At 39.8% G+C, this 72089-nt stretch overlaps 2 protein-coding genes across 4 annotated transcripts; both read left to right on the top strand.

The window, feature by feature from the left end:
* The first annotated feature begins 28000 nt into the window (after positions 1-28000).
* Positions 28001-33607, top strand: snrpe (small nuclear ribonucleoprotein polypeptide E). The gene is made up of 5 exons (XM_041815799.1): positions 28001-28176; positions 28750-28776; positions 28875-28937; positions 30011-30089; positions 33399-33607. Exons 1-5 carry the CDS (start codon positions 28123-28125, stop codon positions 33452-33454), a joined length of 279 nt encoding a protein of 92 aa, XP_041671733.1. The 5' UTR covers positions 28001-28122; the 3' UTR covers positions 33455-33607.
* A 740-nt stretch (positions 33608-34347) lies between these two features.
* LOC121505072 (cell division control protein 42 homolog) lies at positions 34348-52377 on the top strand. Of its 3 annotated transcripts, none has more exons than XM_041780209.1 (6): positions 34348-34431; positions 40719-40859; positions 42554-42626; positions 42782-42891; positions 43257-43454; positions 50564-52377. In XM_041780209.1, exons 2-6 carry the CDS (start codon positions 40755-40757, stop codon positions 50651-50653), a joined length of 576 nt encoding a protein of 191 aa, XP_041636143.1. In that variant the 5' UTR covers positions 34348-34431; positions 40719-40754; the 3' UTR covers positions 50654-52377. The 3 variants fall into 3 exon arrangements, with proteins under 3 accessions (XP_041636143.1, XP_041636151.1, XP_041636159.1); XM_041780217.1 differs by having other exon boundaries at positions 34418-34527; XM_041780225.1 differs by lacking the exon at positions 34348-34431 and adding an exon at positions 34502-34520.
* Positions 52378-72089: the final 19712 nt, after the last annotated feature.

The following is a 72089-nucleotide window of genomic DNA, read 5'->3' as shown; positions in this document are numbered from 1 at the left end:
TCCTGACTTTATGGTGAGGATGTTAAGGGTGTGAGTACCAGCTTGTTTTGGTGTGACAGCTGCTGGTGTTTTCGTGAACTGCCCCATGGGATGTTCATGTTAACATTGCTGTCACTGTATTTACCTTATTTATTGATTCTTTATAATCAGTATCGATACATGTATCAGCAAGGTGCACATGATGATATAATGCCGCACAGGAATAGTTGGCAGTTCTCCTGTCCTCTCCGCAGTTTTTTATGGATGATTCCCAAAGCATCTAAAAATGTGTATCTGTAGCACTTTCCATTCTGTGCCCTGACATTTGTTTTTGTGTACAAATTCACATGAACTCACCATTCTCTGTGTTTGAGGAAAACCAATGAAAAAATGTTCACCTCTCCTGGACAGCCTGGTGCTACAACTGATGCAGCACGTGAGGGGTAGTTAGTGCATCAGCTGAGCCTGATGCTCCACTGACACCTGGAACAAGACATCAACAATAATGATGTTATTTGAAATTAACAGCCATACTGTTGGTTGAAGTATCTAAGGCAGTATTTTTGCCCCCAGAATTACTGTCTTACAAAGAAAAAAAGGCTAAGTGCAAGGAATGTGAAGGGGCTTTTTTCATCCCTACATTTGAAGCATGGCAAACAACAAAATACATTGCATAAGTTATTTTAATACACTTTAGGATTCTATTCAATTTATTCTAATTTATTTTGTTGTATTGTTTAATTTTTATTTTGTTGTTCCATGTTTAATTTTAAGTTTTACTTTAACAGATATTTTTTCCCTATTTTGCCTTTATCTGGAGAGGTCAGGACACCGGATGGTGAAGGAAATTATGAAGAGAGTGTCAGGAATATTCAGAGTATGAACCACTAACAATAATTGCCACAAAATAATCTGTTTCAAATGTTGAGTCTTATGGTGAAACAATGTTTTATTTCTGTTATTCTATTTGAGGAACTTTATTATTTAATTGCATATATGTTCCCCAGAAACATTTTGTTTATTTCCGGAGGAAAGGCTAGTGGAGAAGAAGAACTGCATAAGAATAAAGCAGTAGTCTTAAATTTACCACCCAGGTGCAAACACAAATGCTTTGACTATTTACAAAGTCAAAGTAGTTTGATTTAAACTCTGACTGATTTTCATTACCTTTAGAGTTTGAATCAAGTTAAGGCATTGCTTTTTACTCTCCTGTGTCAGGATGCAGAGACTGCTGCACAGAACTCACAGAAAACCACAAAAGGGTAAAGCAAAACTTTTTAAATAAGAGTCCAACTCAGCTGCACAATCAAAACCATTTTAGGGGTGAAATTAAAGGTCAACACTACATTTATTTAGCATGCAGTCTTTTTGTGTTGTGGGACTCCTTACAAACACGAGGCTTTTTCAAGTGCCCTGTGTTCTCCATCACACTTAGAGTGCTGCCTGTCTGATGCCAATCCTGTCACACTGCGTCATGTTCTCCTGTTATTTTGTGGGTAAGATAGCAAAACCACTACATAAAAAGAGTTTATTAAGATAATATTTGATTTAGCCAAGATTAAATCTACTGGAAAGCAACAGGTGTTTTTTTCCTTTGTTTTTTAAATGACTGATCTGTGAAGAAACACAGAGCCACACCTAAAACACTCAACGACTACGGCTGTCTTAAATCATGCACTCATTCACATCTGCTATCTACTTTGCACATAAGGAGTTGGACTATGGTAAGTTCATCAGTACCATGAAATAATAAACACTTTCAGACACCACTCAGACTTGCTTTAAGTCGATAAAATCCACAACGCTGTTGCACAACATGCAGCAACTTTAGATTGGTGATAAAAATAACATGAAGAATGTCAGTGACAATATTACACAAAGTGTATGTTTGTCAAGTTAATAACTACTTTTTTCTAGTGAGACTATGGAACACTTTCCCTCCACATATCATTTATTCATGGATCCTGAAAAAAGAGAAACAGTGTTAGTCTGTAAATGGAAGAATGTTCAATGGGCTTTAACTTGTAAGTGCTTTAGTTGTCTGACCACTTAAAGTGCTCTTTGCCCAGCAGGATACACTTATACAGTCATTCTACAGTCACACATCGATGGCAAAGGCTGCTGTGTAGAGTGACCAACTAAAACTAAAACCAATTCCTTTCATATGCATCCATTTACATTAACATGCCAAGGGTGCTGTGGGAGGAGTAGTTTGGGGTTTAAGGATTAAACGGCACTAAAATGCAAATAAGTCCGAGGTGAATTTTGTTGCGCCTTTCTACACACGTGACGCAATTTTGCGAAAAACTGAAACTCCTCTGTCGGCCCTAAAACTCAGCACCAGCGAGTGTTTTGATTGGCCGGATGTGTCCTCCTCGAAGCGAAGCTTTGAAAAAATTGACCACGGTTCAAACAAATATCCACCACAGTTTCACTCAGTGAAATTAAGTTGCCGTTGTGGAAGCTTGTAGTGACTTGCTACAGGTTTGAAAATTAAATATCGTACAAATTATTGGCACAAAAAAAAATCATGTCTGGTGTGCAAGGATCTTTAAGTTTTGCCCCCAAGGACACATCAAAATATGACTGTAGGACAGTGATCATCAAAGCCCTCCATTTCTTCCCATCCGGCCTCCAAAACATGATCAAATTCAAAATATGTGCAGAGTAAAAATTCTGTGCACCAACTCAGCATGGAGCAGATCAAATAGAGCAGAATGTTTTGCTGAACCAAACTAAAATATCCAGTGAATTTCAGAATAAAATTCTTGGTGTTGATGCTAGCCAAATGCCACATCCACAATATTAACTCTCTCCTTTTTCAAATCCTGTCTTAAAACTCATCTTTTCAAACTGGAAAATTCAGTCTGACTGATGTCTTTCAGCCAACCTGCACTGTTTCATTCATTGTTTTAACTTGTGTATATTTTGAGGACCTATTTATTTGTCTTGTTTTTTTCTTGTAAGGTGACTTTCAGTGCTTTGAAAGGTGCCTATAAATAAAATGCATTATTATTAGACCTGTTAATATTAATGCATTAATGCTCGTGATTAATCTGGAAAGCTTAGCGCATGAAAAAAAAAAAGGGAAAGAAAGAAATTTAATCATATGACGAAGTTTCACCACAACTTCCTCCCGTAGTCCTCTGCCCGGATGTTTACATCCCTGGGGTGAAAGGTTAAAGGCGGGTCAAACGCAGCCAGCAGTGATGAGTGAGGAGACAGACCCAGGTCTGCTTCACAGTAAATTTTGATTTAAAAAGCTGTCCAATGGAAGTCTGGATGAAACAAAATTGTTTGTACCTACTGCGGTGATGAACTGTCTTTACACCGAAGCACAACGAGTCTGAAGTACCACCGCCGGGCAAAATGCATCTTTGCTAATGTTAGCAAAGATGCTTACAACAACACAGGTACAAGTCATAACGTCAAGTCCAGCAGACCCAGATTTGTCCCCAAATGACAACATCTAAGCTAACTAATGTGATCGCTAATGGGTCGCCAGAGACTGCAGACCATCGACGGCCTTAACAACAAGGGGCTTCAAGACATCATCCGGGTCACCTCGGATGACTCGTACCACAGAACAACAACAAGAACTACTGTCACAAGAATCCCTGAACTGTATGACAGCTAAAAAGGCAACAAAAGCGGAGCAGCAGGCCCCAGCTACATTTATTACACTAAGGAGAGACCACTGGACATCAGTCAGCAACTTCAGCTACCTCGGGGTAACAGCACACCTGATCATTCACTTTACAGCACGTTATCTTGAACATGTGTTTGTCTGCTAGGCTCATTGGTAGTTTATATTGTGGCGATCCAGGAAGTAATCGCCTGGAGCAGGGACTGCTGGGATGGTTGGTACAGGGGAGTTCGCTATTCTGATGTTCTATAACATTCATGTTTGATTGTGTGGTTGTAGTTGTGCATGCTTTGGTTGTTGGTTCATGTTTTTGGGGGAGGGTGTTCTTTTGAGTGTTGCACCATGAGTGAGGGGGATGAAGGTGCGGACTACCTTGCTTGTATATGTGTGTAAATGTGTGTTAAAAAATAAATGAAAGCTGTTCATGTTCAGTGCATGAGGGCTTGTTAAATGTATTTAGCTTGTCTAGAGCCATTCTTGACCACAGCTTGCCACATTGGTGTCAGAAGTGGGATTAAGCAACTCACAGAATGGAGAGACAGATGGAAGAATAAGAGCAAGCCCTGGAGCGAAATTTCACTCTCCTGGAAGAACTGGTGGGGAAGACAATGGAGTCAGCAGACGGTGGCCGACACTCAACCCTACCTGATGGTTCCAGTGCATCGAGACTTCAACGCCGCCCTCTGGAGGATAGGAGGAATGACCAGAGTTCCAGCAGGCGCCGCCAGGAGGCAGGGATGGTTGATACTGAGGAGCAGCCTCGCCATTGGACAGAAGAGGAGAGGGCTAGGGAGAGTCCGCTCCCCTATGCCCCTGCTGATTGGCAGCGGCCGGCCCCAGGTGCCCCTAGGACACAAGCTAAGCTGCCAAAGTACAACGGCTCAACACCCTTGGAGCCATATCTTGCTCAGGTCCGGCTGGCAGCACGGCATAGTGGATGGAGTGAAGAAGAGACTGCCACCCACCTGGCTCTGGCGCTGGAGGGACAAAGCCTCCAAGCGCTCCTTGACTTGCATCCAGCAGAGCAGCGAGACCTCAGAGCCCTGACATCAGCTTTGGAGAGACGGTTTGGGCAGCGGCTGTTTACCGACCAGAGCAGAGAGCAGCTAGCTCAACGGCATCGCCAAGACGGAGAGAGCCTGGGCACTTTCGCTGCTGATGTGAAGCTGCATGCCCAGCGGGGATATCCAGAGTTCCCGTCAGCTGCTAAAGAAGAGCTGGCCCTTCATGCCTTCCTGCGAGGGCTCAGGCCAGATCAGCTACGCCAGCATGTCCGCCTAACCATGCCCACATCTCTCGATGAAGCCCTACGAGAGGCAGAGAGAGCCGAGCAAGTGTTTTCCACATGCCCTTACCCACAACGTGGCCACAGCCTCCAGCCCAAAGTCAGGATGGCAGGACCTGGCAACAACGAGGGAGATGAGGGGGAAGCAGCATGTCAGGCCCAGCAGCTGCAATACTCCAAGCGCCCTCGTCGACGAGCTGATCGGTGCTATCGGTGTGATGAACCTGGGCATCTGGCCCGCAACTGCCCAGCTCTGACTCCCAAGACTGTGGCCTCTCAGCAACCGGGAAACTCCTACGGAGCGGCTCAGTGAGAGGACCGCCACTCCAGCCAATCATCCCCTCACAGGAACGCTGTACAGTGGTGGACAAGCTAGGACATACCAAGGGGCTCTATCTGAGCTGTGTGGTTGATGGCCAGCCCTGCAGAGCCCTCGTTGACACAGGTTCCACCATCTCCCTGGTGCGACCTGGCTTCCTTCCAGGGACTGACGGCCCCCTGTTGCCACCGTGGACACACACGAACACTCAGTTAATGACTGTCACTGGCGAGAAGACTGGCATGTGGGGCAGGAAGCCGCTGAGAGTCCAAGCAGCTGGTTTTGAGCTGTCCCATGAGTTCTGGCTGGCTAACATTCAAGATGAGTGCATCATCGGACTGGATCTGCTAACTCGCTGGGGGGCCAGGGTTGATGTGCCAAGCCAAACCATCACCCTTGGTAGTGAGACCGTGGTTCTCCAGTCCAGTCGTAAGAGGAAGACTGCTTCAACCAGCCACACCCACAGCCAGGCAGTTGACCAGCCAGACCCAGCACCTCAAGCCCCACCAGCTACTGCCAGTAGCCCAGTCCCATCTGGAGATGCTCAAGTCCATGCAGCCAGATCCAACGACGTCCCCTCTGCCGAGACAGTGAAGGCAGTACAGGACCTGTGGCAGCGGAGTAGCGAAGGGCTTGACCCACAACAAAGCCAACAGCTGAAATGCCTCCTTGAAGCTAATGTTGACATCTTTGCAGCCAGTGACAGGGACTGTAGGCAGACCAGCTTGGTCCAGCACAGCATCGATACCGGCTCAGCTCAACCCATCAGACTGCGACCACACCGACTAGCCATCTCCAAGAGATAGGTGGCGCAAGAGCTGATCCGCGAGATGGCTGCAGCCGGAGTGATAGAACCTTCCAACAGCCCCTGGGAAGCCCCTGTGGTCCTGACGACGAAACGAAGGGGTGGTTGGCGGTTCTGTGTGGACTTCCGACGCCTCAATGCTGTCACCAGGAAGGACTCATATCCCCTGCCGCGGATCGATGATGCCCTTGACTACATCTCCGGTTCCCATTGGTTCAGCTCTCTCGACCTCCGGAGCGGCTACTGGCAGGTGGAGCTGGCCCCAGAAGCAAGACCAAAGACCGCCTTCACCATTGGCCAAGGGCTGTGGCAGTTTCGAGTCATGCCGTTTGGACTGTGTAACGCCCCGGCAACGTTTGAACGGCTGATGGAGAGGGTACTGGGGAACATCCCCTGGAGCCGCTGTGTGGTGTATCTGGACGACCTGTTGGTGCATGCCAATGACTTCAACCATGCCCTGGACAACCTGACTGAGGTGTTTGCAGCCATCCGTGGGGCTGGGCTGCGGTTGAACCCAGCCAAGTGTCAGCTGATGACCAGAGAGACAACATTCCTGGGCCATGTTGTCAATGCCCAGGGGGTGGCCACAGACCCAGTGAAGGTGGCCACCGTCCAAGAATGGCCGACACCCAACAACATCAGTGAGCTACGGAGTTTCCTGGGACTGGCATCTTACTACCGACGCTTCATCAAAGACTTTGCAACCATTGCCAGCCCCCTTCACCACTTGACAGACAAGGGACAGTTGTTCACCTGGGACGACAACTGTGCTACCGCCTTTGCCAAGCTGAAGGCAGCCCTGACTACAGCCCCTGTCCTGGCTTACCCTGATGCTGACCGGCCCTTCATCGTGGACACCGATGCTAGCAGTGTGGGGGCCGGGGCCGTCCTTTCACAAAGAGGGGAGGATGGAGAGCATGTTGTTGCCTACTACAGCCGTGCCCTGTCCCGAGCGGAGAGGAACTACTGTGTCACCCGTCGGGAGCTGCTGGCAGTTGTCTTGGCGTTGCGCCACTTCCGTCCCTACCTGCATGGCAGCCGCTTCCTCCTCCGCACTGACCATGCCTCACTCACCTGGCTCATGAACTTCAAGCATCCCGAGGGTCAGGTTGCACGATGGTTGGAGATTCTCCAGGAGTATAACTTTGAGATTCAGCATCGGGCTGGACAGCAGCATGGTAATGCAGACTCCCTCTCCCGGCGCCCCTGTGCAGCAATGGAGTGTCGCTACTGCCAGAGACAGGAGGAGCGGGGCCAGCCAGCACATGTGGTGGCAGCAGTCCAGGAGTCTTCAGATGCAGGGAGGTACTCTTCAGTTGACCACCAGCAGCTTCTCCAAGAGCAGGAAGCTGATCCCACATTGGCTTCAGTGAAATGCTGGCTGGATCAAGGATGCTGTCCGGACCGAGCTGAGGTGTCATCGCAAGGTCTGGAAGTCAAGTCCTACCACTCACAGTGGAGCAACCTGGAGCTCCATGGTGGCCTGCTGTATCGGAGATGGCAGGCGCCAGACCGCGGACGTGGCCTCCTGCAGCTGCTGGTTCCCCGCACGCTTCGCACTCAAATGTTGCAGATGGTCCATGGCTCGGTGGGGGCGGGGCACTACGGCAACACCAAGACCCTCCAGCGCCTCCGGGGCCAGTTCTACTGGCCTGGCTGTCGACGAGATGTAGAGTTGTATGTCCACTGCTGTGACTCTTGTACTGCTCAGAAGGGACCCACTCAGCGTTCACATGCCCCGCTGCAGCGGTATTTGGTGGGGGCCCCAATGGAGAGGGTTGGAGTTGACATCCTTGGGCCCTTTCCAGTCACAGACTCTGGCAACCGATACATCTTGGTGGCCATGGACTACTTTACCAAGTGGCCCGAGGCCTACGCAGTGCCAGACCAGAGTGCTGCCACAACTGCTGCTAAGCTGGTGGAGGAAATTTTCACCCGCTTCGGGGTCCCCGAGGAGCTGCACAGTGACCAGGGGCGGAACTTCGAGTCCCAGGTCTTCAAAGAGGTCTGTCGTCTCCTGGGAGTAGAGAAGACAAGGACAACTCCCCTCCACCCCCAGAGTGATGGGCTAGTGGAGCGTTTTAACCACACCCTGGCCACACAGCTTGCCATTCTCACCAGCCAACATCAACGTGACTGGGACCATCACCTACCCCTGGTCCTGTGGTCCTACCGGACAGCTGTTCAGGAGTTTAGTCACTGTACACCTGCAGCCCTCATGTTTGGGAGGGAACTCCGCACACCAGTGGACCTGGTCTTTGGGACACCACCGGATTCTGACCTGGCAGGGGGACCAGAGCTGGACTATTTCAGAAGGTTAAAAGCTCGGCTGGGGGTGGTTCATGACTACACACGCCAGGCTCAGGATGATGCTGGGCTAAAGCAAAAGAGGGCCTACGACACCTGCTGCCGAGGAAGACCATTCCAGCCAGGAGATCAGGTGTGGGTGTATTGCCCGGTCAGGAAGAAGGGGCTGTCCCCAAAGCTGTGCAGCCACTGGAAAGGACCTGGTGAGATTGTGGCCCGGCTGTCCGAGGTGGTGTATCGGGTCCGCATGCCAGGAAAGAGACGCATGGTGGTGCTACATCAAGACCGTCTGGCTCCATACCGCCCACACGCCACGCCTACTGGCCCAGGGAGTGATCTGGAGGATGCTCCTCAACCAGTACATGGTGACCAGCCTGCCGCTTCTCCCACAACTCCCTCCCGTCAATCCCAGCGTCCTAGGCAGCGTCCAGGACATCTCAGGGACTTTGTTTTGGGTGATGGGGCTGTCGGGGACGACTAGCTCTTCAGGTGGGGGCTATGTGGCGATCCAGGAAGTAATCGCCTGGAGCAGGGACTGCTGGGATGGTTGGTACAGGGGAGTTCGCTATTCTGATGTTCTATAACGTTCATGTTTGATTGTGTGGTTGTAGTTGTGCATGCTTTGGTTGTTGGTTCATGTTTTTGGGGGAGGGTGTTCTTTTGAGTGTTGCACCATGAGTGAGGGGGATGAAGGTGCGGACTACCTTGCTTGTATATGTGTGTAAATGTGTGTTAAAAAATAAATGAAAGCTGTTCATGTTCAGTGCATGAGGGCTTGTTAAATGTATTTAGCTTGTCTAGAGCCATTCTTGACCGCAGCTTGCCACAATATATCTTATTGCTCAGACACTTATTTACAAACCACAAATAAGTTTAAAAACTCTAGTTTGTTTAATATTTCTTCATTTAAAGACCATACATGTACATGGTAGATACAAGGAAATGGTAGTATTCTAAATTAAAAGATATTGATAATAATAAAAATACATTTTTTAGTAAAAGCTCTTTCAAAGGGCTGTACTCAGTTAAAATAATAAAAATAAACACTTGATATAAGAACGGTAAAAATCTAAAAATTACTAAAACTAAATCACTTTACTACATAGACAAAATGTAATTAAATGGGGAATAGACGAGCCTGGGTCAACGGGCCAGATGGACAACAAGAATTGTAGTTTTTTAAGAAATAGGCTACTTACCCATAATAGAAGAAGTAAAATCCACATGAAAGGAAAAAAATCGACAAATCCAAGCAAGTCCACCCTTCTCCAATTCCTGCAGTTTGGAACACTGGTTTCACCTGTGTTAGTTTTGTTCTTATAGCACTTCAAGTAGTATCCCCAAGCATGGTATTGATGGACGGTGGGGCACGCAGTTCAGCTGCAGTGTCAGTAACTGCTATGGAACAATGCCTGATCAACAGGAGACTACTGAATTCTACCTACTGAGGTAGGGGCGATGTGTACGAACGCAGCGGCCTGGCGCTCCACCACTAGCAGCAAAACAAAGCTCTACACTTACACCAGAACGGACATTCTGTGTATAAAAGACTGCTTCATTGACTACTGCAAAGGACACGTGCCCACAGAGTTTACATCTTTCCCAACAAAGATTATCTGGGAACAGGGTGCTTGGAGATTGAAAGGAGGAGGACACAGAGCAGCACGACACCCACAGCCGGGTTGAGAGGAGGCAGAGATGGCATTATGTGAGAAAGCGGGAGCGGGGCAAATGAGCCCGGCTGCAGGCTTGGCTAAGAGCTGCCCCACACAAACCTGTCGTACCAAGCTTCTTTCTCGCCAGTGCCCGCTCGCTCACCAGCAGGATAAACGACGTGAGGCTGCAGGTTTCTGTCCAATGCTTGGAGGACTGTGTTTGCTGCTACAGAGGAGACTGCCAAACATAATTATATCGTGTTTTTACAATGCAATGGCAATGAAAGAATATCTAAAATTAAGCCCCAAAATGGAACCATGGTAACAGACGAAGGAGTCTCTTTGCATGCATTTTGGTTCATTTCACACTGCCACCTCTGGCCTGGCATGTATACTACAGCGTTTTGTTTCCTGTGGTCTTGTGTGCATGAAGATTGTTTCCAAAACGTTGCCGTCTGCAGGAAGAACTTTTTTGAAAATGAAGAATACAGGTCTACTTAAAGTTTACTTGTTTACCTAAGAATAGGATTTAATAGAAAGAATAGAAAGGATTTAAAACCTTCTCTGACATAGTCAGGTGCCAAGATAACCTTAGCAAAAGCATTCAAATGAAACCTACCCTGGAGTGCCTCTAGAGTAAAGATAGTGGTGATGATTAAAAAAGAAAATGTTATTTTTCCTAGTCCACATGCTTTATTTCAAGTTTGATACGTGACCGTAGCTGACATTGCAAAAACCTGGTGTTCTTTAATGGTAATACCAGTATGTGTTAGCATTAGCATTACCATTAACATAGCCCATATATTAATGGCAATAACTGATTAACCACCCTCTTGAAAGTAATTCATCTCAAGGGGCTAGCCCTTCAATAAAAATTTCATACTGAAGTTAATATCAGAGATACAGTAATCAAAGTTACATTTGTAATGGTATGGCATCCTTAGGGGCCACCAGTTGTGAAGTACCTTTCACAATTGTGGGATGCAGAAAGTCCACTTTATAGAGTTTATTGGTGCTCAGTCAGATGGTTCGAGACATTTTACACCCCCTAAGCATTTGGATGGACTAGCAATGAAATCTACAAAGGTTGGAGGGCTTTCTGTAATCATGTTTTGTGGGTCATCAATCAGTGTTCCCACAATACCTATGACCCTTCACCTACCTGTACACTCTACTGTATGTTTACTGTATTCACATGGTGCATCATACATGAAGGCAGCTTCACTTTGCCATTCTGTGTTCAACTTTGTTCTACCAAGGGATACAACTATGAGGGTCCGCACTCTAGACAGTGTTTACTGTGATAATAAATGATTATTATCTGACAGTACCAAGATGTCAGAGATTTTGGTGAGCCCGCCCCCCCTCCCTCATTGCTGCTTCTGCTCGCTGACCCCAGCCACTTCTGGGGCAGCTTTGTCCAACATGTTCATCAGATCCCCAGCGTTACAGCCAAACAACTTCACAATGAAAAATGCCTGCACATTTCCTCGGTTTCACAAACACTGTTTGAAACAAAAAGCTCTTATCGGACCTGTGCATTATTCATCGTGTTAATTGGAGGGAAAATAAATGTATTGTGCATCTCGACTGTGCTGTTAAAACAAGATAAGAACCACACGAACAAATCCGAGGCAGTGGCTATTCAATGAATTGTGTAGTAGAGAAAGTGTGAACAAGTTTAAAAATGTTTTTTTCCTCTCTCTGCTGCAGAAGCCTGGCGCGGCTTACTGTGTATGACTAACCTGGTAATCCCCTGATGGATGGCTTTTATTTATTGTCACTGATTATGGTATTGCCTGTTTCAGAGACAGAGGTCAAAGGGTCAGCGTGCACAGGTGCATGAAAACTTCCACCAAGAGCAGGCAGATTTTCATACACAACCAGAATTTCTGAATGAAACTGACTTTTAAAACATATGTTATCATGTAACTGAACTCAACCAAAGCCAAATTTCTTGAAGTTTCAATAAACATACATGATAGTGCAGTTTGGGATCAGTTTATTCTTGCACATAAACAATACTGTTTACATAAAAGCTATGAATTATGCAGGAATTAGTCAGGGCTGCTGATCTTATTAGGTGTACAGCTGGTAGAAAGGAGATTTAAAGCACACCTCAACCCCAGCCAGGCCTGCCTACAGAACTGACCGGGCCCCTGAGAAACCCTGTGAATGGGTGCTCCCCAGGTGTGATTTATTGATGATATCCCTGCAGATGTGTTGGATCAGAAGCACTGGTGCTAGCGTCCTGGCTAACAGTTACCTAATTTTGGAGCTGAAAAGTGGGTCAACCTATAACTTGGTCTGATGTTGAAATTATTCATTCATACCACTTTTTAACCCATTTTCATCACTGACTTTGCCCATTTAGCAACATTTGTTTCCACAATAAACAAATTTTGCCCCTTTTTTGCCTCTTTTAACCACTCAGCTCTACAATGCTATGTGCAGTCAGTGCAAGAAGACAACCGTCTATTACTGGAGAGAGCATCAATATGACGCTGTAGGACAAATGGGTTGGAGTTAAGGAGCTGGACTACTGTGGGGACGAAGGTAGTTCTCCTTCTTTGAGTCCTTCAGCCTGGACAACGCGGTCTGTGGCCTGATGGTAGTCACTCAAACACAGAGTGAAGAATGTGTGAGGGATAATTATTTTTGCCAACTTTTTAAGTGCTTTTTGCCATTTTAACTGCCCATTTCTGCCACCTTAAGCCAGTTTTGCTACTTTTAATGGCTTTCACCACTTTAGCCACCCATTTTACCCCTTTCTCCACTTTTAACTCATTTTACTACCCAATTTTGCCATATTTTTCCTTTCTTAACCTGTATTTGCTGCTTTTTACCTTTATAGCCACTTTTAACTAATATATGCCACTTTTACCACTTTTCAGCACTTATTTCTTAAATTTTTTCCACTTTTAACCCATTTTTGGCACTTTGTATTTGCTTTTTGTCATTGTAATTGCCCATTTTTACCACTTTAGCCAAATTTTACCTCTTTTAGGCTGAATTCCAAATCACCACTTAACCCTCAGTCTCAAAATGCACGTTCCCAGAACATGCGGGGGCTGTCCCAAGTCGAGTTGAGGGGGGGTATTAGGGCTTTATGTCCTTCAATTTTGAGATGTTCCTGGAGCTCCCTTGGTATTGAGGGTTATCACTCAACGAAAGATGGTGGTGAAGTCAGGGAAGAAATTGAGCTACAAATGTAAATTTCTTTGTTAATAGAGATCTAAAAATTACGAAAACCACTCCAATATCTTAGTTTAATGTTATTTTATGGATTATCTGCCTTTTTGCCAGTGACCGTGCCGTTGTGGACAAGCCTATGAGTTACAACCGGTGTTTGGCGTTAGCTAACGGCCGTGTTATACAGTGACTTTCAGCTGAATATGTCCGTGGTTGTGGTGTTTATACGTGTTATTTGGTCGAATATTAACACGTTCTCATTCTTCCTCTTCATCGACAGACTACGCACTGCACTCTACTGCTATCAAGGGGTGTCCCATTTCTAAATCACAAGATGGCCCTTACACTTGGTTTTGAGGGGCGAGTTCAGACTGAGGGTTGAGCTTGAGGGTAAGATTGGGGGTTAAGGAGAGAATTGGGATTCAGCCTTAACCCCTTTCTATTTTACTTTTGCAATTATTTAAATATTTTTTCTCATTTAAAGTGGTCTCAATTTCTCTGCACATCATGGCTTAGCTATTAGGTCTGACATTACTCTACAAACGGTTTACTTTACAGTGTGCACATCTATATTGCTGACATTACCCCCAAAAAAGTTAAATCTGTTTTAAGAAAAGAGGTTTACATCTGAAATAGGCAACATTGTACTGTAGCATAAATAAATTAAATCAAATTTTTAATGTAAAATATGGTTTTCACAGATCAACTCTTCCATGGCTCATTATTTTTCCCCCAATAAGCCCCACATATAGCTGGGTCCCAGAAAGCATTCCCCTTTATCCCTCCTTATGGCCTTGCCCCAGCTTATTGCCTTTTTTTTTTTTGTCTAAAGGGTTAGTTTGAGACAGAATTTATGATTTGGCAACCACCATTAATGGACTTTAAAGGTGCACTTCAGAAACCCGCAGGTTTTTTAAGTGCTCCAAACCTTTATTTGGCGTAGGTAATCTGTGAATTCTTTCCAGTTCTTGCATCAGCTTTTGACCCTGAAGTCAAACAGCATAAATGCTATGAAGAATGCCTGGAAGAAAACAAGTTTATGGTAGTGCCAGAGCAAAAACCACGCATTTCTGGAAAGACAAACACACAGCGGTTGTGTTGGCTGAAGAAGTTAAACATTTTAAAATATGTAGATAAAGGAAAGCACAAACCGGTTGACTGACTGGTATGTGATGCAAAAGGTGAACCAGAAAAGGTTCAGTACAAGCTGAAAGGGGTCATATCCTCACCTTCCATAACTGAGTCTGATATGCCTCTGCCCTATAAAACCCAGTTAGCAAAACTTACTTTAAAAATCCTGCAAACTGATTGCCTAAAAAAGCTAAATAAATAAATTTTCATCCTCGGTAAACTAGGTCCTGTGTGTTGCATATACAAAAACTCTTTCAGTGTTGTGCACTCACACTTGAGTTTAAAATTCTTGACTTTAGTGTCAAAAATGAAAAGCTGAGTAAATGCAAAAAATACTCGAAGTGATCAAGTACTTCTTTTTCAAACTAAAAGTTCGTCCAACCAACTGTGGGAAATCGGGCTGATGTGGCTGTTTTGGTTATTTAAGCTGTCTTATTTCAACTTCCTTTTTTAACAGTCTCTCACCTGTCAGTCTTGGAGTGTGTAATAATAGGGGTGTAATATACGGAAAAATTTCAGTATGTACCTCGGTTTTGAAGTCACAGTAATTAAAGCAAATAACTTTTTTTTTCCAAAATAAGTTATATGAAAATACACAGGCTGAATAAATTACATTTACATTATTAATAATGCCGCAATCTCCCTCCAAAAGGTCTGCGATGAATAAAAATATTAATAAATGAATACATTTTTGAATGACTAGGTTATTTTAATTGTAACTTTAACTGCGTTCGGAGGGTTAAAGATGGAAATTCTTATGAAATTGTCCTCATATCTGTGGTCTCACATGGTTGTAAAATCATTTCAGATTAAAAAATTGTGTAGCGTGTGGCCGACCTATGGCGCTATCCATGTTTAAGGCCGGCCATGCACTAGACGACTCAGCCAGACTGCCAGATCACTGGAGACCACACACCTGCTGACCTGCAATCGACCTCAGTGATCACCTGACTTCAGAAAAACAAAACAAAACACAGATGTCTGTCAATACCGTCTTGCTGTCTGTCCACAACAGGCTGTCCTGGCATGCGTTACAGGTGCAGCAAAAATCATAAAACAGGGGAAAGACTCGGGGTGAAATCATGGCTGTAATTAAGTTAAAGCTGTGTTCATCGGTGTGAGCAGTGAAAGTACGTACAATCCGGCTGTGATGCTACCCCGTCTGCTCATTCTCATTGGTAGTTGTGGGTGCTTCACCAGTGGCACTACGACCTAGAATTGTAAATATCAAACGTGTTTGATATTTATGATTCGGGATTTTGGTGGCTATGACGCGATTTGGAGCAGTAAAACAATCATGTTGACATCAAATACAGTGCTTAACAAATTTATTATACCACCTGTCATATTTGTCTCAGAGGCCATCCAGCATCATAAAGTGCTTTAATGCGGACTCTTTCATTTTCAGTGAGCTCTCAATGTTTTACCATTTTGAACAGGAATGAGGAATTTCAAACTGAATTCACCTTTTTAGAACCAAATTTCAGCCAGCTCACTCGGCTTCTCTGAGAAGTCAGAAATTAATCAAGCTTAACATTCAACCACTAAAACTCATTTTTCTGTTCAGGAATGCAAGTAAATAACTATAATTTCACATATTAATCAAGAAATAATAATGTACTATACTATTTTTTCAGGGTTTTTTTGTAAATCAGTAAATTTGAAAATTCATGGATAACAATAATAATTATATTTTGGCATTAAAAGTATAATTTGGATTAAAGAGCTTCTACATATTCGTGTATTAACCATTGCAGAAACATAAAAAAATGATTTTGGTAATTACCAATGCTGTTAATTTAGGGCAGTTGTGGCATAAACCTTACTTTGGATGGTGGTCTAATAAATTTGTTAAGCGCTGTACATGAGGATTATTCAGGCAAACAGTTGTTTCCGACGAGGCTCCTCTCGGGATATGCCCCCACGATTGTTGGGGGAGGCAAATCTTGCCCCAAATCGGGCTTAAAATCCTGTAGTGTGTGGCTGGCCTAAGGCGGGCGGCCTGGGTTCAAATCCAGCCTTTGACCCTTTGCTGCATGTCTCTCCCCTCTCTTCCTCCTGTCTCCAACTACTGTCCTCTTCTATCAAATAAAGGCATGAAAAGCCCAAAAATAAATCTTAAAAAAAAAAAAACTTAAGCGAGTGAGGTTTAAGTTTTACTCTAGCAGAAATTACTGTGTTTTAACTCAGACTCTGACACTGGCTGGTAATAAATACATTTTAAAAAAGTTAGTTTTTACTATTTTTGAGTAAAAAAAATTTTTCTGGAAAAATTACTCCCCAGATTTTCCTGTTTGTGGTTTTGCAACTTCTACTGATGGGGGAAAAAAGCAGTGAAATTGTTCCCTGAAAACAATTTTATCATGCCTCACATGTGGAGAGTATATACGGTAGAATAACATGTATTCATGTTATCTGTTGAAATGAATGGATTGTCTACTTTGAATAAGGATCATAAATATGTCATTATCTATGCTTTTTCGATAAAGGCCTTACTGGCTGCTCACGTAGGCAGGGGGTTCATTTACAGGTTGAAAACACAATCACAATACCCATGCAAACAGTCTAATACTGAGGGAGCTTTCTGTTCACAGTTTACTTATATCAGCACGTCGCACAGTCGTAAAGCCCAGATCAGTGGAGTGCTGCAGTGATGGTTGTCCTTCTGGGACTTTGTCCCATGTCCAAACAGGATCTCTGGAGCCCATTCAGGGTGACCATTGGGTTTTGGTCAACCTCTCTTACCAAGGCCTTTTTTCCCAGACTGTTCAGTTTGGCCGGGCCACCAGCTCTTGAGGAGTCCCAGTTGTGTTTAACTTCTTCCATATGAGAATTATTGAGGCCACTGTGTTTATGGGAACCTTCAGTACAGCAGAAATTGAATTAGCCTTCCCCGGATCTGTGCCTTTTCAGATCATGTCCAGTCAATTTGTTGAACCACAGGTGGACTCCAATCAAGGTGTAGAAAAATCACAGCAAAGACCAAAAGAAATGGAAGAGACCTGAGCTGAATTTCAAGCGCTTTTGCAAAAGAACTGAATACTAATGTCAAAATTGGATTTTTTAAAATTATTTTTTTCCCATTGTCATGATGGGGTACTGAGTGTAGATTAATGAGAATAAAAATAGATTTTTTTTTTTTTTTTTTACTGCAGATAAGCCTGTAACATAACAAATTTGAAAACAAGTGAGGGGGGACTGAAAACTTTCTGAATACACTGCATGTTGGTGGATATTCTCACAGATTAGCCAACTGCCACCAAATTACATTTTTTTTTCCAGAATACTTTTTCAAGGTGGACACTGTTTACTATTTCACTGGCTGGTCCAAGCAGGTGAGATACAACCAAGTCAAATATCAAATGTGTTAGTTGTTCCGGACTGCTAAGATGTCAGAACAGACAAAGATGTGATTAAAAGACACATTTTAAAGCCATCTTGAAGGTTGGAGAAACATTAACAGTATGACCTATTCTCCGTCAAATCCTTAAAATAAATGATTTTACAGTGGAGGAAAACATCACCGCCCTTGTCCCTGCTAGCTCAATGGAAAATCTGCATTTCACGAAAATGAAACTTATCCTGTAAGCATGTGTTCTGAAGAAAAATCTCATTGTGATTCCTTTAAACTGTTATGAACATATCGTTCACCAAGCTTTTGCATGTGAATCTAAATAAAAAAAATTTATCTAGATCAACTCGTTTAAATCACTTCCTTAGAGACTTCCCTAAAGGAAGCAGTTACAAGTAGTAAAATGTGTGTAGACTAACTCTTTCTTCATTTCTAATGCTTCTGATATGTGACAACTTTTTTGTCTTATGTTGTACTGCAACTGATGCATGTTGCTCTACAGTACCCTTATCTTGTGTTTTAGAGGCCACAGGCTTCAGGAAGTTTCCCTTGTAGGTATCCCTCGGAACTACAGGGGGTTTGGTTGGTACCTAAGGGCTGTCTCTTGGGATAGCAAGGGTTTTGTTCTGTACCTCAGGGCTGTCTCTTGAGGTAGCATGGGATTTGGTCTGTTCCTCAGGGTTGTCTCTTGGGGCTGCAGGGAGTTTGTTCAGTACCTCAGGGTTGTCTCTCTTGGGGCTACAGGGGGTCTGGTCTGTTCCTCAGGACTGTCTCTTGGAGCTGCAGGGGGTTTGGTCTGTTCCTCAGGGTAGTCTCTTGGAGCTGCAGGGGGTTTAGTCTGTACCTCAGGGATGTGTCTTGGGGTAGCAGGGTGCCGAGCTTCATTTTCATGGATTGCAAAGTGATATACGAACTGAGCTCAATTTATAATTGTAGCTTCACAATAGCAACAATAAAAATATGTAGCACTCCGACACTCTAAACCACACTTGAATACTGTGAATTCTGAAAGAGAGCAAAAGAGAATAAAATGATAAAGTTCAATCATATAACATATATACAGTGTGGTGTAATATTAAGATTTTAAAAACATGTAATATGAAACAGGTAAAGACGGAAAACCACCATGGTGCTTCACTGATGAGTGACCTTTGACATGGAGGTCAACTGTGCATTTTGCCATTTTGTATCCCCAAAAAGGACAGTGATACAATTCCCCATCACACTACTCTACACTTGGAGACTCACCATGCAAAAGAACAGTGGGATGTCTCTATATACACCAAAAAGACAAAACAGACATGTTAAAGTTAGTTTTCTGACAGACATAAATGGACATGTTTCTGTTCAGCTGGCAAAACCTGTTATGACAGACAAATATCCATTTCAGATAAATGCAGTGAGTAAAGCAGCAGTAGGCATAAGTGTGGAGTAATAAAATGTAATTTGTATATTTGAAGTATTCTGGAATTCAAGTCATAGAACCAAAACTTAACAGAAAGAAATATACAATATATGCACTAGTATATTTGGTATTTTGATGGTTTATTGTGATCAATGCATTAAAAATGACAAATCTGTTAGCTCTGGCATTAGCTATTTGCTTCATGATTTCCTAAATGAAAATTAAATCAGTTATCAATTCTGTACAGCTTTATTTAATCAAAATTAACTCCCAGCTCAATTTTTCAAAATTTTCTCATTGCAAATTATAGCTTTTGTGAGGAGCAGTACAGTGCATAACGGTGCATCTACACAGAAATTCTGTCTGTTCTATTTCAGTGTTTATATAGTTTATGTTGAGATATATTTGAGTCTGTACGCAAGTGTTGTACGTTGGAGAAAATCGACAACAAAAGTCAGCAAAATGGCAACCATCTCCATGGTAACAGTAGGCAGTGTATAGCCCGTAATCACAGATGAACTTGGCTTTTCTTTAAACCATAAATACATCTTGCACTGTACCAGAGCATAAAGACCATCGTTTGACACCCTGATAGCTCGTGGAGAAAATTTAACTTTCAGTGGCACACTGCTTATCTCTGTCACTCTAACATAAACATACATCAAGTGCCTGAGTAATTACAAACAACTTTACCAGTAGACTGGTCTATCATTAAAGTTTTAAATATTGTAAAACAGTTAATGTAAAAGTCCAGCTTACTCTAATGACTACATATGTCGTTGCTTTGTCTTCCAACACGACAACGACTCAAAACATACGTCACTCTTGGTGAAAAACTACCTTCAGAACACCAAAGTAAGCATTACTGAGTGGCCTGCACAAAGCCCTGACTTAAACCCAGTGAAAATCTGTGGGGTGAACTGGAGATGAGGAAGACCATCAAATTTGGAGGAGCTCAAGAGATTCGCCAAAGAAGAAGAGATCCTCAGAGAAGTTTTCCAGTGTTCTATTTGATGATTGATATTAGTGATTTCCAGTGCTTAATATTTGTGGACTTACCTCTACCGTGCCTCTCCTCTTCTTCCAGTGCCTCCAGCCCAGATCACCGCAGCCAGCACCAGCACACTTTCTCACTCACCTGGACTCTTGGAATCCCCCCTCCCTTGTTCACTTACCTGCACAATAAAACTGTTAAAAACTGCTCCTCCATTTCCGCATTCTGGGTCCAACTACACCACCTCACATAACAGTATTTCTGTTCTGAGATCTATACGTCACCTCAGACATACGGTCCATGGGAATTGCCATCAGAAATGTATGGTCTACTGCCAGCCCTGGCTTCAGTAATGAAGTGGGAGCAGTAAGATGAAACTATAACACAGAAGAAGGGTTTGATGAGCTATAGCAGCAGCATCTTTGCCATATTGATGCAACGCTGAGGGACTACCACGCCAAGCTGGTAAGATCCTGCTGTTAGCATTAGTACCAAGCAGGTACTGGATATCATTCATCTTAACATCACGATAGTGAGACACAGTGAATGCAGCCTTCTTTCTGGTGTCTTCTTGCCTAGCCCCAGTTCCCTTCAACATCTTCACATCAGTTGTGGTGATTTTGGGGGGTATCCCTATGTAGTCCGACAGAGCAAACTATTGGCTCATTTCAGAGTGCCATTTATGCCCCTGTGAGGTTTTGCCTTCATTATGAATCTTGCAGTAGCTTAAAGGAGAAAGGCTTGATCCCCTCTGTGTTGGATTAAGAGGTATTAATTTGCAGGGACACATAAACCCGCACTGTCTGTGGCAGTATCAGTGTGAATGTGTCAAAGTGGAGTTTCGTTATGGCGTGGTGGAAATGCATTTTATGACTCAGCCATCGCCTAATCTGGCATATTGACAGTTGTAATGAAAAATTATGTAACCTGATTTTAGCATTAGTCAGTGGGTCTCACGTACTGATCAAGATCACATCAAAAGGAGTGACAGCATGCATGAGCTTGTTGCAAAACTAAAAAGTTGCCCACTGTCATTTTTCAATGAATTCTTTTACCTCAGAAAAGCAATGAATGTTTTTTCTGGAATCTAAAATAAAGTCAGATTATCAATATGTTTTTACATTTTTCTGTGCAAAAGTTTCACATTGGCTCAGACTTGCTGTTTGACTTGAACTGTGTTCCCTGCACGCTATGAATATCCTGTCAGTCAGCGAGACAGGAAACAGACAGCCAGCGGGTTGTCTGGCTGGCTCTACCAGGCCTGCGGGGGTCAGGCCTGTCAGGTGGGGGCCAGGCAGGTGAAGCAGATAGTGAAACAAAGAAACACCACCAACAACCCCCCCCAATCTCTTTCCCCATCCCGTCTGCCTTCACTTCCCCTCAGAACAATTGCCACCAACAGGAACAGGAAGTGATGTAGAGAGGAGGTTGATCTAACCAGGGCAGTCCTTTTGGCCCGGTCAGATGAGGAAGGAGAGGGTAGGAAAGAGGGGCATGGAAATGAGAAAATACAGAAAACACGTACGATGAGTGGTGGGAGGGTATCCTGTGTGCATGTGTGTCCAAATATCCTATTTATAGACTCATTCACAAGAGTCAGACGGTGTGGTCATGATCAGTTTTGACTCACAGTATCATCTATCAGGATACGGTGTGCTTTAATTCATGCTGTATTACTCGTACACAAGAGAGAGAGAAAAAGATATCAATCTAGTATTTTATTACCAAATAAGCTAGGTGTATTCAGATCAGAAATTACACTTTTGACAAAGGGTCTGGGTATTTTTTTCTATTACAGCTCATTTTGTTCCTAAAATATTTATATTTCTTCCCGCTGTTTCTCAACTCTACACTCTTTAGCCCAGTTAGGACTGGAGATTCATTATACAGCAAAGCAGTTTTGAATCCTGCAGAGGACAGATGCACCTCTATGAAGATGTTTCCTGCAATTCAGTTTGTCAAATCACCAAAAGTTGTTTTTTGAAGAGATAAATGTGAAATGGAAATTTTGGGTCCATTCATAAAGTCCCAAAAAATACTTCCTAAGTCCTTTCTCATCCACTTTTCCTTGACCTTTATTGAAAACACCACTGGGTCAAGGAAAAGTTTTACTTTGACTGTTGATAATGTGCAGCTGTGGTCTGGTGCATTCTCTGTGTTTTAACATTGTCAGTGAAACATGAAAACCTTGGTGATAAATATGAACTCTAACCTTTCTGGAGTATTTGAAAACAGTCAAGACTCAAATGATTCCAGGTCATTGCTCTGGGTTAGGAACCTTCCTAAGCAAAAAAGTCTAATCAAACAGACCCCTGGTTTTTAAAAGGCTATAAAAATATCTGTCCAAAGAATATACCAGTAAGATAAAACCATCCTTGGACCTTTGTAAGTGAAAACATCTATCTTTTTAAAATGAACCTTTCACATGGAAGGTTCAGCATGATAAAGACTCCTGTTCCCTCCATCAGCTGTGCACATAAGCAGGACACACAGCGATATACAAGCTAAATAAAAAATTCAAGGCTTTAGTAGCTTATTTGTCTGTGAAATGATGATTGTTTTCAACAGATATTCTTAGTTAAAAGACAAACAAGACAGACGTTTTCATGTTTTTATGTGTGGTGAAATTGCACCGTCTTGCTCTGATGGTGATGGATAAGGGGGATTAGTGATGAATCAGCAGTCTAATATTACACATTATCATGATGATAATAATAAATAATAATACATTTTATTTATAAAGCACTGTTTAAAAACTCAAAAGACATTACACACCAAAAAATCAAACTAACAAACAAGAAGACAAAAACGCAAGCGAAGTGGTAAGACATCAAAATTACATATTAAAAGCTCATTTAGAAGCCAGCTGATGATGATAAAGAGACAGAAAAAATAAACTGGTGATGTGCAGTACTGTCATTTATATACAAATTACTACATTATAACATTACTGTAAAAAAAGTAACATCAGTTTTTTATTTTTTAAATTAAACCAAAATAGCCTGAAACACAAATGTTCTTAACCAAAGACCTTTGAATAAACTATAAGTGTTTTTTTTAAATCATGATCATAGTTGTTATGTACAGATATATTACCAGCTTGAGAGCCTTCATCACCAATGACTCTTGGTGGGAACATCTAGAACGGTCACTACCATCATAGCCAGACACATGAGGCTGCTCAGAAACACTAAAATGGACATAATCATTAGACAATGAACAAATGACTAACTGCTAGTTAACCAGGTGACAAATTATTTACTGTCTGTAAGTTAACTTAAGTAATGGGTTACCTTTAAAAGTAACTCTTTATGCTTCTGCTTTACCTTATGAGAAAATGTTACAATACTTTTACATGAACAAAAATGTAAAGCTTTTTCGCTACTGTCCCACAAGTCAGTTGAAAAAATGGTACATAGCCCAGTTTACACGTGCCTTTAAATGTAGTGACATTACTGTCATTGCCCCGCCTAGTTTACAGTCCAGAATCTGTAAAATAGGCTGACCTGATAAAAGAATAACAGAAATAACCTTTACAGCACTTTAAATTGCTCAGATCTGACAACAAACAGGTCTACAGCACAGCCTGTGCGTAATGCTGCATCACTCACTGAAATGAATAATAAAACACAAACCTTTGAACTTATAGTGCTTAACAAATTTATTTGACCACCCTAACCCTAACCAAAGTAAGGTTTATGCCACAGCTGCCCTAAATTAACAGCATTGGTAATTACCAAAATCATTTTTTATGTTTCTGCAATGGTTAATACACCAATATGTAGAAGCTCTTATATGATATATAATATATAATCATATTTTTAATGCTAAAATATAATTACTATTGTTATCTATGAATTTTCAAATTTACTGATTTACAAAAAAACTGAAAAAATAGTAAAGCACATTATTATTTCTTGATTAATATGTCAAATTATAGTTATTTACTTGCATTCCTGAACAGAAAAAATAGTTTTAGTAGTTGAATGTTATGCTTGATTAATTTCTGACTTCTCAGAGAAGCTAAGTGAGCCGGCTCAAATTTGGGTGAATTCAGTTTGAAATCCCTCATTCCTGTTCAAAATGGTAAAACGTGGCGAGCTCACTGAAAATGAAAGAGTCCGCATTAAAGCATTTCATGATGCTGGATGGTCTTTGAGACAAATATGACAGGTGGTCTAATCAATTTGTTAAGCACTGTACATTTCACTTGGATGTTCTTATCCATTTAATTTGACATTTCATCATAATGGGGATAACTCCATAGCGTAATACTGTACTCTCTGTCATCTCACTATCTTAATCTTAACCTTGTTGCACTGACAGCTATGGAAACCTCATTAGCATCTGGGTAGACAGACCTCCACCTCTCCTGTGCTGTTGGTTGGTCTGATCTCTGCCCAATTATTCTAATGTTACTGCCTGGTTTAGCTATCGTCATATAGTATATCCTCCTAGTTTTCAGTGTTTGCAGCCCTTACAATTACCAGTGGTATTGCAATGGTTGGTCTATATTGAAAGGTCCAAGGGAATGTGTAGAAATACAGACAAAAGGAATGCAGAGTATAGACAGAGGGCTCCAGCTGTATGCATGTGCATGTCAAATATAGCCTTAACATTTAGACAAAACTATCTGCTCCACTTTACACTGTGTTCTTGCTTTTTCCTCCTCAAATGGGGCCCCCTTAAGGAGGTTTTCCACTGTCATAGGAAATTTTGAGCCACTGCAATGGTTTAATAGTTGAAATGTTGCAGTTCTAAGGAGGCCCTCCTTACTGAGGTCCCAAGACTGTTGACGTGTGCTGTGCCTCTGACTTGCTGGTACTTATATTCTGTAGATAAAACTTAAAAATTCACATTTCTTCATTCAGAAATGGTAAGCTACTTAGCAAGCTCTGCATGGAATTTAGGTTAGCATGAAATCTTTGAAATTTGAGGTAGTTTTTCACTACTGCTAATGTTTATCAATTTTGTGTAGGTCCAGGGAGGCTCAGCTTATTTTTGATAGAAATAAAGGGCTCCAGTAAAAGGCTGGGAACCTTTTCATTGTTATGAACTCAATCCACTTTCCTGGCAAACTTCAGAAGATGCCCTCATGACCTTGACTGTGAATAAGGCCGTGACAGCAGTTTGAGGCTCATATGTTCATGTTAACACTGGCCTCCTCATTGTTATTTTGACTCCGAGGCCTCCGTGGCAGCCAGCTGGAGTGCCTGTGTCTGTAGTGTCTCCCCTCTCACAGTCTTCCTTGAGAATGTGAGCAGCGTGTGGCATTGAGAGCCAGCAGCCCATTCCTGCTCTCATAGCACAAAGACAAGCATGTGGCACTTGACAGCGATGTCTGATGAGGGACGCAGTCTAGCACAAGCCACAGCAGCCCAGCCTTTTAAGATGTGGCTGAGGGGTCCCTGCTCTGAAAGGTGACACCCAGGCCTGCGCCATCGAGGCTCCTTGGGTCTTTTCTTTCCCCCCACTTGCGGAATCTTGTCTGTCCTCGGCTGCTAATTTCCATCACACTTTCTCTCCGGAGCAATGGGACAAGCCTGTGTTGTATGTTATTAATACTATTGTTAACTGCACACTCAAGGCTGGTCTCCCAGACTCAACTCATCATGTTACAGGTATACTGTGCACAACAGAGAAATTGCCAATCCTACTTTATATAAAACCATCTATATATATCAGAGGCAAAGCTTTGTCCAATTATGGCTTGATGCATAGTGTCATGATCTATCTGGCTTTCCTCTTAGCCTCAGAGCTGGAGATGTATTTTAACGGGGCTTTATTTTCTGATGTGGAAGATAAAGGTTGACGCTTTCTTGAAAGCAATAAAAAAAATTTGTTGCCAAAAACATATGAGAAAAATGACGGATAAGGAATAGATTCTGATGTTGGTTTGTCTTCTGATGGGCCAGGGAGAATACAGCAAAGTCTTTCTAACAGTTCAGTGGCCTGATAAAATGATCCTTCAGTGCAGACAAGGAACTATTTTACAGGCCACAGCACCCCCTTGAGGACAAAAGTTGGTATGTATAAAAAAAACCCAATTAAATCCCTCATACATGTCGTGTTTTAAGCTTGAGTGGGATAAAAATATTTTTTTTTGTTTTCACTTCTATTTTAAATTATAAATTTTTACAAGAAACCCTATATTAATTAACAATCATCAAATTTCAACAGGGTTTTTTATAAATGGGAATCCCAGGAAATTGAAATAGAACCAGTGGGGAAAACTGAGAAATACAGATTCCAACAATGTGCAGAAAAGAACTTTTTTTTTTTTTTTTTTAAATAGCTCCAAAATGATTTATTTAGTGTTTACTGAGTTCCTAGTCAGGAAAATTTCAGTACATAAAATAAACCTATAATCAATGAAACTGATTCATTGCAATAAAAGGATTACTTGCATTTATTTGACCGTTATTTGTTGTTTGCAACAGCGGCTGTAATGTTATTATATTCAAATACATGTACTTTAGTATGGAGTTGTCCCCTCTTTTGCAGCTATAACAGCCTCCACTCTTCTTGGAAGGCATTCCACAAGATTTTGAAGTGTTTCTGTGGGAATGTGTGCCTGATCATTCTGTAGAGCAGTCTTTTTCTGCATGCCACTCTACACAATAATCCAGCAATTTATTATTTCAGTAAATCTGCAAGAATCTACCCAACCATTTTTTATGAAGACTTTGGAGGCTTTTTGAGTGGTGTGAAGCCATCTATAAAAGTCCCAAGGACTTACAATTATTCCATGGGCCAAATCCAGCCCGTGGAACAATTTTATCCAGCACGCAAGATTATATCATATTTGTATTATATGTGGCCCACCAGTATGAAGTCTGCAGATTTCCTCCAGTATAAGTTGTTAAGCCATAAAAATCAGAAAAAGTAAAGAGTAAGAAAGATTTCATAAATAGTCAAGGATTAATTTGTGTTTTTATTTCATATTTTTAATTTTGCATCTCAAGATTATGACTTGAACTTATGATTTTTCCTTTTCATTTCATGCTTTGACCTTTTCAGATCATAATTTGGACTTGATATGTCACATTTTTATCTTTTACATCCCCAATTTTAAACTTTAAGTCAGATTTTTACCTTTTCAACTCCTTACTTTGGCTTTTTAATCCCATATTTTGACTTTTAAACTTGTGATTTCAAATTTTCTTCTCATATTTTGACATTTTAAATTAATTATTTCTACTTTTGATATCATATTTTGACCTTTTAAACTCCCAATTTTAAATCTAAGTCATATTTTTAACTTTTTAAGTCATCATTTTGAATTCTAGCTCATATTTTGACATTTTCAACTCCAAATTTTGGCTTTTTAATTCCATTTTTTGACCTATCAGACTCACATTTAAAATTTTAAGTCATATTTTGACTCTTAAACTCATGATTTCAAATTTGATCATATATTTTCACCTTTCAAACTTATGATTTCAACTTTGTCCTCATATATTTGCTCTTAAAAAAAACATTATTTTTCTATTTTTAATATTGTGTTCTGATCTTTTGAACTAATAAGTTGTTTTTTTCTTTTTTGAATTTCCAAATGATTTATCATCAGTGCTGGTTTTTTTCCATATTTTATTACTGGTGAAAATGAGGTTGACAGTTATGGTTTAATATTGACCCTGTTAGGCTCTCAGGTTAGACCTAAACCCAGAATCCAGCCCCTGCTGTGATTGAGATTGACACCCCTGGCACAAATTATATCAATAGGTACCCATGTGTCTTGTGTTTCCCAAAAGGCTATTATGGACATAAGGTATGCATTAAAATTTGTTTTGGTGGTTGAGTGTTCCAATAAACACAGTTATTCATATTTAAAAATCATACTTTTGAGCAACAAGTGGGTGCAGTTGCTACCTCCAACCGTAAGGGGCGCTGTTTGCATTATACGATGGCTTTATTTTAACCGGGCCAACACGCGGAAGGAAACCCGCCATTGAAGCAATCTCGCAACGTGAGCGTTTCGTTTTTCTGCGCCTTTGAAAAGGTGCAATTTTTTCATTTTATACCAACCCCTGGTATTGATTATCTGGAGAAATGGCGTACAGAGGACAAGGACAGAAGGTCCAGAAGGTTATGGTTCAGCCCATTGTATCCTCTTTATTTCAAAGACTGACAGACACGGTTGCTTGCTACAATAACTTAGCATTGAAGCTAACCCTTTCTCATTTGCCATCCGGACATTTATATCCTCAAAGTCTGAATAAGGATATATGCTTAATATTTGCAGCTTTTAAATGATGGGTACATTCAGGACTTTGTATGTTGATTTTAAATGTTTTATTTGGGTCTGGTTTTGGTGAAAATGTGCTGGTTAGCTATGGTGCTAGCTTTATCTGCCGTTGTTACGTTAAACAAAGCTATTCACTGTAGTACATGAACACAAATAAGTAGCATTTTAGAGACACCACAACGTTACAACTGTATTTTCATAGAGTTTCAATAATGTAATGTAAAGGAGTTTGTGTGGAAGTATAGCCGATATTCTTAGGTATATTTTTATTAATGGCTCAGTGTAGATTTACCAAAGCTGTCTGTAGATAATCGACCAAGCAACCCCATCCATAACCATTTATTTTCAATAATTAAGTTGAATTTAAACTAGCTTGTATTAGTGTCTGTGTTTGTCCAGTTCTGTTGAATTTTCTTGACTACCTGTGTCAGAACCTAATTTTCAGGTATCTACAAAATGTAAGTATACACCGAAACTTGTTCCCATTATTTATGAATTCTATATTGTGTAATAGGAATAATTTAGGACCCCCATGTCTTGTCCCTCTCTTTCTCAGCGCTCTCGTATCCAGGTCTGGCTGTATGAACAGGTGAACATGAGGATAGAGGGCTGCATTATTGTAAGTTATATTCATTTTTCTTCCTTCTCAAAATTGGATCACAGTGTGTAAAGAAACCATGAAATAATTTCTGAAAGTAGACCTGAGATGTAGGAGGCAAGGGGTGCATTCCAAGTACCTTTAGTGCATCCCTCACTTGCATCTAAGGCCCTCTCATTCATGGAGAGGCTTGAGCAAACCAGGTAAGAGCTGGCTCAGACTACATGAATTCAGCCAGATTTCGGCCAGACTGCAATGTTGCAGCCACTCATCGTAGAACGCATAGAACACAGATGGTCTTGTAGTTTGACATAATTAATGATGCATCCAAGACTCCTCATGATCACTCCTTGACAAGACTAGCCCATCAGGAATATTCTTACATTGTTGTGTGATTTGACACCCTAACCTGACGTCAGCGATATGAATCCTGATGCCTGCCAACTGGAGTGCATTTACCTCAGGGAACAAATGTTTACATTTTATTTTATTTATGTCATCACATGCATACCATAGGTTCTATATAAAAAAAGAGGCAGTCCCATCTGGGGACTGGAAATGTCATAAACCGACATCACGTACCTTATGTGTGTGGACAGACTACAGCCCCTGCTGTCGCAGAGCAATCGCTAGCTTAAAGTCATTAAGAACAGCACCGGTCCAGCACTTGCCCTCTTTACTCCTCTGTAGTTTGAGCCTGAAGACACACAACTACTCTTTTGCACTCTTTTTGTCATTTGAGAGTAACAAAACATGCCTTAAATTATGGCTTTTCAATTGTTTAAGGCACAAAACACACCAACAACTTTTAATCTTGTAACCAATGTTTTCTAAACATTCAATCTGAAGCCCGGTTTTCTCCCAAATGGATGTGCAGTTACATTGTAAAGCGGGAAGTGATGTTGCACTGCCTGCCCCTCAAATTAGTCATTTGCGTCTAAATTTAAGGAAAGGGTTTCAATCACATAGGTGATCAAACCTGATGTTAATTAACATTCAGCCTTTTTTATAACATTTTTGACTTGATAATAGATGTAAAAAGTGTTTTCTGACCCACAGACTGTTGCGCTATCTTTTTTTTTTTTAATTCATAGGGTTTTGATGAGTACATGAACCTGGTTCTTGATGATGCTGAGGAAGTCCACATGAAGACTAAGAACAGAAAGCCTCTGGGTAAGGGCACCTTACATTTGGAAACATGCTTTTTTCCCTTCATCATGGTTTTTAGCTTTGCTTTACTCAGATTTATTGTAAACGGTTGCAGTTGCCTAGAAACTCTTACCAAATTGACTTTGCTAACCCTGCTTTGAAACATGTTAATAGCAGACACCAGAAAGTAGAGCAATACCATTTATTGGATACTGACATCAGATGTGGATTCAATGTTGTAGCAATATGATAAATTCTTGTTTTAATAAGAGTAGACACTTGCTGTGTACCTGACATGGCTGACTGTTACAAGATTAATATTTTTAGTTACTGAAAAGCTTAACTTATTTTGTCTTTTTTTTCCATTAACCATACAGTGTGTATATCCTGTATTTGTGTGATGAGCCACAGTTTATACAGAGATATTCATGATCTGTATGTGACTGTCAACTTAATGGATAGTTTTATGACCTCTGGGATTTTAGACATAATTTATTAGTGCTGCATGGGTTGATTAAAAACACAGGATTAGGATTATACTGGACAATTTTACAGTTTGTGATTATGCTTGATACAACACAGAAATTGTATCATTAGACTACCTGTTTGTTATCAAGGATCTCAATTAAAAACAGTAATGCCTTCAAAATAGCTTAGTATTTGCCCAAAAATAAAGTTTTTTTCATTTTTTGAAAATGAAAGTGCTTCTACAAAAGGCAATAATGGTACTACTATAAACTGAAATGCCTTTGTGTAGCCATTTTGACAACCCTACAAAAATAATTGTAGCCTTTTATGAGATTATGTAGTTGCCCAGCCTGATCTAAGGACAAAGAAAATAAACTAACCGCCCAAAATGATCAATCCCTCATAATCCCTACACAACCATTCACTGACCATCAAAGTTAAGATAAGCATAAATCTGTGCTAAGACTCGGGGGATAAGCTGTCACTCTTTGAGCTCAGATTTAAAATGTTTTTAAGATGAACTGAACATCATTACTTTCACTAAATGAGAAAGTGTGTGACTTAGAAAAAGAGAAGCAACTGTTAATCGTTATGTTTACCTTTTTCAACCACTCTTTTATTTAAACCTTTTTAGCCTACTTAGAACTAAATAAGAATATTGTCATTACTTATATTGTTATTGCTGTGATCTGGATATTATTTAGTTACCATATAATCCCCACTTTATAAACTGTTGTATTTTGGCAGTACCTATTGAAGTGACATTATAATACTAGCTTTGTACTAACATATGTCAATTATTATTCTCAGTGGGAATTAGAACGAAGGGCCTGCCTAAATAATTAACCTTTTAAAGGTAAAGGCCTCAGTCTTTATTTGAAGATTTATCTAAGTTTTTTGATAAAAGGTAATGTCAAATTATGTTGTCGTGTAATGTCTATTGTGCTAATTTTTCTTTATTAGTGCCTGTGTCCATAGCTAGCTTTTTTGTTGTTTTTTTTTAGCCCTGGCAGTGCAGATTACCTAATTTTTCCTTCTCACTGGTGATCCTTATTGCTACGTTAGGACAAAAGAATTGCCCTCTCATTGGTAGAATCATTAATGTTATTTTAAGATAGCTCTGTGTGCTTCATATTTCTGTATTTCAAGTAAATATCACACAGAAGACATTCAGAACCTGTAAAAAAATCCTGTCTTGACACAGGCAGCAGCTATAGACCTGAGAACTATGGCCAAATAAAGACGAGTCAGATTGGTTTCTTTTACACTATCATTCTTGATTCTGATGGTGAGGGAGATGAGAGATAGATGAGCCCGGTGCTATTCCAAAGGTTAGATGGATAGATAGTTGTTTATTGTCACTGAATAGTATAAACACAACGAAATAATGTTTGGCAGTCTCCTCTGTAGCAGCAAACACAGTCGTCCAAGCGATGGTTAGAAATCTGCAGCCTCACGTCATCCATCATGCTGGCGAGGGAGCAGTTACCCGCGAGAAAGAAGCTTGGTACGACAGGTCTGTGTGGGGCTGCTCTTAGCCTAGCCTACAGCCCGGCTTATTTGCCCCACTACCGCCTTCTCACACAACGCCGTTAACGAGGTTAAACTGCTTTCAACTTAGAGCGCTTGTAGTACAGCAACAAGCAGCTGATGCTGAGAGCATTTTCTCTGCCCAGGGAGTTATGAGCGCTCAGAACACTGGACTACACTGGTTTTGAATTGAATATAAGTGCTGCCAGCGCTAAAAACCACCGGCTATGGACACAGGCCCCTGCCCGTCATGTCATTAAAGCATACTGAACCTTGAACTTTGTATTCCACCAGCAATTTGGCAACATTCCTTCAAATACCTCATGGAAAAGGAGTGCAATTTGCAGTTTCCTCATCTATGGTGCTCTGCTGCATGTGATTGCAGACAGTGCTGAATGTATTGTAGTTAGAGAGCATAAGCTCAAAATATGATATAACAATTTCTGAATAACCCCCAGTATTGTATTTCACAAAATATTATTGGTGAAATGTAAAACGCTACTCTACCCTTTTGAAACAGTGGTATATCAAATCAAGTTCTTCCTAAAGTAACAGTCCTCCAGGATGCAATCAAAAGGTTTTGCCTGGAGCTGCCATGTTTAGAGTGGAAAAGTAAATCCTAGAGAACAGCATGGAGACACAAATGCCATGAACAGAAGTAGTTGTGCTGGTCCCCTGAAAAAATGCATCAGTTATTTGGTGGCATTTCATATTTAGACAAATGATGCTAAGTGAAAACAATTACAAAGTATGAAAACTATGCCTTCCTGCTTCTGGTCCAGCACCAAGTCAGTGATCATCACAGTGATGCTTCACAATATGACACCCTATGAACTAATTCCAGAGATGGACTGAAATTATTAGTGTAATTGCTTTCTTTTTGGCCAGAAATTTGTTTTTCAAGTCAGTTTGTTGCACAAAATATAACTGAAAGTATTTCTCTGTTCATTTAAAATTGAAAATACATTAAAATCTCACATAGTTGAAATGTGTTTGCCCTTTATAGTGAAGCACTAATATGCAGTAAAAAAAAAGTTTTGCAGATTATCATAAATCATACATGTTCCTGTATGCCTATGATAAGGCCACATGTTGCTCTTGTAATAATGATACTCTTGAATGATTGTGGCTTTAGGAAGAATCCCTCTGAAATGTGAGGGGATTGATGAGTATTTAGAAGCGATACATGTTTTGTATTCTGCATGTGCTGTAGTGAACCCTGCCATCTGTAGACACTTGACACTGTCTAAAAGTGACTGACTGTTAAATCTTTTATCATCCATCATCTTGCTCTTCTGATCCACCTACACTTGTTTTTCTCCCTCTGTCTCCCAGGGAGGATCATGTTGAAAGGAGACAACATTACCTTGCTGCAGAGTGTGTCTAACTAGGACAACGGAGACCAACAAATCTTCATGTTTTCCCTTGTGTTTTGTTTTTACAAATGTGTTTGAATTTGTTCATGTTTATTTTACATGAATATTGTTGTTTATTCGTTGTACCACATGGTTCCATTTGGGAATAAAGTCTTTGTTTTTTTCTTACAGCTGTTTTTAATGATTTCATCTAGCATTCCTTACCCTCAGCTGTTTGCATTAATATTTGGGTCATTGTGCTGCAATGCCATCTAGTGGCAGACACATGTATTGCATTTCACATATTATGTAGGTCAAACTCGCAGCTCTGAAGACATTACAACAGAGGAAAATACCTTCATCTAAAAGTATTAAACTGAAACCATTGTACTGTTACCAATAATATTACTATGAGTGATAATAGTCAAGCAAGGAATTTTTTAAATGCATTAAAATGACTACGTTAAACAAGTTAAAACCTGACTACATGAGCGATGAAAGCAGATTTGGACAAATGCAAGAGATGATGTGATATGTAATTCAAGCTGAAATGTAATTTACAGTCAACCAGTGGCCAACATTGTAATTACATATATAAAAACAATATAGCCATGTTGAAAAAAAAATGCGTCAAAAGAAATGATTGTACTTATTTCTCAAGTGAATGAAACTCACTGTTGGTGCTGTAGATACCGTGCACTTGAGGAAACAGTCAATTTAGATCTAATCTATGTTAAATATGAAAATGATTTAATCTACTCTTCATTAAGTCGGTGTTTGTATTTAAATGGTGAACCACCCTCTAACCCGTTTTAAAAAGTGTGGGTGCGTTTTTGCATTGGTTATAACAGAAATGACCTACTTTGAGAAATTTTGTCAGGTTGGAGTAAAAATTGATTAACGTAATTACGTAGTAGCTGAGTACGCACGCAACGTGTCCCTGTTCTGCTGACTGGGAAGCCCCGAGCACGGAGCTGCCAACGCCCGGCGTAAAGACACAAACAGTGGAAACGGTACGGAAAAAACATATATTTTAGAACTCTTGGGACATAATTGGGTTTGCTTTTATGGTTTGATATACTCAGGATTACATTCGCTTAAGGTTTGTGGTATGTGTGTATTATTTGTCATATTTGGTATCCCATTCAGATACAGCATAAGCTCAGACAGTTAGTTAGCAAACCTAATAGCAAGAATAGCAAAGCAAGAAGGCTACTGTGTCTGTTCGTTACTAAACCTCTTTGCTCCGAGGGACTCGTTTGAAATCGAAAATGTCTGTTACACTAGTATTAGTTAACCAGCTTAGTCTGGACCTTAAACAGAATAAACATCTGTTAACAAACAGTAGATATACGCTAGCGGTTAGCATGTTAACCAGCTGAATTTAAAGACATAATGTAACCATTATCAAACTTCAGGTTAGTATTTCAGTGTAAGGAGTATTTTTTGGGGGTGAATGTACATTGTGATGGATAAAAGCTCGAAATGCTGCGTCTGTTAAAATGGGGGCGACGTGCGTGATTATTATATCGATGTTTTTACCAGCCGGCAGGAAACTAGGCCAGACTGAGGCCGGGGATGTGGCCGAAATACAACAGACGCCGAGGCTAATGCTTTAAAGCTAACACTTACAGCTCTGTTTGGTAGGTCTTGTAAATATCATGTCTTTTTAGTCAGTGATAATGAGATTTAAGGACAACAGAAACAACCACGCATTTGCTGCTTGTGATCGCGCATGCTGACTTGATTTTAATTGTTAGTACACTAATGTAGCGCATCGTTACAGAAGCTTCAGAAATACTGATCTACAGCATCAAGTTTCAAGACTTCTTGTTGAATTAGTCTGTTCTTTTGCTCATTTATGAGTCTGATTGGGGACGAGCTCTGAATGGAGCTGTGACATTATGTTGGGTCAATTCTGATGTGCTATTTGTGTGGTTTATAGAAGTATTCTGTTATAAACTTTTCAGACTTAATGGTTTGACTAGGACTGCAATATATACAAAAAATATAACTACCTGAGAAAATCTCAGATAAAAAAAGTTAAAATATGTTTACACATTACAAGTGCTGCAAAGAAACAAATATTAGTGTGCATATTGTTTTTAACACAGCACTGAGGTCTCAGCACAGTGTACTTAAAGCTAAATAAACCTAAAAAACATTATTTTCTCTTACAAGAATCGCACCAGTCAATCTGATGGTGGCTGGTGACCATCTTGATTTTAATTTGGCAGCATAAAAATAGTGTAAAAGCATTATTATTGTATCTATGTATCCATCCAACAAGTACATATAGACATGAGTGAGAACTACTAAAGTAGATCTTTTTTAAATTGCATGTTTTATGCTCTTGTGATGTGTTTATTGCGAATACTCATATTAAAATAACAGTAACAGTGTGATTTATTGTGCAGCTTCAGTTGAAACACTGTCTTTGAAAGTTTACAACCCTAAGAACTTTGTGTAACATACAGGTAACTTCATATTGGGAGTTGTATAGTTTCTGTGGACAAATCAGGCTGAGTTTCATTTGCTTTCACCAGTCTTTAAGCTGCCTTGCCCTCATATTGCTTGCTGGCCTACAAACACAAACGTGTGGATTAAGTCTGGCAGCATTATTGCAGCTGTGGTGAACCCCAGTCCCCCACGGATGTGAGCTCACTGTGCTGCTTAAGTCAGAGTTTAGTAATTCTTTTCCACTATTAAAGACAATGGAAAACCGTCTTTAAGTTCATAGAGCTACATGTTGTCCCATGAATAAAACATAATTACTATCTAGGGCAGTATGTTACTTTATTCATACATAGATGATGTTACCTTGCCTTGGACTTTACTGTTCTCCCAATGGCCACAGTGGTCACAGGGTTCATCTAGACAGTTGTAGAGCTGTTCCTGCTCATGCCTCAGGCACAACTTTCCTTAATATCCTTGAATCAACACCTGACCTTCAAATTGAAAGCCAGTACTGCGTGGTTCTGTAGGATGTAGACATTGAATATCCATTGATTGTTTGCTTGGTTACGCTGGTAAAAATCTGCTCTGAATGGGTAATCTTCTCAACCATTTAACAGGCTTTAGTGGAATGGACAGATTGATAATCAAGCAGAGCTATAATTTTTGATAGTTTGCACAAGAAAGGCCGTTTCCTTGGTACTTGGGCCTTTAAGGTTTTTGTCATCTCCTTATTTGCTGCACAGTAGCGTTGTTCACAAATCTGTTCAGTCATTTGTAGCAGCACAGTTTTTAGTTTTTTATCTGATGTTTTCTGATATGATGACATGTTTGTTGTCTTGATGATTTTGTGAAAAATGGTTGGCTGTTAGAAAATAAGGTAAATGTAAGCAGTGGTCTGGTAAGATCATTTTGGTAAAGACATTTTTTTATTGATATTGTTAGAGTAACATTTTTTTAATGAGCCCCAGATTTATTTTAGCAACTAAACCCTTTAAGATTTTTCAGTGTTTCACATTTAATATCTAAACTCAGCTCAACCCATATTGTGCACTCTGTTGAGTTTTTTTCAAACATGCTTCAGACCATGAAGATTTGCAGTTTTATTTAAAGCTGCTTCATGTTTTTTGTGGTTGCCTGTCTACCAGGGAAACAGGAAATACAGATGATAAAAAAGAAAATGGGGAAGGAAGTCTGCAAATGGTTATAAAAGTGTCTTGCTGAAGTTTTGTGTGAATATGATACATTGCGTGAATAAATATGTCTTAATTGCCATAAAACTGATTGTGGGACAGTACCACACTGATTAACATGATGTCTGTAATGTTAGGTCAGATAGATTTTTATCACATTGATTTTTGTCCAAGAAAAAGGACAGTAACGCACAATCTAGTGCTGCTTCACCTACATTTCTGCATTGCAAGGAAGACAACCAGATGTTGACAAGATTTGAATCCAAAATCAACAGCTTGGCATCCATCTTAAATTTAAATTTTTTAATTCTGTCATTCTGGTAAAGAAAGAATGGCCTACAGAGCTCAAATCAAGCATGTTTTGCAAAGGCATCTTTATTTGAAAATAAAGAAATAAAGATGAAAAAGAAAGACATGGAGTAGTACAACAAGTAGGACACCCCCCTTTATACTGTGTCTGTGTAACGGTGTTGTAACAGCGTGTTCGCACCATAACATTTGGTGCATTAAGTTTTGTCCCTCCTCCTTCTCTCAATGACAACCCCACCCCCACCCAGTGGTGCAGAGCTCTGCAGTGGCTTAGCACTGACATACACTACCTTACAGAGGAGAAAAACTGGGAATAGTGTGGCCCACATACTATGTATAGTGTATTGTCTCTAAATGTGTTCATATTCACCACATTTTTAAATATATTCAAACATATTAAGGTTAATATCTATCATTTCCTTTATCATTTAGGCCTGTTGTCTTTATAGCTACATCTACATTTAACTGAAAAACCAAGGTATACATTTTACAGCAACTGAAATCTAATTTATATTAGATTGGATTGTTCTTTAGTACACTACCAAGTCTTAAAATGTAAAGTTATGATTGAAATTTCCAAAGCTGCATCTTTTTAACATTTGACCTATTCAACCAACAGCTCACAGCTGAAAGATGATCTGTTTACTGTAACAGCAATGAAAAGTACTGATCATGTCATTGGCAGGTTTGCTGTAAAAAGGACTGAAATGCTGAGATGATTATTAGAATAGTTTGAATATATTTCTAATAATGCAAAAATAGATTATTGTTCTGTCTTGACCCAGCTGAAGATTCTCTATGTGCTGTGGTAAATGGATGACTCTCACATGTTGTCCAGATTCCTTATTCAAAAATCAGTTGTATTTAATAGAGTTGTCCCTGGTCCAAATTAACTTCTGCTAGTGGGATTTAAATATTAGGTTCATGCAGGCAACTGATTGATTGTTATTAGTGGCATGCTGTTCATTTGCTGATCAGTGCAGAGTCACCAATAGCTGTCACCATTTAATCATACCTGTTATTCATTCAGAAAACCTTATTCCTAGAATGGCATTTTTCCCTCAGTGCTAATCACCCTCCAGTCTGAAAGCTGACCCAGCTTACAGACCATCTGCTAATTCCCTTTGTTTTGGCCTCGTTTGCTAATACTTCAGAGCTTGTTTCCTTTTTTGTTTCCTAAAAGTCTAAACCCCTATAAGTCTGCAGTAAGCTCAAAGCACACTTCCCATAAATAGTAAAGATAACATTAAATCTGTTTTGCAAAAACAACATCATAACATCTAGGTTATTAGAAAAAGTGTGTTTTTCTCTTTGAGGGATAAAAATGTGTCTGATTCTGCTAACTTTTTGGACTCAGACACCCTTTTCAGGCCTAAAGTATTAATTTTACTAGGAAGGGGGAGCCTTTTTATGCATTCAAAAGTTGTGACCTAATTCTCAGCTTTTTTTAATTGAGAAAGTGCCATCAGCCTTACTCTTATTTATTTGATTTTCCATCCGCTTCTTAAGAAATATGTAGGAATGAATCTCTGTTCTGGTGTTTTTCCTTTTTGATACACATTAACCTTCTCCCAAACACTCTAGATCAGGGGTCACTAACTGGTGGACCGCGGTCCAGGTCCGGACACCATCCGATATGGACCTGGACCTACAATCATTAGATTAAAAGGGACCTTTAAATTTGAGAAGGTGCTTCTATTTTAACCAGCGCAGCTATTCTAGGATTTACGGTACTGGTTTTGCAGATCAGGAAATGCACAGACCAATTGCTTGCGAGTTAAGCCATTTCACGTGACGGTACTCAGCCAATAAACTGTCTTCCAGGCGGTAAACATGGGACAGCTACACTTATACGAGGGACAGACGAGAGGAAGACAGAAAGAGAAAAGAAAGCAAGAGAATAGACGAAAGACAAGTGAGCTTAGACAAGGAGAGATTCGCAGATGGAGAAACAGGTGAGCTGTAGACTCACCAAATAAAATTAACAGCGTTGAAGGAGAACTAATTTTCATATTTTATCAGTGCAGCAAGTCCCTGAAATCTCACCCAGATCCACATATCACACAAATTTAAGTTGGACATTATGATGTTCCAGACCTTTGGTTTAATACATTTTCTCTGACTGGACCTCTTTAAATTTTAGTTGATTACCCCTGCTCTAGATTATGGGGTATCTCAGCCTAAAAGAGATTTACTTTGTTTCATTTACTGCATATGGGCTCCAGCTTCAAGTCTGTACCGCCTGTACCTTAATTATATTCAGTAATATTGACAATAAAAAATTACTAGATTTATATTATTCTCCTATTTCAGTTGAGTGTTTGCATGTAAAGTAACAGCTTTGGAAAAGGCATAATAATTGAAATTATGATAAAGAGTTTTGTTAGGTTTCCGCCTTTTACTTTATTTACAGTTTAGCTTTCTGAAACTTTTAACCTCAGAAATGTTACCAATTGAAATTAAACACCTCTATCACCTGCTTCTCCCTTTCCGTCCCTCAAACTCTTAATTAATGAGTCAAAGGATTTTCAGATTTTCATGAAAGGATTTCAGATATGAGCTAAAATGTGAAATTAAGTGTTTTTGTATTGACTCAAACTAATGGGACTTTAAGGGAATGTTGTTGGCAGGTCAATGGGCACCGTTTTATTTTGTACGTATAAGGATTGTGGCAAATTGGTCATATTGGGCTCGTAGTTCATTCATTTTCTGTGTCATCATGTGGTATGTTTGCTCTACATATGTATACTTTGTCTCGTACTAATGTTTCACGGTACTGCATTTAATGATTACGACAGTACTGAAACATACGGGTAGACATAATGAGTGCTCTCATAAGTGAGGAGTTGTAGTTGCTACATGTGTGTCATGCACCATCTGAAATAGATTGTTGAAATGCATTGCAGCTGCGTTTAGAAGGGAAGTTGGTCATTATCTGAGTATTTTTGGTTGGCCAAACTGCAGCGACAAAATACTCATGCAGCGTCCATCTGCATCAATCATGAACTGCTTCTGCATTGATGCAGAATCGCCCATATCTGCATTGCGGTTCATTTAAATGATTATTTTTTACCACTAATGTAGGGTTGCCCCCCTGTAAACATCCAAATACAAAAATGTTAGTTACATGATGACACTTACCTATCAATGTATAGCCTAATTTAAGTGCCACCTATTTTTCTAATCTTCCCTTTGGGAGAACGGTTTTTCTCAAATGCCAAAAAACTAATGTGGTTTATATGTTATACACAGCTTTTACATTTTTCTTGACACATGGACATTTTGTTGATCAAAAAAAAAAATCTGTGAACTAATGAAGTTTTCTGCCTGTTCATCCATTACAGATCTTGAATGAGTAGCAAGGACCGTAAATCGCAGCTATGCAGACCATCAAGTGTGTTGTAGTTGGGGACGGTGCTGTGGGTAAAACCTGCCTGCTCATCTCCTACACCACAAACAAATTTCCATCTGAATATGTACCTACGGTAAGTGCTGTTATGATGATAGTTTGGCAGTGTTATGCTTTTTTGTTGTTATGTATAGTTTAAAAGCAAATTTCTAGTTTAATACTCAGCAAAGATTTTAGCGTCTTTTTAGCTCTATTAAAGACCTTAGGTGGAGTTTTGAATCTTTTGATATGTCATCATGAGTTGATAATTATGACATTTAGAGGCATAATAAAATGTGCTCTATATCAGTGGTTCTCAACTGGTGGGTCGGGACCCAAAACTGGGTTGCAAAGCAGTTTTCTGAAAAAAATGGTGGCAAAAGTCCGGAAGTCCTTATTGGACATGCATCGATACCTTTCATTTTACCCTGTTTAACTTTGAAATTAGGTAAATTTAAATGTTTGATCTATATTTCTAATAACTAACTTGTCTCAGTTTATTAAGTTCACCCTAATGCTGCCTTCATTAAAACAGGAGCCAGCAAATATTAGCAGCATGGCTAACAAGCCAGGACAGACGCATCCCCTCTGCATCAATAAGGATTTTTACACGTACAGTTCAGTTCCGCTGTGGTTTTAGCTTGATTAGGATAATTAGCTGGATTTTTGTCCTTGTTCCATGGTACAGGCACCAGGACTGAGCAATTTATTGAAGGAGCTAAGTCCCTCTCTTACAGTGGACAGTCATTTGCTCCCATTCAGTTAGCTATTATTGGGCCTTCTTCTGGTTGACCTTGTAAACAAGTTAGCAAACAGCTAACTGGTTTTATATCATAGTCATATATAACTGTGAATACGTGAACCATTTTACAGCTCTGTTCATTTCATACGTGTTCTACACTTTAGTTTTTGTAGGAATGCTTTGCTCGTTGCCCCTCAAGCTTATGGTGATATCCAGAGGCAGACAACAGCAACTTACTTTGTGCTTTGTATTAATGCTGTTTGACTTCAGGGTAAAAGTCTAGCTCAGACACTGTAAACCACATGTCAAATTTCTAGTCCAGTTTGGGCATGATTGAGGTGTAAACATGCAAGACTAAATCGTACTTCAACCTAGGGATGAGCAATATTGAATTTTTGCCAATCTGAAATGCCAAGATTTAGAAATACATTTAAACTGCTACTGTTATTATTGATATTATTACATAAATGTTACTCAGAGTTAAAATGTCTGTCAATACTTGAAAGTTTGGGGATGAAGAAATAAACTTTAGTCTTTAAAAGACCCCTTAAATACAGACAAAGAAAAAGCTGATGTAGATCTGTTGGACCTGCTTAAAACTCTCCCCAGCCTATATATTGGTTCTAAATATCATCAGACATTTTCAAACCTGCCAACATTGACTGTTAACTTTTCAAGCCAATATCTGTCTACACCAATATCCAGCCTTTAATATCATGTATCGCTACCCCAGCTGCATCATCTACTTGTTAGTCTGTTCTCAGATTCGATTTAGTATAAGTTCAGTCGTATTAACATGTTAGATGCACTTCAAACTCCAGTTTTACTTGGACTAACACAACACAGACCTTTTCTAATTGCATGTAAACATACTGACTATACCTAGGAAGGTCAGGAGGGTGCCGGGGGGAAGCTATCAGCAGGTTTGCTGTTTTCAAAGTGGCTGCGTGTTAAAATTTGTGTAGGATGAAAGAAAGTACCAGTACATTTGAAAAATGTATATTTGGACAAATGAGTGGCTGATATTTTCTTCATTCTCTACTTTGTAGGTATTTGATAACTATGCTGTAACTGTAATGATTGGAGGAGAGCCTTACACCCTGGGCTTGTTTGACACAGCAGGTACATCTTTCTAATCTCTATCTATGCCTTGATTATCCTTGTTGACATTACTTTCGAATTGTTTTAAAGCGTTACACAGAGCATTGTCCTGTCAGTCAGTGCTGATTACTTGATGGCCAGGCTATGTGAGTTAAACATGTTTCTGTGGTTTACAGGTCAGGAAGACTACGACAGGTTACGGCCTCTGAGTTATCCACAAACAGATGTCTTTCTCGTCTGTTTCTCTGTCGTGTCCCCCTCCTCCTTTGAAAACGTCAAAGAAAAGGCAAGCGTAGACCTTCCTTTTTTCTACTCTTTTTAAAATTGTGAAATATGTAAATGCTCTTGTAAAAGTTGTACAATAATAGTAATTATTATCATTCTTTTATTAATGGTGTTATATTTGTTGTAGTAAGCATTTGATTTTCCATTTGCTATACATGTACATGAGAAAGATGCCTTTTTTACATGTTTCTAAATTAAATGCTGGCTTTGGTATAGTATAACGTCCATTAGACAATGAAAACAGACACTGGCGACCTTATATCATAACTCTAAATTAAATGTAATGCCAAAATTGTTTTCTCCCTACTTTATGTATGTTTTTGTGGTGGCACAATCTGTTGACCGTTCCTGTGTTTCTGTGTGCAGTGGGTTCCAGAGATCACCCACCACTGTCCAAAGACCCCCTTCCTTTTAGTCGGGACTCAGATTGACTTGCGAGACGATCCTTCAACTATAGAGAAGCTGGCCAAGAACAAGCAAAAGCCCATCACTCCGGAGACAGCAGAGAAGCTGGGGAGAGACCTTAAGGCTGTGAAATATGTGGAGTGCTCAGCCCTCACACAGGTAATACACACATCTAACTACGCACACATTCATGGACACACGCTATTTACATGTAAAAGGCAAGAATTAAGAGAGCGGAGGAAAGAGGAACATGTCACAACCCTATGGACTGTGCACACTACGGTTTGATGAGCTTTTATCTGCATGTTTGTCTGGTTTTGGTTGCTGTTCTTACCCACAAGCAAGTTCTTACAATAACAGTAAATATATGAATAAAATACCAGATGCCCTTTTATAAACATAAACCAAATCTTAGGTCACAGTACTGTGTATGCTAGTTGAGCAGTCTAGCCCAGGCTGGTCTTTATGTAGGACTCATTGCATGCGTTGGATTGTTGTAAGAAATCAGATGGCACCTTTATGAGTGTGTCTGTCCTGTCGGGTCCTGAATGCATGACACAGTTATGTATGAAGAGGGAAGAGAACAGAGGGAATAGGACTTAGAAGAGAACAGATGAGCTTTGCCTCACTCAGCCAGAGAACAATAGTGTTGATCAAGCTCAAGTGAAGCCCCCACCTCCCTGCTCTGCTCCTTCCTTCCTCTCCCCCTCTCTCACCCTGGCACAAATGTTGCATTGCTGCCGATGTCATTTCCTGTTTCCTGTCAGGGATCTTAGTAAGTCGCCCACACCTAATTTTCAACTCACTGTCCCACAGCGGCACTTTTCCCTTTTCAGCCATCTCATCTTTGTCACACCTTACTCTTTACCTTTGTACCATCCTCCTCCTTTACACAGCTGCACCTCTCACACCTTCTCTATGTTTAAAGTACACCCATATCTCCTATTTCAGCCATGTTCCTCTTATCCCTGTCTCCCATCAGTCTTTGCTTTGCTAATTGTGCTGTTGTTCTCTTCCCTCTCCCACCATTGTAGCGAGGGCTGAAGAATGTATTTGACGAAGCTATCCTAGCTGCCCTAGAGCCGCCAGAGACGCAGAGAAAGAGGAAATGCTGTTTATTCTGAACTATGTGCCATTGCCTCTCTTCTTTGACATTATCTTCATTTTTCATTCCTTTACCCAATCCTTCATTCCTCCCCTTTCTTCCCTTTCTCCATTTCTTTACCTTGTGCTGCTGTTGAAATCTATACCAAACTCAGTCTCATCTGTGTAACTAATACTCCATGAGCTGACTACTAACTCCACTCCTAACATAAACTACTACTCTGTATTTTGAGTGCATTGCAGCTAATCTACTAATTTACCGGCTTCTCTGAACTTTACTTTCTGCCTTTTCTAACCTGTGAATTCTGGTTTTGTTCTGGTTGGTGCATTATTCAACTTCTTACTGCTTTAGAAGGGATGCCTTTTGAGGATGTTGCTTTTACACCAGATGCCCTGATCATGTTAATTTTTTTTTTTTGCTCTACCGATACGATCATATATGAGTGAGATCTGCTTTTCCACTGCCAATACAGATCATATTTTCAGTTTTGATACAGTAGCAGATGCAGTGGTTGGTCAGTCAGCTGGGCTGTGCAATGTACTAGGGCATCGTACAAGTGTAGAGAGTTTATAAGTGCACTTCTGTGTTTAATCTGGAAACTATCTTGGAACGCCCACACCCAGTGCAGTCGCAGAATTGCACTTTTAATCCTCTTCTCCTTCATTATGTGAAATTTCTGTATGAAAACAAAGCTTTGGCTCTCTGTTAATAAGCTGTAGGAGGTGCCATTTTTATTGAACAGCATCCTCAATTAAAAACAAGAAGTAGTATTAAGACATAAGCTGCAGAGGTGGGCGGTGGTGAGCAGTAGTGGTCTTTACTTGCAGGGAATGCAGAGTGGGAATGATTCCGGCTTAGATAGTCTCTCTTTAATTTAATATAGACATTTCAGTGCAAAAATTATGTATAATGTATCTTTAAATATACGTTTGAATAATCAGCACATGGTTGATGGACTGAAAGGAATTGTTTAACCCATTAAATTTGCTAAAATTAGTGAATAATCTAATGATTAAAAGGTAATAAGTCTCGAAACATTAACTCAGTTGTATTCATGCAACTAATGCAGTCGTTTTAGATCACTAAGAAAATTAACTCCAAGCATCTGTATTCTTGTTTATTCCCAAAACCAACAAGTCTCTTAAAGTTATATTTGAAAATAGGGATGCACAATGTTGGAATTTTTCAGACATCCGATATGCCAATACTTACAGATTCAGTTTAGCTGATATTGATAATACTGTTACTGATATTAAAATATGCATTTCACACAAGAAATTTCAGTCTTTCTGGACACTTAAACGCTTAAGGATGACCAAAGAAACAGACTTAAGTCCTTAAAAACACTTTAAAGTTTAAAGAATGAGGATAAATAAAGACAAAACCTCAACTGGCATAGGTATGTTGGTTGAGCCTAAAACTCCACTAATTTGTTAGAATATATGGACAAAATTTACAGTTGATGTATGCTAGCAAAATATCAGATGTAAATGTCGGCAGAAATTTTGATGTCTGCTGATGTTGATACCAGACTGATAATATCGTGCATCCGTATTTGAAATCCTTATGATGATGTTTTACCCTCACTTAATTATTTTACCAAGAGTAAACGCATCTTGTTAATGTTTTATCACCTCGTTTAGTTAGCAAACAAACTCTTGTCCTACCTGTTTCTACTTGCATTTCAGCATTCAATTAATACTTTGAATAAACAGGACTTACCAAAAAGGGGATTAGGGGATTTTACCTTGGCTGGTATGGTGGATGAGGCTTATAACTGCAGCTGCAGCAGATGACGTTGGCAGAAAGCTGCCCATACAAATCCAAAACACAAAGGTTGTTAATTCAACCATATGATAATGCTACAATGCCCACATAGTCCTTCTCTCAGCTCCAGACACGAGCACTGACCACAGGAAATCACTAAAGATCAATGACTTGAAGTAATTCCAAATCATTAACAGAAATTTTTTTGAAAATCTGGAAATAATGATCTATGTGGGAAATCTTTTTTGGATATACTGTTAATGAGGAACATCAGCAACACTTCGTATCTTCTTTTCAGATTTTATCGAAGTAAGCAGGAGCAGTGTGCTTGAACTTAGTGAAGCTAACATAAACTACCACAGAGTTTGGTAGTTTATACTAGCTACCAACTGCAAGTGCTTTTTAAATCTGCACCAAGGTGGAGAAAGCTTTTGCGTTAAAGTTTTTAAGAAGTGATGCTGTTCCATAACAGATGGAGAAAACACTCAGGATATTGAGATGCTAATGTAGCCTGTCTGGTGTAAGTGAAATGACTGTGGTACTAAAAACGCCAGCCTATTTAAAGTAGTTCATGTCAGCTGGGTTATAAAGCATATAATGTAATGCACAGCATTGCTGTGTTACCCCTTGATTTCATGTTGTGGTACCTGGCAAACAGAGAAGCTGTAACTCTGAGGATGAAGTCTATTCAGTAATGTAGCTTTGGTTTTGTTTAGATTTTCATCTCAGATCTCAGTCCTATAGTAGTAGTTCCTGTTAGAGGGAGTTTGGAAAGTCTTGCTTTGGTGAGACTGATCTCATCACAAAAAAGAGCTTCCATTTCTAATGCCTATTTTTTGTACTACAGTTAGTTGTCTGGTTAAACTGAAACTAGAATCACACTATGTTTATATGAAGGGTTTTAAGTACTGAAGTCATATATAGGGAGTGTTTGGCCATTTCACTGGATTGAGTTTGTACAGTGATGTCTCATTATACAGTTTATACAGTCATGAACAAAGTATTGGCACCCCTGGAATTTTTCCAGAAAATAAATAATTTCTCCCAGAAATTGTTGCAGTTGCAAATGTTTTTGGTATACACATGTTTATTTCCTTTATAGGCATTGGAACAACACAAAAAAAAACAGAATAAAAAAGCCAAAATTGACATAATTTTACACAAATCTCAAAAACTGGGTCAGACAAAATTATTGGCACCCTTTTAAAACTGTGGGTACATCATTTTATTTCAAGCATTTGATGCTCATTTAAACTCACCTGTGGCAGTAACAGGTGCTGGCAATCTAGAAATCACACCTGAAGCCAGTTAGAATGTCTAAAAGTTGACTCAACCTTTGTGTTGTGTGCCTGTGTGTGTCACACCAAGCATGGAGGAGAGAAAGAAGAGCCCAGAATTGTCTGAGAACTTACAAAGCAAAATTATGGAAAAATATGAACAATCTCAAGGTTACAAGACCCTCTCCAGAGATCTTGAAATTCCTTTGTCCACTGTGTGTAATATAATGAAGAAGTTTATAACCCATGGAGCTGTGGCTAATCTCCCTGGACGAGGACGGAGGAGAAAAATGGACAAAAGAATGCAACGCAGGATAGTTGGAATGGTGGATAAACATCCTCAGTCAACTTCCACACAAATTCAGGCTGTCCTGCAGACTCAGGGTGCAAAAGTGTCAGCTCGGACCATACGTGGTCATCTGACCTTGATTGTGTGCAAGGAATCATGAAATCTGGAGACTATCAAAAGATTTTGGGCTGCAATGCAGGGCCTAGTGTCAGAAAGCTGGGACTGCGTCAGAGGTCATGGGTGTTCCAGCAGGACAGTGACCCCAAACATGTTGCAAGAAGGCCCCCTTCAAATCTGAGAGACCTGGAGCAGTTTGCAAAATTAGAGTGGTCCATAATTCCAGTTGAGAGGTGTAAGAAGCTTGTTGATGGTTAAGGGAAGCGACTGGTTTCAGTTATTTTTTCCCAAGGGTATGCAACGAGATATTAAGTTGAGGGTGCCAACAATTTTGTCTGGCCCATTTTTTGAGTTTTGTGTAAAAATGTCAATTTTGTCTTTTTTCTTCTGCTGTTTTGTGTTGCTCCAGTGCACATAAAGGAAATAAATGTGTATACCAAAACCATTTGTAATTGCATCAGTTTCTGGGAGAAATGGTGTATTTTCTGGAAAAAACTCCAGGGGTGCCAATACTTTCATCCATGACTGTAGCTCTTCTTCTTTTTGTTTCTTCGAGTAAAAAAGAAAATCAAAAACCCTGATTCATTTCGTCCGACACTCTCTACATATGACACTAATGTGCCATCGTCAGTGGTGCATTTTTTGTTGTCTTTGAAGTCCAGATAATTAAAAAGCTATAAATATGTGAATGACCTGTGAAATTAATTAATAAAGGACAAATAAACTTGCTGTCATCTCTCTGGCTCTCTTCTTTTTCCACTGCTTTGTCTGTGGATAATTAAGTATGGCTAATCAACAGGGTTGAGAATAGCTGAGGGGCTTACTGGTTTACTGTATAATACAGCACTGTGTCAAAGAAGCGCTCGTCCCTCACATGACCAAGCTCATGGTGTAAGCGGCTCTGCTCTGAGGCAGAAGCAAACAAGAAGAAACATTCATCACTGTAGCTGAGAATAGACCTTGGTTTTTCTTTTTGTCTGTTGTGTTTCTTGACTTAAATGTCTTTTTGTGTTCTTTTTGAATGTCTTCCTGATGAGACATTGAAGGAAAGAAAACAAGGATTGTGGAATGAAAATGCTGTGATTCCCTTTATGTTTTGTGTTGCTAAACTAGGGGTTTTGCTCTCTGTTTCCTCCTCTTTCTTATTTTGTCTTGCCTTTGATTTTAGTTTTACGATTTAACTGCACCTTGCATAGAACATGCATGTATTTGTGTTGTTGACACCTAATCAGACACAACTAATTCAAACAACTGCATTTATAAAAGAGCAGAAGACTTTTACCCAGATCTAGTGCTGGGCAATTAATAAAAAATTAGATGAAATTGCAATATGGCCTGCTGCAGTTTTCAAATCCCAGATGGTGCAATATTTCTGTAACCTGAAATTTGTTTCAAAATACCAGTTTAAAACATTTTTGCAGCAGAGATGTTATGCATTACATATCATGCAATCATCCACCAGCAATTTTTGAGAATAGTCAACAAAAATCCTACTTTTTTGTACGTTTTTCTTATTGAATATCAGAATGAAATAAAAATTATATCTCAGTTCAATACATCATTTCCTATCCAATTTGCAATACGAGTAAAAATGATCACAATACGATATTTTTCAAAGTTATTCAGCTCTTGTTTTATATAAAATTGTGTTTGTTATAATATGGAATAATTTATTGTTTGTGTTTGATGGTAAAAAAAAAACATAATATAAGGAACTTACGACATAACTGCATATCAAATCACAATTGCAATACTACTGGAAAAAATCCCAATTAGATTATTTTCCCAAATCGTTCAGCCCTACTCAGATCTGAATTGGGGGGTTTATCATGAAGCTTGCTTGACAAATCTTGGCTTTCTTAGGGTAAGCAGGTTTGGAAAAGCCTTAGTAAGAGATATCAGGTATCATAAAGCTGGTTATGATCTTCGCTGTTAACTTCGTCTTTATCACAGAAAAATGGGCAATGAAAAGACAATTTTGCATCTGTACTGCACAAAAAGGAACCACATTGGCTGTCTGACTCTTTCACATTAAAATAATGACAAGTAATGATGCAAACAACACACTGCTAATCTACTGAAGGAGAAATATACTGCAGAAAATTACCAGTTATTGTTACTGTTTATTTTGTATTGATTTTTGCAATATGCACACTCTTCTATTTTATATGTCTAATGTGTAAAATGTCACAGCTGTTAAACTTTAACAGTGAAACACTTTCAGCAGTATAATTAGCAACTGTTGCTAGGTCTAATAGACTTTTACGCCATGACTTCAATACAACATTACCTTAATATTTGCCAGAGAAATGTATTTTTATTGTGTTCTGCAGTGTGTTGTAAACCAGTCTTTAAAGGACTATTCTAAAAGTTTACATAAACAGGCTCCTCAAACTTTAGATCCATAATGCCAGCAGGGACGTTTCCAGGTAATAATCATGAAAAATGAATTATTTCCAGTTTAAAACACAGAATACTCAACAGCTTACCTTTGTTATTCCACTTCATGGTGCACCCCCTTAATGTTTGTAACACTTCTTTTGTTCCTCAGCAGCACTCATAATTTCCTTACGATACCACACTTAATGATGTTCAATGCTATGTTTCCACTGAAGTGTTTTTGTTTGAGCTCCCTCAACCTTCTTTATTTGCACTGTTTGTATTTGCGTTGCCCCCTCATTGAGCCTGTGTGTCTGTGTGTTTGTGTTCACAGAAAGGCCTAAAGAATGTGTTTGATGAGGCGATATTGGCTGCATTGGAGCCCCCAGAGCCCAAGAAGAAACGCAAATGTGTGCTGCTATGAGTCGCTCCTACCTTTTTCAAAGCACACACAGACACAAACACGACATATTCACACATTTTAAATACATAACTCTTTACATATGAACATAAACATAGATCCCCACATCCATTTCCTTTGCTCTGCTAAGGCTGGTTGACAACATTGTCCTTCACAGACCGGACTAGAAAGAAAACTACAGACCAAGTTTTAGATAAATGTCTGCAATAATAAGAAGCTTCACCCTCAAGTCTGAGTTTTGGACAGAAGAACTACGATACCAAGCTGCTGTGGGCTTCTAACAGGGCGGCAACATCATCAGTGATATTGATTATCCAAGCTTACATACAAGTAGAATTCATTCTGTCGAGCTTTTGATAGATTGATTTTGATTCAGTCAGTGTAGTGGCCTAATTAACTTTGAATGCCCTGCCATTTAGTTGTCTTCAGCCAATGGGAAAAGTTTCATAGATATCAGCCCTGCCACAACGTGTCTGAGTTGCCTGACTGGTGGCTGCTTATGCTGCTGGTCGCCCGATCCCCCACACTCATTCTCAGCACTACCAGAAGAAATGCTAACAATGTAGTGTTGTTCTGTTTTTGTTTGCCAACTCCCCCTTTTCTTCTCAACCACATGACAAGCCTGAGATGTTTATTCCAAGTTCCAGATAGTCGCACTCTTAACCACTAAGGAAACTGTGGAGGTCTGACCACATCGAAATCCTGGGCTAAAACTCCACAGAGCTTTTAATATTGGGAGAAATGAACTAAGTAAAGATTGCCATTTAGTGTATACTACTCTTGGTGTGGACCTTCACAGTGCAGAGCCACAGTCCACTTGGAATGTGGTTATCACTTGAAGAGCTTAAGGCATCCAGTAGTTTGGGTCTGCTAGTCGACCACAGGAATTGGCCTTTTAGATGCAGGGAACTAAACAGTGTTAGCAGAACAAGCAGTGTGTTCTTTCTGCGTTGTCCGGGACCAAGGGAGGGTGAAGCAAGAAACTCAACCATGACAACACCTTACACTTAGAGCGGGCACAGCAGAGGCATTTGGTAAAACTTATGTTCCTAGGTATGCACTTGCAGCCAAGCCTGAAGATCCTTATTTAGACAGCGGATCAGTGAACATGAATTACCACCAGAATTCTGTGCCAGGTCAGAATTTGGTGCCTTCCTGTAGTTTGTTGCATGTGCAGTGTGAAGGGCTGTCAGCTCTCCTGTACCCGCTCAGATTGTAAAGTGCTGTGAGTAGCTGAGCCTTGGTCTCTGTTCTAAGTATGTTTAACAGATGTAATTATAATGTAAGCTGGAACACAATGTTGATGTAGGCTCCAGGTGTTTTTACCAAAATCTTTTTTTTCTTCATTATTTCTGTTTGTGTTTTTTTTTTTTTTTTTTTTTATATATAAATATATAAAAAAAAGGTTTCTTTCACTCCTTTTGCATTTAGGAGTCGGAACTCATCTGAACTCTTACCTGCCAGTTCATACCCAGACAACCTCTGATTGGTTTAGTTTAATAAAAATACATAAAATGGCAGAATACTGTTTGTTAAAGATAACTTGATTGATAGATTTTTTTTTCTTAACTGGTGGATTAGAGTTGGGTTGATGTCCAGCTCAAGTCAGTATAATTATTATAACCTGTTGTTGTTTTGGTGCAAAACCAAATGCTTTGTCTAAAGTCTTTGTTCTTTGTATATGCATTCTTTTCAAAAATATTAAACTTATACCTTAATTGCCTTTATCCCTTTCTTCTTGCAATTCTTTTTAAAAAGTTTCTTGTTCTCTTGATGTGTTTGGAATAATCATCTTGTGTATTATCCTTTTTTTGGGTAAGAGGAGCTGTCACAACCATCCCAAGTAAAACCAAAGTGAATGAAGCCCAAAGTCTGGACTAACATGAAGTCATTTAAGTGCAACTTGCCTAATGCCTTGGTGGTGGACCTAAGGTAATGAACTATACATGACCATAACATCCATTTCACTGTGTCCACTCCCTCACAGCTGGACAAACATGCCATTACAACTCCAGCCAGCAAGGGGCACTGTCCACCCAAACAATACAACCGTGGAGTGTTACAGTCAACTGTGTATGATAGTACAGCTCATACACAAATGGGGGGAAAGTGATGATAAGACCCCAGTTTTGATGCAAGTCTGGCAATAGTCATGAAGAAGAATGTAAGCAGCCAAACCGGCATGATTAAAATGCTGTAAATACTATGAATGTGATGCCACATCCTGTTTCTAGATGGCACTTAACCAAAGTTAAAAGTTCATATAATGTGGGCTGTTGGCAAACTTTTTTAAGAGATTTTTCCTAGGTCAAATTGTCATAATACTTTGTATCTTTTGCATGCCTCTTCCTTGTCCGTACAAACATAAGAGCCCACCAATGCTGTGCTAACATCACTCCCATATTGGGCACATTTCACGGTACATCTCCTACAGTTATTGACATCAGGAAACATTGTGGAGTATAATGCAGTAGAAAATGCCCATACATGAAGAGAATGGATGCAAGACCAAGAATTGTTGAAATATGAAAAGAGTTAAATCAGTCTTAAAACCTATGTCTGATTTACAGTGATCAACTTGTAAACTATTGTTACAAAAACTGGAGAGAGGTTGAATAAACATGAGCTTATTTCACCAGTAGGTATCCCCAATAGGGATCCAGTCATTAAACTGGGCAAAAATGTATGTTAGTCTCTTTAATGTCAAAGATTTAACATTTTTAATTTTGATTCATCTCAGATTTTCTGTAGTTCAATGTGATTAATTACATCTTTTTATATCACATTTTAAAAATACACTATTTTGCATTCAAAGTGTCATTTTAGATTTTTTTTACTGTCTTAAACTTAACGTTATTGATGGGATACAGACCTGCCTTTTCAATATAAAATTAACATGGAAAAAGGATTCTGTTATGGATTGAAAATGAAACAAGGGAACAGTACAAAGTGCAGATGACTGACCTGTTCTCTGAGCTGTCTAATTTTTTTATTTTTTTTTTTAAGTGAAATGAGAAATTATGGAGCCGAGGTGGACTTATTTTACTTCACTGTGACTGCAGAGAGAAGCTGCAGTGGCTTGAAAGTGTGGTGAAACTGACAATCACACTTTTAAAAAAATAATGCACTAATTGTGCAACTTAATAAATGATAATGTGTGTGATATATCTTATATATCAGATTCTCGATCATGTTCTTTTTGTACCAAAAAGATTTTTAAGCTATTTATTTTCGTTGTCCAAAAACAACTGTTAGTAAGGACAACTGTAATCTGTATGCAGATGTTGCCCGAGTTGGTGTGATTTTTCTTCTTTATCATTAAATAAACTCAAACAGATGACAGATCGGTGCCTTTTGATGAACCTGTAATTTATAAGCAATAATTGCTTTTCTTTGAGGATTGCTGTTACACAATCGTTTCCTAGCATTTCCCTCCATAATCCATCTAAAATAGTCCATTATTAAACTAAAGTAATCCCTTGGATGAGCTAAGACAAACAGCTGCTTTATATCACTCATAATAAGTAGTGGTGTAATTAAAAAAGTGATTCTGCATGTATTTATGCAGTATTTCAACATTTATTAAAATCTTTCTCCTGTATTTGGGCTGCCAACAGATTTTCTTTGTAGCAGTTAATTGCTAAATTTCAAAAGTTAAATTAAATTAAGTAAAATAAATTTTTACACACAAAATTTGAAGTCCACATTGAGTGTGTGGTGAAACTTGTAATCTTTGTTTACAGTGTTAGGATGTCATTTAGCAGACGCTTTTTCCAAAGAGACTTCCATCTGACAGGTATACAGCAGGTGTTGCAGAAGTTAAGGATATTGACTAGATATTGACCAGGCATTGACTGGAATTCGAACCATCGACTTCACTAACAAGAGTCAGCGATGTAACCTACTAAGCTATCCAACCCCCATTTCAGAATTGCACAAATGCAAAGAGATGATCCAATCTAGATTTCTAGATGTATTATTGACATAAGTGTTGCACAGTCACACTAGTGTCGTCTTCAGTAATGACTCAGAGGCAGGAGACAGCTATTAAGAGATTCTATTGTGAAATACGATTTTACACATTGTGAGATATGCAGGAATGCGTGCACATAATGTCTCACTGAAGTCGGATTATCCTAAGTAAATATGACCATATTTACACCTTACAAATCACCTTCTGTTCTGAGTTTTAAAAAAAGTCAGTTATTTTGAAAGACAACAACAAACTTCTGGTCCATCTAAAGTTATTGATTTAGCTTAACCACACACAAAAAAGAATCTCTACAAATAGAAAAGTGGAGGGGAGGCACGTTCTCTGGAGTGACAATTCACACTTCTCCATCTGGCAATCTGATAAACAAGTCTGAGTTTGGCGGTTGCCAGGAGAATGGTACTTGTCTGACTACATTGTATCAAGTGTAAAGTTTGGTGGAGGGGGGATTAGTTCCAGTGAAAGGAACTCTGAATGCTTCAGCAAACCAAGAGATTTTGGACACTTCCATGCTCCCAACTTTGTGGGAACAGTTTGGGGATGGCCCCTTCCTGTTCCAACATGACTGTGCACCAGTGCACAAAGCAAGGTCCATAAAGACATGGATGAAAGAGTTTGGTGAGGATGAACTTGACTGGCCTGCACAGAGTCCTGACCTCAACCCGATAGAACACCTTTGGGATGAATTAGAGTGGAGACTGAGAGCCAGACCTTCTTGTCCAACATCAGTGTCTGACCTCACAAATGTGCTTCTGGAGGAATGGTCAAAAATTCCCATAAACACACTCCTAAACCTTGTGGAAAGCCTTCCCAGAAGAGTCAAAGCTGTAATAGCTGCAAAGGGTGGACTAACGTCATATTAAACCCTATGGATTAAGAATGGGATGTCCCTTATTTTTATATGTGAGTCAAGGCAGGTGAGCAAATACTTTTGGCAATCTAGTGTAAGTGCATGGTAAAAACTGACAGGAAAGTGAAACATTCAATGGCAGTCTTGTCTTTCTCCATCACTGTGAGAACAGTGTAGTAGTGTGCAGTTAATGCCCTGTTACAGGGATTTGTCTGCTGTGTGCCTCGGACAAAATAGCAAGTGATTAATATTATTTTAGAAAATTCAATGCATGAATTTAATCTCATAATGATTCATGCATTAATGCTGACAGCTCCTCTTTACTTAAAGGTCAATCAGGAGAGACTTAATGTGAGTTTAATGATTTATTTTACAAGGTTGGAAATGTTTGACAGTGTTTGAAATTGTTAAATGTCTTTAGCATATAGACTCCTTGTTATGTCTCTAAGAACTTGAAGGGGAACTGAGGCAGACAGCAGGATAGGATACCCCCTATGGAGTCTAGACACCGGTGTTGGTGAGGGGAATAGGATAAGATGAGTAAGAGAGTTCTGAGGAGCAGATTTCTAAGGAGCTTAACCCAGACACTGATGAGATGCTTGGAAGTGGCATTGAAGGGATGCAGGATGCATGGAGGAGCTTGACCCGGACACCAGTGAGAGGGCCTGGAGGTGGAGATGAAAGGATGCAGGATGCATGAAGAAGGAAAGAGCAGATTTTAATATATGACAGCTGCAGGATGATTGGATTGAGAGAGGTCGGGACTGAAAGGGATTGGCTCAGAGCTTCAGTGAGTAGACGCTCATACCAGCTGATTACTGCAGGAGACAGGTGAGTGAGTGATTACTAATGAATGAAAGGATGAATGGAAATGAAAGAGTGAGTAGACGCTCATACCAGCTGATTACTGCAGGAGACAGGTGAGTGAGTGATTACTAATGAATGAAAGGATGAATGGAAATGAAAGAGTCTTCCTGCTTGAATTTACGCTAAGCTTCATTTGGTGCAATTAAATGAATTTAAATAAAAGTTTTTTGTTTGTTTTCTGTCCCAAAAGTTGGTATACAATAGGTACAAGCCATTAACCGGATATCACACACTGGATTGTGTATTGCTAAGTTAAAAATCATGTTTTAATAATGGACCTATTCATCCTTTTTAATGGATTTTAATAATGGACTACAAGAGGCTGTTAAGTAAATGAACAAATAAATTCAAAGTTATAAATACTATGCTTACCTTAATTAGCTGATTTAAAGCAATGATTTTCACTGAATTAGATTGTATTCGCAGTAGTGGCTGTCTGCAGGCTAAATAAATTTTTGAGCTATGGTCAGCCGACAGTAGCTCAGTCTGAGTAGGACGTTCAGTCATAGCATAAGAATTGAATTTCCACTTAAGGGATTAATTAAGAATATCATCTTTGTCAAGACAATTCAGCCAGGCTGCAAGACCCATAAGGAAAGGTCTAAAGCCTGGTATATGCTGGGATTTTGGGCTGTCCCAAAAAGATGACCAATCATGGCGATGTTTTTGGTCGTGGCTCTAAAACGGTGTCTTATGTTGCACTGAGGCAAGTTGGCAGATGGTTGTTGTCCTGGTCTTGTGACCCAAAATAATTTAGGATGACCATCTTAAAATGTGACCGCTGCTATGACCTACGTCAACTAACCCACCAATAGGATTGCAGGAAGAAATGACTGAGAATGATAACACAACACTGATGCTAATAAACGTGTTAGCATTAGAATGGAGACTATGACAAAAGCAGAAGTTTGTGGGATTCCAACAAGAAGGAAAACCTTAATCTCAGATGTTTTTCTGAGTGTATAGATGCTACAGTTACACTGGTTTTGTTTTAGCTTTGCTTCATTATTGACCACGATGTAGATGGATGATGCACACTGATGTGGCAAACACTGATTTATTTATTCCTTGCATATCAGCGTACATCATAGCCTGCAGCTCAGGCTATGGTGTATTGTTTAACCATCCCTGTCCTTACTGGGGTTGGTGAAACAGGCCAAACTGGGCCTAAATCATCAACTGTGTAGCAATGTAAGACACTTTCCTTCTGTCTGTGTTGAACTGTTCCTGTAAGTTAAGGGTAAAATTTGACTTTTAAATTGAACTCATTCTTTTGTCTTCACACGCATGCTTTCATATACACACTATCATTTACTGAAATGTTGGCATTGAGAGATCAGTATCACTTTCACTCATCTTACACAGATGTTCAGAAATTCCCCAAATGGCAGCAAAATGAGGGTGATATCCCAGGTTAGGTGACCTGGATCATCTGCTTCAGATGGAGGGAGCTCCCGTCCCAGCTCTACCCTCATCCACCCCTGTAAGGCGTTCACACATTCCCTGAGTTTCTGGAGTGCTGTCTGTCAGCGCCTCCTTCTGCTAAAGAGACGCTGACAGCCATTAATTATCACACAGGCTAAACCAAGGGCATTCCTGCTGCTGAAATATTGGCGTACACACACTCCTCAGCCCTCTCATGGATGCAGAGGGACACCACCTGGCCGCCATTGGTCTTCATCATGTTTGACAAATAAGTCTAAATGTTTTGCCGTAATGGGTCGTCCAATCAGGGTGACCTGTCTGCTGGATTGGGTTAGCAGGCAGAGGAGAGGACGGGATGGCCAGTGGTTTGTTGCACCAGCTATCCATAACTTCTTTGTTATAGAGTGAAGTCCACAATAAAACCCAAATGTTGAAACCAGTTAGGGTTTTACATTGTGTCATTGTTTGGTGCACACCAGTAATGCCAGGTTACAGGTTACAGTAACATCCAAACTAAAATGTTGTCACAGGTATGGCCTCAGTTGACCAGTCAGTGGAAAGCATTTTTGAAGGGTCTATCTTTAATATACAAAAGCATGTGCATTAAATATGGTCAAATATTGGGATTTGGTGTTAACTAAAGTCTACAGCCCTAATCTACAGCCTGTGTAAAATAACAGTTGTATGAAGCAGCAACGTTATCAGTGATATCAGGTAATTTAAAGATACCTTATAGTTTCTTGGCCATGTTCTCTGAGGGGAACCAGAGAGGTCAGCAAAAACATAGTCCATTCAACTTTTAATCAGTGATGGGAATAGACGGAGTGAGGGGTGGCTTATGGGGCTTAAGCCCCAAATGTTCTCTTTAAAGCCCTGAAGGTTTCAGGTTAGTTCAAAGTATGTTGCTTATTAATCGATAGAAGGTAAATTCTCAAAGCCAAACACAATTTAAAAAATCAGATCTTTTTACCATAACTTATTCACTCACTGCAGTATAAAAAAATTAATTTAGCATGGTTCTAAATATACAATTTTCAACATTTTTGTGCATAAATCAGTATCATTAAGTCCATACAGTATGTTACTTTTTATGATGTTTGTATGAAAATGCATAGCTCCTCTTGTAAACTTTTACACCAAATTCCTATCCTCCCTATGCAATGTAACTTTGAAAATGAATAACAGACATTTTTGGCAGGCAGAGGTGAACATTATTGAACTTTAACATAGTGCAGTGTTAATTTCATCAACTAAAACAATGAGTGAAAATGTTAATCGACAGCCTTTTTATCCATGAGAAAGACTAAACTAAGACTAGCAAAAATTGATCTGAGATGACTAAACTGACAAAAAGTAAGTTTACTTTTCGTCAAGATGACTAAAATGAGACTAAAATGCAGTTTAGTTTTAGTTGGAGTTTTAAAATCTATGACATTTCTCCACTGTGGGTAAATCTGTTAAAATGCAATACATCTACAGTAGCTACTCTGCCTCTCAGTTGAAGAAAGCAGGGACCCCAGGTTCGGCGGAGTGCAGAGAACACACTGCCATGCCTTGTTAGATTATAGACTTAATTTTTTCTGGACTAAAACTAGACTAAAATGTTTTTGAGTTTTCGTTGATTAAAACTTTAAAGGGTAGAAAAAACTCAGATGTGACTAAAACTGAAAAGCATTTAAACTAAAGACTAAGAGACTAAAATTAAAATAGTCATCAAAATAAACACTGACATGTTGAATCATGATTTGAAAATGATAATGACACTTAAAGAAATTAGATAAAGAAAAAAGTATGGAAGTACTCAAGTGTTTTAAGGTTAAACTGCATCATTTCTGCCCAAATGATGCATAGGTTTTTTTTTTTGACATTTTGAATCCACATTTGTATTTAAAATCTTATGAAAACACTTTAACATTAAACTGCCAGACAAGCAAATAGTTTCTTGGGAAGCAGCCCCTTCAAATAATCTTTGTTCGGGCTTTGGAAACTTGTCATGTCAGGCTTCGCCTCTGATATACTTTTTTTATATATTTTGAACATAAATACCCACCATTGATTAAAGAAGCAAAATGTAAATACCCTTTTCTTAAAATACAAGGTTCTTTTTTAAGTTGACACATTAGAATAGAACATTGAACTTAATCCCAAATTTCCTGCAACATGATCCAGCACGTTTTGTCTCCACCCGAGGGCACCTTCGTCAAATGGATCTGTTCCTGGAGCACAACGCAGCTCAGAAGAGCTTGAGACATGAGATCACAAGATTACAGGAGCACATAATTCCATGATTTTTTGATCCCAACATGGGTTATAAAGTTAATGTCTGCTACAAAGGATGTGTGGTTTTTGGATGGAATTTTGTGGTTTTCCACCTCAAAAGTTTATTTTTCTTTGTCAGTGGTGCTGTGGAAGCTCTATGACCCACTGACCATCTGTGACCTGTACCTTGTGCTGCAGGATGGACAATGTAATGTTGATTTAGGGACAATGTACAATCAGGAGTCTGTGCACTGTGTTGTAATTAGAAGTTTGTTTTTCACATTCTTCCTGCTGTTTGGATCGATCGGCTCCACGTGGACTGATGCGGTTTGGCCACAGCCGCCGCTGAAAATAGAAGTGGAATTTATCTCAAGTGGAGCAGCACAGAGTGGCCCTTCTGGGATGCTCCAGAGTATGTGGAAAATGGGGGTAACTGTAAGGCCAATTATGTTGGACTGTAGTTCACCATGCAAGCATCTTCAAAAAAGTCAGGACGCCAAAAAGAAAGATGAAGCAAAGGAGGGGAGCCGGCTCACTCGTTTGACCACAACAATAGCTTGGTGACCTCTCTTCAGTCAGCTCCAAAATGAAATCTGAGCCAGGCCATGATCTGAGGCACATTAGTATTACTATTCCCTGCTTCACTAAGGAATTGGAAGTTTCCAAACAATGCGTCCTGGAAAGCCTTTTTTTAAAAGTTGATGGTTTATCACCTGGTTTTTTAAATGTTCAAAATGGTGCCTCACAAGGGTCCATGGTGTATCCAGTTTTACTAACCTACACCATAAAAAACAATTCAGATCTGCTCAGTAAGACTGAGGTTCCAATTTACTCTGAATTTATTGGTGGAACTTTTAATCAATATTTTGTGACATGCTACCTAAATTTAACAACTCTAACATACTCAGATGGATTAGGTTTATATCTCATTAAGACTTCTAAATAGATTTTGCATCTTTAAAATTGATAAAAATGAATAATTTCTGATCTTTCGTCTGATGCATTTGCTACTCGTCAGCTTAACGCAGTAATATTTTCTATGTCTTTTCCACTTAAATGAGGTGCAGCTGTGCCGTGGTAAGCCTAAACGGCTCATTGTGAGAAAAAGACAGATATGGGAACTCTGGAACAGGAAGGACTCCTAAATTGGGTTTAGCCTGCTTGTCACGAGCGTCCCACCTATTTCCACAGGCATAACGAGACTTACTGAGTAGACAACTTCGCTCATGGTGCAAAAGTGTTGACCACAAAAAAAAAGGAACATGCTTAAAAGAATCTTCAATGATTTCAACAAAACAGACATCAGAACACATTTAAATAGTGTTTGTTTACCTTTAGACCAACAGTACAATACCCAAGAACATGTTGGGGAAAATCTTCCCAAGTTTTTATCCAGTGTAGTTTTTTGTTATTGTAGAGGCATCCATGCTTGGAAAAACTGATTGATATAAAATATGATGCCATCTACCTCTGGAGTTATTTTTCAACGTCATACAGAACTTCAAGCGCCCTCTAAATTTGATTGAACAAACCTCCCAATAATTACTTTTTTTTTTCAAAAATAAAAAAAAACTCAAAATGCACTGTTCCAAATTTTTATTCACAACAGAGTTTCAAAACATTTTATAGGTTGTAAAGAACTGAAAATGGTCATCTGTTAAATTTGCTGCATTAGGAGGTCATACTTACTGAAATCAAAGCTATTTCAATCAAAAACATCTTAACAGGCCAAGTTCCATGTTAGTATAGGACCCCTTCTTTGGTATCACCTTCACTATTCTTGCATCCATTGAACTTGTGAGTTTTTGGAAAATTTCTGCTTGAATATCTTTGCAGGATGTCAGAATATCCTCCCAGAGCTGCTGTTTTGATGTGAACTTCCTCCCTCCCTCATAGATCTTTAGCTTGAGGATGCTCCAAAGGTTCTCAGTAGGGTTGAGGTCAGGGGAGGATGGGGGCCACACCACGAATTTCTCTCCTTTTATGCCCATGGCAGCCAATGACACAGAGGGATTCTTTGCAGCATGAGATGGTGCATTGTCATGCATGAAGAAAATTTTTTCAAAGAAGGCACGGTTCTTCTTTTTGCACCATGGAAGAAAGTGGTCAGTCAGAAACTTTTGTCCAAGGCATTGCACTATTTGATGCTTTTCAGCAGCAGAGATCCTTTTTCTTTCCCATATTGCTGAAACCCGTGGCCTGCTTAAGGATGTGGAACATCCTTCTTAAGTAGTTTTCCTTTAATTGGGCTCACCTGGCAAACTAATGATCACAGTTGTCTGAGATTGATTTCAGTGATCCAAAGAGCCCTGAGATACAATACCATCCATGATTTTAACTGAAAAACAAAAAATTCAATGTTTATGACGGTAAAATCCAATTTACATAATAATTTGGAATGCAGTGTAGAGATCCATGTATAAAAGTTCACTAGACCTGCTGTCACAGCAATTCATCCAACACTAGCCTCAGGAACAAGCCATGATGCATGGACTTCTAGCAGTACAAATCCAGTGAGGATAATTTACTAGACCAGGGGTCACCGAGGTCATGGTTCAGTTTTTACCATGAACTGAACACCAACTGAAAACTGTTCAAAGATCCACTTTTGGGCCCCGACCCTCCAATTGAGAACCACTGATATAGATTATATGTACTCACTTTAACAAGCTATTATGTTTACCTACTTTCTTTAAGTGTAATTTAAATTATTAGACTGGATATTTTTTGTGAGCCACACTTTTTTTTCATAGTGTATACAAATAATTTCTGTAGACCAGTGATACTCAACGCGTGGCTCTTTGTGAGGATTTGAAATATTATTCCCGGAAAACCAATAAAAAGGGAAACTTTGACCTCTGAATTATCCATTGCAGTTTGTTTATACAGTAGGCTTTATTGTCAAACTAAATAGTCAACCTTTATTTTTTGTCTGTATGTTTCCATTGCCCTTATGTGCCATTTTTTTGCCCTTTTAACCCTTTTTGACACTTAAATCCCATTTTTGCCCTTTCTTTTCCACTTTCTGCGCATTTAAGGTGCCTCTTGCTATAACATTTTTACCCACGTTTTTGCTGCTTTTTGCAAATTTTAGTCAATTTTCAATCATTTCTTGCCACATTTTTGCTGCTTTTTTACCATTATTGCCAACTGTAAGTCATTTTTTTGTCACATCTCACCCATTTCTGCCGCTTTTTCTTCACATTTTTTGTCACTTTTCATCCAGTTTTTGCCATTTTCTGCCTATTTTACCCCCGTTCACCCATTTTTGGCCACTTTTTTGCAGCTCTTTTGCCTACTTTGCCAGCTTTTACTTATTCTTATTGCCACTTTCACCCACTTTTCACCACTTAGATTGTGGCTCTTGCAAAGGTATTTTTCAACAGTTTGGCTCTTTGGTTGAGCAGGGTTGAGTAACACTGATGTAGACACTTTCCTGATGCAAAGTTTCATTCTTATAAAGATGATATGGTTATATATGTTTTGTCATCTTCCCAAGAAAAGATGAGTAATAAACAACAAGCAGCAGTTGATGCTGTCCAGGGGAACTTCACTACATTATGACTTGTACTTAATACCAACAAGACTGTAATCGTGAAATTCTCAAGATCAGGAGTTGAAGAACACTGCTGATTCGTCAGTTAATGTGATGTTTGTTTGCTATTGTCTGTCATTCTTCATAAATCTTGTGCTACTGTCTTGGCCAGGACGTCCTGGTAAAGCAGATTTCTATCCCTTAGTGGGAATAGTCATGCTTAAAAATGGTTGAATAATGGTTGGGCAGGCGTGACTAGGAGCTAGGTTTCAGTGGTGACCCAAGCCTACAGTCATTGATGAAAGTATTGGCACCCCTGGAATTTTTCCAGAAAATACACCATTTCTCCCAGAAAGTGTTGCAATTACAAATATTTTTGGTATACACATGTTAATTTCCTTTATGTGCAGTGGAGCAACACAAAAAATCTGAATAAAAAAGATAAAACTCTCATAATTTTACACAAAACTCAAAAAATGGGCTGGACAAAATTGTTGGCACCCTCAACTTAATATTTGGTTGCACACCCTTGGGAAAAAATAACTGAAACCAATCTCTTCCTATAACCATCAACAAGCTTCTTACCCCTCTCAACTGGAATTTTGGACCACTCTTCTTTTGCAAACTGCTCCAGGTCTCTCAGATTTGAAGAGGGCCTTCTTGCAACAGCAGTTTTGAGATCTCTCCATGTTCAATGGGATTTAGATCTGGACTCATTGCTGGCCACTTCAGAACTCTCCAGATTTGTCTCCAACCATTTCTTGGTGCTTTTTGAGGTATGTTTGGGGTCACTGTCCTGCTGGAACACCCATGACCTCTGACGCAGACCCAGCTTTCTGACACTATGCCCTACATTGCAGCCCAAAATCTTTTGATAGTCTCCAGATATCATGATTCCTAGCACACAATCAAGGTCAGATGACCACGTATTGTCCGAGCTGACACTTTTGCACCCTGAGTCTGCAGGACAGCCTGAAACTATGTGGAAGCTGACTGAGGATGTTTATCCACCATTCCAACTATCCTGCGTTGCATTCTTTTGTCCATTTTTCTCTTCCGTCCACGTCCAGGGAGATTAGCCATGGTTCTATGGGTTATAAACTTCTTCATTATATTACACACAGTGGACAAAGGAATTTCAAGATCTCTGGAGAGGGTCTTGTAACCTTGAGATTGTTCATATTTTTCCATAGTTTTGCTTTGTAAGTTCTCAGACAATTCTGGGCTCTTCTTTCTCTTCTCCATGCTTGGTGTGACACACACAGGCACACAACACAAAGGTTGAGTCAACTTTCATACATTCTAACTGGCTTCAGGTGTGATTTCTAGATTGCCAGCACCTGTTACTGCCACAGGTGAGTTTAAATGAGCATCACATGCTGGAAATAAAATGATGTACCCACAGTTTTAAAAGGGTGCCAATCATTTTGTCTGGCCCCTTTTTTGAGTTTTGTGTAAAATTATGTCAATTTTGTCTTTTTTCTTCAGATTTTTTGTGTTGTTCCAATGCACATAAATGAAATAAACATGTGTAAACCAAAACATTTGTAATTGCAACAATTTCTGGGAGAAATGGTTTATTTTGTGGAAAATTCCAGGGGTGCCAATACTTTCGTCTATGACTGTACATTAGAAGTATCTCAGCTTGTGCCCCCTCCAGGGTTAAAGTACGTCATCCTAGACTACTTGTGCATCCTGGTACAGGACACCTGAAACACAGGTTGTAAACCTTAAACACACAAACACTCTATGCTGGTGGAGAGCTGCTCGTGTCTGCTGCTGACACTTTTATGAGAGGATTTTATGATGATCTGCACAGATAGTGACTTGTAATGAAGACCACATTTTTGGTTTACCAGTTTATCAGAGCTCAGCAGTAAATCAGTGTTTAGACATCTCAGATACACAGAACCAGGGTAATTTGTGTGTGTGCAGGAAAATAAATCTCTGCTTCTGGCTCAAATAGGACACAGCCTGCTTAGCAGCCCTGGTATTGAACCTTTGACTGTCTCCTCTGTTCCAGAGTCCAGAGCTCCTGCCAACACATTGAACACAGTGTGGTTTCATGTAAATGTTGGCTGTGGTGTAGAGGTGCAACTTGGCCTGTTCGGCCTGTTCTAACTGCTCTCCAGCAGGTATGAGGATGTGCCACAGTAAAAGAGAACGGAGAAAGGTTCAGTCTGACTCAACTAAACTGTAAATCATGTAGAGAGAGATACAGTATCTCTGCAACAGTCCTAATCTTCTCTGTCTTGTTTTTGCATCGCATTGTGTCATTTTCAACCTATTCTATAAAAACTGAGTGTTTCCCTTTTTTTTTTTCTTTCTTTTGACCCCTTTTTTTTATTAAAGTAAGTGATCTTCATAACCCCTTGTCATGGGCTTATTAAAGACATTTTTAAACCCATTGGTTGGTTTGCTTTGGTCTACATTATGGATCCCTTTGATGCATTGTTAAATAATTACCTCAACTTTTTTCAGTATTCATGTTGGGACATTTACAAGTGGACCAAGAGATGTGATGCACAAGGAAAATCCTGTGTAACTGGTTGGAATTTTCTTGTGGGAAAGATCCCTAAGGTAACCAAAGGCGGGATGACTACTGTGTACTCTGGCTGCTCCAAAGCTGCTTTCCAAGTTCATGATGTACAGACTTCTGAAATGGGTGATGCTGGCTCTGATTGTTACCCCTATAACAGACCAGATACATGTTTGGTCCATCTCTGCTCCAGCACAGTAATGGAGCAGATAGGTTTTAGTTTTAGTAAATGAGAGAGCTTCTGCCAGCTCCGCTGCCCTGCATCTCTGCTCCGGCAGAGCTCAGGCAGTCCAGATCCCTCTGCAGCAGATATGCTGGACCTCTATTTCTGCCGGATGCTGGAAACCTGCACATAAATTCAGCATGGAGCAGAGCAAATGGGGCAGGAAGTGTCACCGACACCAAATTAAAATATGTTTAAATTTCAGAACAAAATACTCTGTGTTGGAGCCAGACTAATGCCAGACTGTTTCCTGTCACTACATTGCCAACAAGCCATAATGGGGCATAGCAGAGCCCGTATTTAACAGGTCAGAAGAACAAAAAGAAGCACATTTATTTATAGAGTTACTGACCCATAGTAGAAGCACAAAAATTGTGAAATAACACGAAATAACAAAACAGAGACAAATCAAAGCAAGTTCATCCTGCTTCTGCAGTTCAGAACAATAGCTTCACATGTGTTTGTTATGTTTTATGGCACCTCAAAAGTTTCTGCTCATACGGCCAGGTGTGATTCTGTAAGTACCGCAAAACTCCTTGGTTTCGAGGGTCTAGCAGTCCAGCAGTGCTGCTCCATGCAAACGCAGTCAGTGGGTGTTGACGGACGGCAGGGCACGTGGTCAAACTGCAGCACAGCCATGCTGGAGCAGAGACGTATCTGGTAGAAATCTGATACAGATGAGGAAAATGAGGAGCAAATTCATCTTGAAAACAGTAAGTTGATGTACCTGAGTCGCTCATGCTGCTTAACAGCACAATTAATGAACCTGGTCATCCATCAAATTGTAAGATCCTTCGAGTATGCCTGTGTCTTTGAACATTATTAGGAAAGGCTAATACAGTATCTGAAGAAAGTCAGGGTCTTTCTGTCCTTGATCCTCTTGGTCTTTCTATACTCTTATGAGGCTTGGATGTTGATAGATAGCCAGAGATGCTGGCTGGACTCCTTCGTGACAACTTCCCTCTGGCACATTTTTGGACATCACTGGTAAGATCATGTTTGTAATGCTGATGCTCTCAGGAGAGCAGGGACGGGAAGGGGTCAGCTGCTGAATACTGGAGCAGCAGTTCTGTTTCCATGGGCACCTGGCGGCGCACTTTCCAGCGCCTGATCCAGCACAATGCATACTGGATGTCCAGGAGTGCAGTTGCATTGAGGTTGATACTTGTTTTTAAGATAAAAGGGTGTATCAATGGATCTACCAGGTAAGTCCAATGAAGAAATTGGAGCACACGAATCACTTGATGCCATTTAACCAGGCGCAGAGGACCAACATTTCAACGCGCACTGCATCTTTATCAGAGTCAAACCATGATGAAGACGCAGTGCATGCCAAAACGTTAGTCCTCTGCACCTGATTAAATTGCATCAAGTGATTCGTGTGCTCCAATTTTTTCACTGGATTACCTGGTGGATCCACTGATACACCTCTTATGTTGCTGGTCCTTTCTGTGAGCACTGACTCCACCCGTGGAGGGGCTGAGGTGCAAGAGAATCTCTCTTCACTTGTTTTCAAGACTGGAGTCTAAAAGATGGATGCGACCCTTTCAGGCTGTTCGTGGGATCGTTTGGTCTACACCAGGGTTTAACCAATGAATCATACTAACTTTAGCAAAAAAGACTTGTGTTCTTTAGCTGAACCAAAAAAGGTTATGAAAACACCCTTTAAGAGGAAGCTATATGGTCTACTAGCCTCAGCAAATTAATCAGATAACTGATTAGATTGTTGGTGAAAACTTTCTTTTATTCTTTTTTTTTAAATTGCTCTTAGCAGCACTGCTGAGATCCTATTAATCTCAGTCCTACTAGGGTTAAATCAGAGGGTCCAGACAGCAGTTGTCCTGATATGAGACACCAAGTATCTATTTGAACGTATGCGGACTTCAAAAGCAAAGATAAAGGATAGTTTGAAACAGGTACTGTATAAATACCTTGAAACAGGTGCTGAACAGGTGCTACCTTATGCATCTCAGATGAACCATCTGAGGAGAGGAGAGGAGTTTCTATTGCCAAATGGGAGAAATCGACCAACTTCGATGACTCTCAGACTCTTTGATCACTGATGACTGGGTTGACTGGGGCGACTGGGCTCAGTAGGTAGAGTCGGTTGTCTCTCAGTCTGAAGATTGTGGGTTTGCTCCCCAGCTCCTGCAGGGGGAGAGGGTAGTAGGATGACTAGAAAAGCACTATACAAGCTCAGGTCCATTTTATTTTCAAAGCTGAGGCAAATGATCTGGATCTCTGAAAAGAGAGTCCATTTACCATTTGACGGACTTCTAACTGGCTCTGTGATTATTTTCAATTCAAGGTGGCCTCACTAAGGGACAGATACACTAAAGAATAGCACAACTTTTTTGCAGTGTTTTTTTGTTGTCGAAATAGCAGAAAAAATTTGTCTTATCCACACAGCATATGCAACTGAACACAAAATGCATGAAAGCTGCCCAGCCGAGCAAACAGAACCCTGTCCCTTTTACATGCATGTAAATGAAGAGTAGAAGGGGGAGTCAGAGTGCTCCTGTGACATGCAAATCAGCCTCATTACAAATGGTACCTCATCCACAGAGGCCAGCACTGACTGCAACAGGCACTAATATAACACCAAATAAAACCAGGTATTAAATCTGGCCCTATGACCCTCTACCCCACTTGCTTCTCCCTCTCTTGGTCACTAAGTTTTTTTCACAGTCTCTGAGTTGCAAATAATCAGCCAATGTTTGACTAGCATCCTAACAGTTGCTTCATGTCTCTGCATGAATGAGTTCTGGATATGAAAAATGTGTTTTCTCCCCTTTCTGTCTTACTCTGACATTGTGGTGTTGGGGATTTTAGCACACAGCCACTGATTTTCCACTTTTCATGTGGAAAAAGTGCCCTGGGGTGCACAAAATATAGGCACCTGCATATTTTAAGAGAAATTCTTTTATGGATTCATTGCAAAAGTGGAGCTATTAGCAGGTACAAATCTCGCTATGAGCCTGGCACAAAAACCTTATGGATCGGCCCCTAAATGTTTTTGTCGTTATTGTTCATTCTCTTTCTCATTTTTGTTTTTTTAATGTTTTGCTCTAAATCACAGTCTGATCTCTCTGAAGGCACTGACCAGATACAAAAAGTCTACAGCCTCAAATCTGTGATGTAGAACCTGGATCCTAGCAGCACAGCATTAATCAACTTAAGAGCATCCCATCCTGAGTGTGTTTCAGAGAAAAGTGACCACTGCGGTCACTGACGTCTCTGACACCAGAAAAGCAGCTGTGTGTGTGTGTGTGTTAAACAACTTGAGGTGGCTGTGTGCTTCATGTGGGATGAATACATGACTGACAGCCAGGGGACCGTAAAATGACGCTACCTTCTGGTCACTGCAAGGATTATTTTGACACGGCAGGTTGCTGTTAGCTAATGGATACATTTCATGCACGCTCCACCCCCTTCACCCGCATACACACACCTATATACACACGACTCTGGATGTGTGTATATCTAAAGCTGTGTGTCAGTGTCCAGGTGTTGAGGAGAAGTTGTTTACAGTTCAGCTGAAATCTCCCTGATGACAGACACACGGCTATAACCTCTGATGGAGAGCATAAGCTCATCGTGATCCTTCATACCACAATCCAGAGATGAAGCTGTGGCAGCTGAAGCCCTCATCAACACCCTGATCCAACGTCTGTGTGTGGGCAGGTCCGACCAACAGGCTATATTAAACTTCATTACACACGTCTAAAACATTTCAAGGCTATTAGTCAATCATCACATACACATTCATTCTGATAAGTCACTCTTCAGCTTGATAATCTACACTGCAAGTGACAATCTGCAAAGTTAGCACATGCACATTTTAAGGCCTGTGTCCATTAATGCTGCTTTTTGTGAGGGCAGCGCCATCGACTGTAGGAACAAAGTCTGTGTGACTCCTTTCAAGCCATATTTAACCCTTTCATGCATAGAGGTCACTGCAGTGGACAGCCACGAAAAAGACATTTTCTTGCCTTCTGGGTCTTGTTGGCATAGTTGCATATCAGTCACCTTAGTAGACACTAAAGCAGGGGTGTCAAACTCAAGGCCCGGGGGCCAAATCAGGCCAGTGGTACAGTTACACCCGGCCCACAAGGTCATATCATATTCTTATTATAACTGGCCTGAAATATAAGATCTGCAGATTTCCTGCAGTATAAAAATGTAAATTTAACCTTGATGATATAAAATATCCTTAAGTCATAAAAATGTGAAAAAAAAAACAAAGAGTAAAAATAACTATTTGTTAAAAGTAATGCAGAAAAACAAATTAATTTGTGTTTTCATTTCATATTTTCAATATTGCATTAAAAATTATGATTTAGTCTATTATTTGGACTTTTATTTCATATTTTGACCATTTTCAACTTATAATTTTGACTTTTTATCTAATATTTTAAACTGTCAATTTGTTATTTTCACTTTTTATCTCAAATTTTGACCTTTTAGGTACACAATTTTGACCAAATAGGTTTGACTCTTTATCTCAGATTTTAAAAGCCTTTTAACTTATCATTTTGACTTTTCAATCTCAAAATCATGTATAATCATTTCTAATTTTTTCCCCCATAATTCATTACTGGCGAATGAGGTTGACAGTTAAATGTGGACCCTGTTAGGCCCTCAGGTCAGACCTTAATTCAGAATCTGGCCCCCTCTGTGACTGAGTTTGACACCCCTGCACTAAAGCCTCATTTCCATCAGGTAGTGCTGTTTGATTGAGTATAGTTTGGTATTGTTTGGTATGCTAAACACCAAAATAGTTTGCATTTCCACATACACCCGTACACTCATTTGGTGGGCGGGCTGTGAAGGCTATGAATGTGACGTCACATGCAGCGCAAGTCTGCTGGCCCAGCCGTAGAGTTATAGAAAGGATGAGAGACAGAAATCAGTAGGGAATAAGCATTAAACAGCTTTATTTCAGCTGTAAGTGTTGTTTTTTAATAACTACAGTACCACTGAAAAGTTTAGATCACTTGGAGTTTTTCTTTTTTTCCATGGAAAAACTCCTGAAATTAGTCTAAATAGGAAATACAGCAAATGAACTGGACATGCTGACATTGTCAGAGTTAGAAATGAAGACTGTAATGAAAAATGTTCTTTAAAATTGCCTTAATGGAAAAAACACCTTTTGCAGCAATTACAGCCGTGCAGACCTTAAACATTCTAGCTGTCAGTTTTTCAAGGTGATCTGATGAGATTTCCGCCCATGCTTCCTGAAGAAGCTCCCACAGGATGGATTGGCCAGATGGAGTCTTCCTTCGTACCGTACGGTTAAGCTCCTCCCACAACAGCTCAATGGGGTTCAGATCTGTGCTAGCCACTCCATTACAGTCAGAATTCTGTCTGGCTGCTTATTCTTTAAATATTTCGTAGACATGTTGGAGGTGTGTTTTGGGTCATTATCCTGTTGTAGGATGAAATTGTCCCTAAGCAAATGCTGTCCACAGGGTACGGCATGGCATTGCAAAATCTTGTGATAGCTTCCTTCCCCAAAGTCCCTTCCTCTCTACACATATCCTATTCTACCACCTCCTAAGCCCCCAGACCATCACGCTGCCTCCACCTCTCTGACTGATGGTTTTCAGCACTGTTCATGCATCTTTTCATTTATTCTGTGTCTCACAAATGTTCTTCTATTTGATCCAAAGACCTCAAACTTGGACTAATGTGTGCACAACACCTTCATCCAGTCTTCCAGTGTCCAGTCTTTTTGCTCCTTTATTAGT

The sequence above is a fragment of the Cheilinus undulatus genome, linkage group 3 (genome assembly GCF_018320785.1).
Source record: "Cheilinus undulatus linkage group 3, ASM1832078v1, whole genome shotgun sequence".
In the NCBI taxonomy this organism is placed as follows: Eukaryota; Metazoa; Chordata; class Actinopteri; order Labriformes; family Labridae; genus Cheilinus; species Cheilinus undulatus.
This window is presented reverse-complemented; position numbering and strand designations above follow the sequence as displayed.

Coding starts and splice junctions, on each gene's coding strand:
- snrpe (XM_041815799.1), top strand. CDS start 28,123: ATGGCGTACAGAGGACAAGGACAGAAGGTCCAGAAGGTTATGGTTCAG. Junction 28,777..28,874: donor TTTTCAGGTATCTACAAAAT/GTAAGTATACAC, acceptor TCTCTTTCTCAG/CGCTCTCGTATCCAGGTCTG. Junction 30,090..33,398: donor TAAGAACAGAAAGCCTCTGG/GTAAGGGCACCT, acceptor TCTGTCTCCCAG/GGAGGATCATGTTGAAAGGA.
- LOC121505072 (XM_041780209.1), top strand. CDS start 40,755: ATGCAGACCATCAAGTGTGTTGTAGTTGGGGACGGTGCTGTGGGTAAA. Junction 40,860..42,553: donor CATCTGAATATGTACCTACG/GTAAGTGCTGTT, acceptor TCTACTTTGTAG/GTATTTGATAACTATGCTGT. Junction 42,892..43,256: donor TTGAAAACGTCAAAGAAAAG/GCAAGCGTAGAC, acceptor TTCTGTGTGCAG/TGGGTTCCAGAGATCACCCA.